This window comes from Schistocerca cancellata, chromosome 7 (assembly GCF_023864275.1).
Source record: "Schistocerca cancellata isolate TAMUIC-IGC-003103 chromosome 7, iqSchCanc2.1, whole genome shotgun sequence".
Taxonomy (NCBI): domain Eukaryota; kingdom Metazoa; phylum Arthropoda; class Insecta; order Orthoptera; family Acrididae; genus Schistocerca; species Schistocerca cancellata.
Window position 1 is genome coordinate 96,080,348 of NC_064632.1, and position 72,089 is coordinate 96,152,436.

Genomic DNA, 72,089 nt, shown 5'->3' on the forward strand with positions numbered 1-72,089 from the left:
CTGCATCAAACTAGTCTCAGGACTGAAGACCACAACAACAGGTGATAGATAATGAGCGGTGGACGGCCGCTACAATACTCAAACTTCTAGGGACTTATATTTCTAATTGTTTGAATGTGCTCCAGAATACGACTAACCTGTGCCGCTTGATTTTCGGAACTGTGAATAGAGACAGCCTAACTCACAATTCTCTTCATTGCGTGTGTTAATTTGTAAATCATCATGTTGACATCTGCACCATTTCGAGCTGGGGAATCTTTCGTGAGTTGTGATCACGAAACTGGCTTAGTTTTCGCGAGTCTTTGGTGACTGTGTAGTTTGTGGATTTTGATCATTCTCGTAACCCTGTCAACGTAACTTTACTGCATTTAATAAGGGTATTTTCTGTCTGTATCTTAACTGAATCAGGACCACTTCCCGTTTATCCGAGATGTCCTTTTTGCATTATTCAACATAATCCTGTGTCGTTTACATCAGTTACTGGCGTTAGAACACAACCCTTGCTGTTAAATTGTTCATTTAACTTTTATGTTTCATTTCTGTATGTTTTCTAACTCGCAATTCTAACCAGTGCATAGAGTGGTTGACTGAAAGATCGCAGCTACAGGGTATTATTTGCAGTGAATTAGCTGCGGGGCATGAAAGCAGACGTGCGCGCCTCGATGTTATGACTACATCGAGCTATTCCTTCTAAAACAGAGCTGCGCATAGCCCAAGTACCTAAATCATGAGTAATCACAGGTGATCGATTGCTCGAATCGACTGCTGTTTGGAAGAACGACTACTCAGCGTTAACCGTTAGGTAGCATCGCATCTGCAACCAGTGTACGATGCTCCTTGGCCGCCATGGTGTCTTGCACGGACTCGATTGCACACATGGACGCCCATGGACGCCCATGTGATGGTTCCCCAGAGCACAATGGAGTCGCCGCCAGCTGGTCTCCGTCCCACGATACAGGTGTCAAGGAGCTGTTCCCCCGGAAGACGACGGATTCGCGCCCTCCCTTCGGCATGATGAAGAAAGTATCGGGAGTTATCAGACCATGCAACACTCTGCCACTGCGCCAAAGTCCAGCGGTGATGTTCGCGTGCCCATTCCAGTCATTGTTACCGATGTTGTGATGTTAACAAAGGCAAATGCGTGGGTCGTCAGCTACGGAGAACCATTGATAAGAGAGTTCGGTGCACTGTGTGTTCAGCCACACTTGTATTCTGTCCAACATTAAAGTATAACGTCAGTTGTGCAACAGTTCGCCGCTTGTCCTGTCTTACCAGTCTGCCCGCCTACGACCTCCGACATCTGTAATAAGGGGTGGCCGCCAAAATCCACGACATCTGAAAGTAGTTTCTCCTTGCTTTCGTCACTTGCTGAAGATACTCACGCAGCATTCCTCGAACACCCAACAAGTCGTGTAGTTTCCAAAATGCTAGTGTCAAGCCTCTGGGCCATCAAACTTTGCCCTCAGTCAAACTCAGATAGAGCGTACGCTTTCACTAAGTTAAACGGACCTCTTCCTTCCTAAAGTTCCACAGTCTGTAAGTTAGATCGTATACAAGTCCTACTCCTCTGTCCACGTGGTAAATTTAGGGTCTACAGGGAGTTCAAATTTAAAGTTAGTCGGAGGTCATTAACAAGTACGAACGGTGTTGCTACTTAGCTTTTGCGATGATGGCTTCGTTATTGTCTTCATAGTATATATATTGGCTTCGTTGAGTCTAGGAGTGATTTCGCTGAGAGGTTCCCGTGGTTTTCTTTATGTTAGGATGAGAGTAACTGGTTTTTATGATAACATGTAGTACTTTGTCTTTTAGAGAAAAAGAGTTACTTTAGTTTATGCACATCACTACCTAATGAATGTTCTCACGTTTAACAACACTTCTACACAAACATAAAATGAAACTTATTGTCTCCCACCATGTATATATATATCACAACTTTACCCAACCGACGCTAGTGATAAAAGGCCTCGAACCTTATGTTCCAAAGATCCATCTCTTCCAGCCAAGACCGAAGATAACAGTATTTTCTAGCTGTTAAACTCGAAGAGAAAGACAATATTTACACAAAATATTATATGTAAAGAAATTACAGAAATAAATAATTTTACGTTTCTCACAATTACCAATTTGTTTGGGAACATTAGTTTAACTATGGAGGAATGCGCAGAAAAGGCTAGCAAATGTTTACTGCTAGCTGCAAGGTTACGCTAAATCGTATATACAATGTGATTTGGAGACAGTTATATGTGGCTAAATAGTCATAAGTTGTAGGCGCAATTGCGTCATAGACAAGGTTAAAGTGTATGAAGATAAATATACGGGATCTGACAGCCTTCCAATCGGACATTGGAGTATCGGTTACTTACAAACTATTTTCAGTATCGGGTATTACTATACTAGTTTAGGGTTCAGGGTGCCGTTCTGTTATATGAAGATACTCACCACGGCATTCCTCGAACACCCGACAAGTCGTGTAGTTTCCCAAATGCTCGTGCCGAGTTTCTGGCCCATCACAATCTGCCCTCGGTCAAACTCAGATAGAGCGTACACTTTCACCATCTACACACAGACTGTACGCTCACTGACACTACATGCACCGTGTGTGTGTCTGACTGGCAGTCATTCCTCGTCATGTGACGAGCCAGCGTCTGGACAGGTTCGTATGAATAGTAGGTCGGCGGCTACAATGTTATGGCCGATCAGTGTACACTCCTGGAAATGGAAAAAAGAACACATTGACACCGATGTGTCAGACCCACCATACTTGCTCCGGACACTGCGAGAGGGCTGTACAAGCAATGATCACACGCACGGCACAGCGGACACACCAGGAACCGCGGTGTTGGCCGTCGAATGGCGCTAGCTGCGCAGCATTTGTGCACCGCCGCCGTCAGTGTCAGCCAGTTTGCCGTGGCATACGGAGCTCCATCGCAGTCTTTAACACTGGTAGCATGCCGCGACAGCGTGGACGTGAACCGTTTGTGCAGTTGATGGACTTTGAGCGAGGGCGTATAGTGGGCATGCGGGAGGCCGGGTGGACGTACCGCCGAATAGCTCAACACGTGGGGCGTGAGGTCTCCACAGTACATCGATGTTGTCGCCAGTGGTCGGCGGAAGGTGCACGTGCCCGTCGACCTGGGACCGGACCGCAGCGACGCACGGATGCACGCCAAGACCGTAGGATCCAACGCAGTGCCGTAGGGGACCGCACCGCCACTTCCCAGCATATTAGGGACACTGTTGCTCCTGGGGTATCGGCGAGGACCATTCGCAACCGTCTCCATGAAGCTGGGCTACGGTCCCGCACACCGTTAGGCCGTCTTCCGCTCACGCCCCAACATCGTGCAGCCCGCCTCCAGTGGTGTCGCGACAGGCGTGAATGGAGGGACGAATGGAGACGTGTCGTCTTCAGCGATGAGAGTCGCTTCTGCCTTGGTGCCAATGATGGTCGTATGCGTGTTTGGCGCCGTGCAGGTGGGCGCCACAATCAGGACTGCATACGACCGAGGCACACAGGGCCAACACCCGGCATCATGGTGTGGGGAGCGATCTCCTACACTGGCCGTACACCACTGGTGATCGTCGAGGGGACACTGAATAGTGCACGGTACATCCAAACCGTCATCGAACCCATCGTTCTACCATTCCTAGACCGGCAAGGGAACTTGCTGTTCCAACAGGACAATGCACGTCCGCATGTATCCCGTGCCACCCATCGTGCTCTAGAAGGTGTAAGTCAACTACCCTGGCCAGCAAGATCTCCCGATCTGTCCCCCATTGAGCATGTTTGGGACTGGATGAAGCGTCGTCTCACGCGGTCTGCACGTCCAGCACGAACGCTGGTCCAACTGAGGCGCCAGGTGGAAATGGCATGGCAAGCCGTTCCACAGGACTACATCCAGCATCTCTACGATCGTCTCCATGGGAGAATAGCAGCCTGCATTGCTGCGAAAGGTGGATATACACTGTACTAGTGCCGACATTGTGCATGCTCTGTTGACTGTGTCTATGTGCCTGTGGTTCTGTCAGTGTGATCATGTGATGTATCTGACCCCAGGAATGTGTCAATAAAGTTTCCCCTTCCTGGGACAATGAATTCACGGTGTTCTTATTTCAATTTCCAGGAGTGTATATGACGGTGCCTGTGTTTTGACGATGTACTCTGCAATGACCTTCAGACACATGCTTGTCTCAAGAACACTGCTGCGATCGAGAGATGTATCAAGTACAACAAATGTATACACGATCAGACACTCGCTGCACCATGTAGTGGTGACAGTGAAAATCTGTGCTCGGCCTGAACTCGAATCCAGATCTGCGGCTTTACGCGAGCGGCTCGCCTTAACTGCGTCCGCCATCCGCGCACATCACCAGGACCGACCCAAAACCTCGTGTCTACGTCCTGTTCTCTCACAACTGCTGTGATTGCCGCACAGGGGAAGACTTACGATTATTGTCGCGGCCTTGTCTTGGCACGAGATATTATACTGCAGAGCTTGTCTTGTTACTATGTACGATGCAGTGTTCTTCGCTCATGAAATTCTCAGCAGACAATGCTAGTACCATCTACGTGGAAGTTACAAAATTAAAATTTCATTTCCCAGACGAGATACGTATATGAACGTGGAAATGTTGGTTAAGGTGGGTTGGGGAGCTACAAATAAGCGCACATCATCAGGACCGACCAAAAATCTCGAGTCTACGTCCTGTTCTCTCACAACTGCTGTGATCGCCGCACAGGGGAAGACTTACGATTATTGTCGCGGCCTTGTCTTGGCACGAGATATTATACTGCAGAGCTTGTCTTGTTACTATGTACGATGCAGTGTTCTTCGCTCATGAAATTCTCAGCAGACAACGCTAGTACCATCTACGTGGAAGTTACAAAATTAAAATTTCATTTCCCAGACGAGATACGTATATGAACGTGGAAATGTTGGTTAAGGTGGGTTGGGGAGCTACAAATAAACGTGCGGACCAGGCCCTCGTCGTATCCTAAGTAGGATTTTGTGAAGCTCTCCACTTTGAAGCTCTTCATTGTGTTTCAAAATCCTTATTGCCTTTGGCGATCCGCGTTTGAGAGACTGTCTATAAATGAAGATACATACCAGAAATTCCCATGCGACCGAACATCGAGAATAACGAGGAAGACACCTGAACTTTTCAAGCTCTCTTCGGTGGAAGATAGGGTGGGCGAGAATGTTCCTCCACAGCCACCTAGACCACCTACTGTTCACGCTTTACCGAAGCGCCTCAGCCGGCCGGAGTGGCCGAGCGGTTCTAGAAGCTACAGTCTGGAACCGCGCGACCGCTACGGTCGCAGGTTCGAATCCTGCCTCAGGCATGGATGTGTGTGATGTCCTTAGGTTAGTTAGATTTAAGTAGTGCTACGTTCTAGGGGACTGATGACCTCAGCAGTGAAGTCGCATAGTGCTCAGAGCCATTTGAACCATTTTGAAGAGCCTCAAGGATGGGACGCCATTCCGCCTCATCGTATACACCATCGTTTCACCAACATATAAGTTGGTGAAGTACTTGCCCAATCTTCTCGCTCAACCTACGGAACATTGCGAATGTATCAAAAACTGAGCAGATTTTGTCAGCCGAATTAACCGTCAATGACCTAGTGTGGGTGACACTGTCGTCAGTTTCGATGTGGTGGCGTTGTTTAGAAACGTGCCTACCAAAGACGCTTTGGTCCTGGTATCCCAGTTCTTTGTAAGTGACATAGTCCCACTATTTCGGTACACTCTTACTTTTTCTTATTTTCCGTAAAACGGCCAGAATTTCGATCAGACGGAGGGCGTTGTTATGGATAGTCCGCTAGCTTCAGCTGTTGCAATCCTCGTCGTGGAGAATTTTGAGGATATTTCCTTAGACACGGTGCCATTAAAGCCTAGTTGTTTCTTGAAGACACAGGAGAAGTAACTCCCTCACTCGAAACGAAACTGTAGTTTCGAAATAGTTTCAGAGCACTAAAACATGGAAATAAGCTAATGGGAATTACGGCTCTCCAAGTACTTCAATAGAAATATCATTTTTGAACTCTGTTGCACCAGATTGTTTCAGTCTTGCAAGCTATCTATCTGTTTGATAACGTATTTTCAGGTTGCCAGCCGCTACACGTTTGCAGACAGTGGAACACGATAGCCGTCTAGAGCAATGAAGAGGCTTTTCCATAGAGACGTTTACAAAATCGCGTTGTAGACACGCGAAACAGCTGCGCCCAACGCGCAGAAATTGTCCAGGATCACGTTTTATAATTTGGATACTGTACTTGCACATTTGTACATTATGCATATTTCATTGTACGACTGTTTCATAGTTTCAAAGGTGTTTTCAAAAATGCAGGGAAACGAAATTTTTTCGATACTTCACTACACACACAGTTCATTTTTTGTTTTCGTTTCTAACAGACTGGACGGCTAGAACTGCTGCAGTCTCGCCCGAAATTTTCTGCTACAGTTGTTGAATACTGTGAGGGTTGTTGCGATACACCTCAGACTTAAGGTCAGCCACACTGACAGATCAGGTGACCTGGGTGGCCAACCGGGACCTGCGACGCGAGTGACCTCTGCTAACAACTCTGAGAGGCATGAAAATCGCGTAAATATGCTCGGCTGGCTGTATGGACAGTTACTCCATCCTGTTGGAGGTAACTGCAGGTATTTCCCTTCTCCTTTAGTACTGACACAGATAGTATCCACTCGTCTAGGCCAATTTTATTTGCCGCACTCTGTATATGAGGTCTGATCAATCTGGCTTAGCTGCGTTTGTTCCTTCGCGTTTGAACTTCACACTCCCATCACAGAATGTCACCTTGGGCAGCTTAGGAAGGGTTTGTCTGACTACTGCACATTTTGAATTACTGAGCTCTCCTGTCTGACCCATTCTGGTTCGCCTATGACAAAACAGTACACCCCGCTCCCATTTTCACCGTGGGATCCACCACTCGTGATATCTAGCTGTCAGTTCCGGTTTACATAAGTTAGTCTGGATACTTTTAATCACACAGTGTATGTGTAACTCTCATTACAGCCAACGAGCGCTTCTTCTGCAAGCGACGAGAATGTAATTAAGGGATACGTATCCTAAAACGATGTGATGTCGCTACCATCGTGAAGATTGCTTGAACCAAAAATTTAATACGTTCCAGCATATATGTGGCACATTTCACGCTGATCTGGAAACTGTAACGTGCAGAAAGGCTACAATTAACTTTTACAACATAATGTCATTTCTCGTTATAGTCTATAGTCTCGTTGAGAATTGGATTATTTCAGGGAGAAGATCAATCAAGGATCAGTTTGTTCGCAATGGAAGTCCTGAGAAATTCTTTGGATTGTCCGGACTGGATCATCTGAGGAATGAAGACATTCGCATTGACTGAGTTCAAAAAAAATGGTTCAAATGGCTCTGAGCACTATGGGACTCAACATCTTAGTTCATCAGTCCCCTAGAACTTAGAACTACTTAAACCTAACTTACCTAAGGACATTACACACATCCATGTCCGAGGCAGGATTCGAACCAGCGACCGTATCAGTCGCGCGATTCCGGACTGAAGCGCCTAGAACCGCTCGGCCACAACGGCCGGCATAGACTGAGTGTATAGTGCGTAAATGAAAAGGTCTGAAATTACCGAGAGAAATGTATCATCACAGAGACAGAAGAAGGAGTTTGAAATACCGCAAGCAAACTCTGATATTCATGCCTAACGGAAAGAAATATCCGCAAAGCCCACGAAAATAGTACAGTGATCAATAATCGAAACAGCCATTTTTACTTAACACTACAGAGAAGAGAAAACATCTCACTGCACAGGTATTGTCAAATATCGAGTGTTTCTGAATCCGATTCCTGTAAATTCGAGGAATGCAAATACCGGTTTTTTTTTTTTTTCGAAGTTACGCACGTTGGCTCCCGTCGTCGCATTCGAGTTATCGGGATGAGAAACTTCGTTTCTGGCACAATTTGTTAGCTAAAAGGATACGCGACGTCCCCTTCTACGCTCTGCTTCAAATACGCTTCGTGCACAGAGAAAAAGCACGAACAGACGCATACTATTTCCGCCACGTCGGCCCACTCGGCTGCAGGGTTCTACGTCATCAGAGCAACTCGGATTGGGCGTAGGAGGAACCGGCTGACCGGAAAAAAGCGCCGCTGCTGCAGACGCCCAGTTTCATTTCTCACTCGTGCTTTTGCAGCTGACTCCCGCGAACAATTGGGAAGACAGAATCACGTGCGAGAGGCATTCGAATATACAGGGTGTTTAAAAAATGACCGGTATATTTGAAACGGTAATAAAAAGTAAACGAGCAGCGATAGAAATACACCGTTTGTTGCAATATGCTTGGGACAACAGTACATTTTCAGGCAGACAAACTTTCGAAATTACAGTAGTTACAATTGACAACAATAGATGGCGCTGCGGTCTGGGAAACTGTATAGTACGATATTTTCCACATATCCACCATGCGTAGCAATAATATGGCGTAGTCTCTGAATGAAATTACCCGAAACCTTTGACAACGTGTCTGGCGGAATGGCTTCACATGCAGATGAGATGTACTGCTTCAGCTGTTCAATTGTTTCTGGATTCTGGCGGTACACCTGGTCTTTCAAGTGTCACCACAGAAAGAAGTCACAGGGGTTCATGTCTGGCGAATAGGGAGGCCAATCCACGCCGCCTCCTGTATGTTTCGGATCGCCCAAAGCAATCACACGATCATCGAAATATTCATTCAGGAAATTAAAGACGTCGGCCGTGCGATGTGGCCGGGCACCATCTTGCATAAACCACGAGGTGTTCGCAGTGTCGTCTAAGGCAGTTTGTACCGCCACAAATTCACGAAGAATGTCCAGATAGCATGATGCAGTAATCGTTTCGGATCTGAAAAATGGGCCAATGATTCCTTTGGAAGAAATGGCGGCCCAGACCAATACTTTTTGAGGATGCAGGGACGATGAGACTGCAACATGGGGCTTTTCGGTTCCCCATATGCGCCAGTTCTGTTTATTGACGAAGCCGTCCAGGTAAAAACAAGCTTCGTCAGTAAACCGAATGCTGCCCACATGCATATCGCCTTCATCAATCCTGTGCACTATATCGTTAGCGAATGTCTCTCGTGCAGCAATGGTAGCGGCGCTGAGGGGTTGCCGCGTTTGAATTTTGTATGGATAGAGGTGTAAACTCTGGCGCATGAGACGATACATGGACGTTGGCATCGTTTGGTCCGCAGCTGCAACACAGCAAACGGAAACCCGAGGCCGCTGTTGGATCACCTGCTGCACTAGCTGCGCGTTGCCCTCTGTGGTTGCCGTACGCGGTCGCCCTACCTTTCCAGCACGTTCATTCGTCACGTTCCCAGTCCGTTGAAATTTTTCAAACAGATCCTTTATTGTATCGCTTTTCGGTCCTTTGGTTACATTAAACCTCCGTTGAAAACTTCGTCTTGTTGCAACAACACTGTGTTCTAGGCGGTGGAATTCCAACACAAGAAAAATCCTCTGTTCTAAGGAATAAACCATGTTGTCCACAGCACACTTGCACGTTGTGAACAGCACACGCTTACAGCAGAAAGACGACGTACAGAATGGCGCACCCACAGACTGCGTTGTCTTCTATATCTTTCACATCACTTGCAGCGCCATCTGTTGTTGAAAATTGTAACTACTGTAATTTCTAAAGTTTGTCTGCCTGAAAATGTACTGTTGTCCCAAGCATATTGCAACAAACGGTGTATTTCTATCGCTGCTCGTTTAGTTTTTATTGCCGTTTCAAATATACCGGTCATTTTTGAAACACCCTGTAGATGAAATAGCCCTCGAAATATGCGTACATTTAAGTTCCTGTTGAGGGCATTTACTGGGTAAGAAAGAGATTATTGTAGACAACATTCGAAATCGTGCTTAAAAATGAAAGCACTGCACATGCAACATTCCTGTATCACATTATTGTTGCTGTCATTTGTCCCCGTTCGTAGACTTATTTGATGCAGTAGTCCAGGCTACTCTATCCTGTGCAAGTCTGCAACCTACATGCATTTGAAACTCCTTACTATATTCATCGCTCGGACTCTCTCTACACTTTTTACCCCTCTATTATTTCCTTCCATTACCAAACTCACCATTCCTTGGTGTCTCAGTATATGTCCTATCCACTCATCACTTCTTTCATTCAAATTGTGTCACAAATTTATTTTTTCCTCAGCTCGATCCAGTACTTGCTGATTAGTTACTCGACCTACCCTTTTTAATCTTCAGCATTCTTTTGTAGCACCACATTTCTTCTTGTCTTAGCTGCTTACAGTCCACGTTTCACTAACGTAGAAATCCCCTCAGAAAAAAATCCTAACTGCTAAATTTACATTCGATATTAAAAAATTCATTTTCTTTGTAATTTCCATTTGTTATTATTGCCATTCTGCGTTTTATGCCCTCTCTACTTTGGCTATCATCAATTATTTTGCTACCCAAGTAGCAAGAAGTGTCTAGTACTCTTACAGTTAGTCGAAACTAATTCCGTCAGCATCGCCTGATTTAATTCGAGTACATGGCATTACACACGCTTTAATTTGTTTATGATCATCTTACACAGTATCAACTGTCGGCTACTCTTCAAAGTCCTTGGTTACCTCTGATAGAACTATAATATCATCGACACACCTCGGAATTTTTATTTTTCCTCCCTGAACTTAAATTCCCTTTCCAAATTTCTTCTTGGTTGCCCTTATAGCTTGTTTAATATACAGATAGAATAACATCAGGGATATGGTACAACCCAGTGTCACTGGCTTATCAACCACTGCTGTTTCTCTGTTTCCAAGTAGGTCTTTCAGTGCGCTTTCAAATAACTCTCATAGTATCATAGATCCCATATAATCCTCAATAACATCTTCTTCCATTTCAATAATATTACCTTCAATTCCCTTGCGTAGCCTGTCTATAAAGGGTGTACCAGGAAGAATGGTCAATAGTGAAGGGTAGGACAGGAGCGATCATTCGTAGCCAAAAAGTATAGTAAACATGGTGAAATGCTCACATTAAGAGCTACGTGCACGTCTTCTTCTTTAATACTTGAAACAAATCTCTTCTACTGTAAGCTCTTTGCTCCCCATATTTTGGGAGGACGTAGGATCAAAAAAAGCGAGAAAAAAATTCTAGTAAATATGACCTCTAAAATGCATACCTTAACACCTACGAGCACGTGGTCACTAGAGGAGACGGGTTTCACAGTTGCGAAGATGAATAACTGCTCATAGCTATTAAGATATGAACCTTAAAGCCCCCGTTTTATAGACTGCTTTTTTTCGAATGATCGTTCCTACAGTATTCCTGGATACACTCTCTCCCTCCTTGGACACCATGTACATTCCCTCCACATTTCAGTCTTCCCTTTTTTGTTTAGTACTAGCTTGCCACCTGAGCTCATAATACTCGTACACCTGCTTCTCTTTCGCCCAAAGCTCTCAATTTTCCTGTAGGTGGTTTCTATTTTCTTCTAATTATGCATGATTCTACAACCTTGCATTTGTCCTCTATTGCCATTCCTGTTTAGCCATTTTGCACTGTCCATCACCGTATAGTTTCAAACGTCTGTATCCCCTTTCCTCTGCTTTATTTACTGCGTTTTACACTTTCTCCTTTCGTCAGTTACGTTCAGTACCTCCTGTGTTATCCAAGGATTTCTAGGTTTTACTCATTTATCTAAATTATTCTCTGTTGCCTTCACTATGTAGTCTCTAAAAGGTATTCCTTGGTCTTCTGATGTATTACCTTCGCTATTTCAGTCAACAATTGTCTAATACTCCCTATGAAGCTCCCAACAACCTCTGGTTCTTCCAGTTTAAGTAGCTCGCATCTCCTAAATCTTTCTACTTTTTAAAATATTTCCTCATATTTAATCTGCAATTCAGAACCAACAAACGATGGTCAGAGTACACATCTACCCCTGGAAATGTCATTCTTCCAACCTTTTCATCACTCGCGAAGCAAACTGGAGTATAAATTGTACTGTTACAGAGCGTGTTGCCTTTTCAGTTTAAAAACTGCATTCGAAATAAGTGTCGTAGTCTTATACAACCGCCTGAAACCTTCTAGTGTCTTCCACGTATAAAAACTTCCTCACATGATTCATAAAACATTAGCGGAGGTAAAATTATTCTCTGTCCAACATTCTTCCAGATGGCCTCCTCTTTTCTTCTTTTCCCCCAGTCCATGTTCTCCTACTATTTTTTCCTTCTCTTTCACTTCCTAGAAACACATTACGGCCGCCCATTACAATGAAATTTTCGTCTGTGGACGTGTAAAGGCAACGGGGAATCAAAAATATTCCCTCTAGGTACGTTTAGAAAGACAATTACGTGCAGACAAAAGACATAGTTAAACCACAGCGATATCCTAAGGCACATGATAAGAATGGTACATGAAACCACTTTGTTTAAAAGAAGTGAAAACTGCCTTCCATGATTATTCCGTAAGGGCGTGTGACCTCTGCACTGCCCATTCAGGCTGCCTCCAACCGCTCAACCTCGAACGGGTGGTCTACCGCCGCCACAGCCACTGCCATTGCAGCAAACGGCATATTTGATTGAACTCCTGTACAGTGCGGATACAGGGGCTGCAATGGCCACTGACAAGGTCATGGATCTCCTATAGAGACGCTACCTGGTCTTTCCTTCGCGCATTAAACGTAAATTTTATTATCCCAAGAGTCGAAAAAGGAAGTCTTATATACAGGGTGTTTCAAAAATGACCGGTATATTTGAAACGGCAATAAAAACTAAACGAGCAGCGATAGAAATACACCGTTTGTTGCAATATGCTTGGGACAACAGTACATTTTCAGGCGGACAAACTTTCGAAATTACAGTAGTTACAATTTTCAACAACAGATGGCGCTGCAAGTGATGTGAAAGATATAGAAGACAACGCAGTCTGTGGGTGCGCCATTCTGTACGTCGTCTTTCTGCTGTAAGCGTGTGCTGTTCACAACGTGCAAGTGTGCTGTAGACAACATGGTTTATTCTTTAGAACAGAGGATTTTTCTGGTGTTGGAATTCCACCGCCTAGAACACAGTGTTGTTGCAACAAGACGAAGTTTTCAACGGAGGTTTAATGTAACCAAAGGACCGAAAAGCGATACAATATAGGATCTGTTTGAAAAATTTCAACGGACTGGGAACGTGACGGATGAACGTGCTGGAAAGGTAGGGCGACCGCGTACGGCAACCACAGAGGGCAACGCGCAGCTATTGCAGCAGGTGATCCAACAGCGGCCTCGGGTTTCCGTTCGCCGTGTTGCAGCTGCGGTCCAAATGACGCCAACGTCCACGTATCGTGCGCCAGAGTTTACACCTCTATACATACAAAATTCAAACGCGGCAACCCCTCAGCGCCGCTACCATTGCTGCACGAGAGACATTCGCTAACGATATAGTGCACAGGATTGATGATGGGGAGCATTTCGTTTATTGACGAAGCTTATTTTTACCTGGACGGCTTCGTTAATAAACAGAACTGGCGCATATGGGGAACCGAAAAGCCCCATGTTGCAGTCCCATCGTCCCTGCATCCTCAAAAAGTACTGGTCTGGGCCGCCATTTCTTCCAAAGGAATCATTGGCCCATTTTTCAGATCCGAAACGATTACTGCATCACGCTATCTGGACATTCTTCGTGAATTTGTGGCGGTACAAACTGCCTTAGACGACACTGCGAACACCTTGTGGTTTATGCAAGATGGTGCCCGGCCACATCGCACGGCCGACGTCTTTAATTTCCTGAATGAATATTTCGATGATCGTGTGATTGCTTTGGGCTATCCGAAACATACAGGAGGCGGCGTGGATTGGCCTCCCTATTCGCCAGACATGAACCCCTGTGACTTCTTTCTGTGGGGACACTTGAAAGACCAGGTGTACCGCCAGAATCCAGGAACAATTGAACAGCTGAAGCAGTACATCTCATCTGCATGTGAAGCCATTCCGCCAGACACGTTGTCAAAGGTTTCGGGTAATTTCATTCAGAGACTACTCCATATTATTGATACGCATGGTGGATATGTGGAAAATATCGTACTATAGTGTTTCCCAGACCGCAGCGCCATCTGTTGTTGAAAATTGTAACTACTGTAATTTCGAAAGTTTGTCTGCCTGAAAATGTACTGTTGTCCCAAGCATATTGCAACAAACGGTGTATTTCTATCGCTGCTCGTTTAGTTTTTATTGCCGTTTCAAATATACCGGTCATTTTTGAAACACCCTGTACAAGTCCGTTGCTTAGATTTTCTTTCGAAGACGGAACTTTTGCTGCTGCCATCGTTTAGCAGGGGTCGCTGTTCCATTACGAATGACGTGCACAAAGCATGTCTGTCGGTAAACTGAAGAGCGAGAGAGCGAGTCCGCACTCTGTCTACCCAGCTAAGTCACAAGGCGATTCTACAGGCTGTTTCACAACGTAGTACCGGACCTCCCGCGGCGTGCGCTTTAAATCTGTGGCGACGAATTGTATAGACACGTCCCGTGTGCTGCGTTTATTTTTAGATAAATGCGTTAAGACCATAAGGAATACAAAAGACTAAAGCTTCTTCCGAATCACAACATTTAGAATAAATATTACACTACTGGCCATTAAAATTGCTACACCAATAAGAAATCCAGATGATAAACGGGTATTCATTCGACAAATATATTATACTACAACAGATACGTGATTACATTTTCACTCAATTTGGGTGCATAGATCCTGAGAAATAAGTACCCAGAACAACCACCTCTGGCCATAATAACGGCCTTGATACACTTGGGCATTGAATCAAACACAGCTTGGATGAAGTGTATAGGTACAGCTGCCCATGTAGCTTCAACACGATACCACAGTTCATCAAGGGTAGTGACTGGCGTATTGTGACGAGCCAGTTGCTCGGCCACCATTGACCAGACATTTTCAATTGGTGAGAGATCTGGAGAATGTCACGGCCAGGGCAGCAGTCGAACATTTTCTGTACCCAGAAAAGCCCGTACAGGACCGTGCAACATGCGGTCGTGTATTATCGTGCTGAAATGTAGGTTTTCGCAGGGATCGAATGAAGGGTAGAGCCACGGTTCGTAACACATCTGAAATGTTACGTTCACTCTCTAAAGTGCCGTCACTGCGAACAAGAGGTGACCGAGACGTGTAACCAATTTCACTCCATACCATCGGCCGGGTGATACCCCAGTATGGCGATGACGAATACACGCTTCCAATGTGCGTTCACAGCGATGTCGCCAAACACGGATGCCACCATCATGATGCTGTAAACAGAACCTGGATTCATCTAAAAAATAACGTTTTGCCATTCCTGCACCCAGGTTCGTCGTTGAGTACACTATCGCAGGCGCTCCTGTCTGTGATGCAGCGTCAAGGGTAATCGCAGCCATGGTCTCCGAGCTGATAGTCCATGCTGCTGCAAACGTCGACGAACTTTATGTGCAGTAGGTTGATGTCTTGCAAATTTCCCCATCTGTTGACTCAGGGATCGAGCGTGGCTGCACGATCCGTTACGATGCGCATAAGATGCCTGTCATCTCGACTGCTAGTGATACGAGGCCGTTGGGATCCAGCACGGCGTTCCGTATTACCCTCCTGAACCCACCGATTCCATATTCTGCTAACAGTCATTGGATCTCGACCAACGCGAACAGCAATGTCGCGATACGATAAACCGCAATCGTGATAGGCTACAATCCGACATTAATCAAAGTCGCAAACGTGATGGTACGCATGTCTCCTCCTTACACGAGGCATCACAACAACGTTTCACTGGGCAACGCTGGTCAACTGCTGTTTGTGTATGAGAAATCGGTTGGAACATTTTCTCCTGTCAGCACATTGTAGGTGTCGCCTCCGGCGCCAACCTTGTGTGAATGCTCTGAAAAGCTAATCATTTGCGTATCACAGCATCTTCTTCTTGTCTGTTAAATTTGGCATCTGCAGCACGTTATCTTCGTGGTGTAGCAATATTAATGGCCAGTAGTGTATTAACATAAGAACGGAAGTCAGGATTCTACTACAAGCATAGAATCGAATGCCTGTTCATGTGAATGTATGTTCCTCTAATGTTATTCATAAAACGAACCCCATATAACGCAATCACTCTGTAGAATGTAAGGCTTGTTCTTAGTTTGTGTTTTTACTAAAAAATTAGTTTTCTTTGAAGGGCTGCGTCGAAACTTAACAACTGTTGCAACAGGAAGAGTGTTCAAAAAGTAACAAGAAATTAATAATTTTGTGTGTTGTATTAGTCCGATTTGCACTACTTTCGTTTCACTGTCTTCGTAAATATGTATGAAAAGTATTTGAACAATGTTATGCATATTGGGTATTTAATCTGTTGTCAGCTGTCAAAAATGTTACATGTGTTTTGGTAGCATCAACGAATATTTGTTTTGTATAAAAATAGAGAATCTCTTTTAAATTTTGGGATAAGAATTGAATACAGTGTTTGAAATTTTTAGAAATGTTAAATATTGTTTGTGGCGAGTCTGTTATGAGTAAGACCGAAAGAGGTGGCGCAGTGGTTAGCACACTGGACTCGCATTCGGGAGGACGACGGTTCGATCCCGTCTCCAGCCATCCTGATTTAGGTTTTCCGTGATTTCCCTAAATCGTTTCAGGCAAATGCCGGGATGGTTCCTTTGAAGGGGCACGGTCGATTTCCTTCCCCATCCTTCCCTAACCCGAGCTTGCGCTCCGTCTCTAATGACCTCGTTGTCGACGGGACGTTAACCACTAACCTCCTCCTCCCCCTCCTCCTGTTATGAGTAAACCAAGGACATACAAGTGGTATAAGCATTTTAAAGCAGGCCTTAAAGGACAGCCGATTTATAAGCACGGATGAGATTAAAAATGCACAGTTAAGAGAAAATAGTTCCTAAAGTGTTTCGGGAATTGGATATGCACTGGCATAAGTGTATAGTGTGTAATGGGGAATATTTTGAAGAGGATATCATTGCTGTAGATTAACAAATAAACTTCTTACCAAAAAATTAAAATTAATATGTGAACGTACCTCGTATGTCATGCTTTTCACTTAGTAGTTCAGAATCAGTGTACACATTTCGAAGGAAATTTCAGCAGTGTTTAGAATAGCTATTGCGCACATGCAATATGTCTTAGAATCTGATGAATAGTAACCGTGATAGAGATTTAATGACAAATGGTTCAAATGGCTCTGAGCACTATGGGACTTAACTACTGAGGTCATCAGTCCCCTAGAACTTAGAACTACTTAAACCTAACTAACCTAAGGACATCACACACATCCATGCCCGAGGCAGGATTCGAACCTGCGACCGTAGCGGTCACGCGGTTCCAAACTGACGCGCTTAGAACCGCACGGCCACACCGGCCGGCGATTTAATGACAGAATACATTCAAATGCTGCAGTTTCATAAGCATCAAAGGTTTTACGTGATTGTGAAACTGTCTATAACGATGAGTTTCTTCCCAAAATTACTAGTTTTCTTTCGTGGCGATTCCAGTAAATCATGTGGCTTATTTTGGCGTTCCTTCGTCATGCGTCCTATTGTGGCGAGGCTGGTGTTTGGATAAATTGCAGCCGTTTTATTGGGACTGGTAACATTAGCAACAGTTCTTTTTGTGTTGCCTCTTTAACACACGCTGCAATGACATTAAAGACAATCGAACGCTCGTTACTCCGCAAATACCTCCTCTTCTTCGTATTCTGCACATTTTCTTGCAATTCAGGGCGATTACTCATCACTTCCGGATACCGAAGTGTATCAGTGAGTATACAAAGTTAACTGACTTACACTGGCAACTAAGATCCCACGAACAGAAACGACGTGTATCACTGCATGCTGATCTACACTACTAGACAGATAACGGGCAATTGATTTTGGGTACCCCTGTAGGTCGATGGCAGCGTTCTTCCGGGAAAAGCCATCCCCCCACCAAAAGCGCTGCTCGCTCTTGAGTTTACAGTCTATATAAACCTATGTATTAGCTCCAGTTTCTCGTTGCACTCAGTTCGTGAGATGTATGTAGGACGAAGGAACATATTGCCGATAACATACTCCCTCTGATTTTTGCAACAGCAAACCATTCGTTGATGCACAACGTCACCATCAAAAGACAAGTGTAAATCATCGTAAATAGAAAACTTATACTGATCATCCAGAACATTGTGACCACCTACCAAATAGCCGATATGTCCACCTTTGGCACGGATAACAGCAGCGTTACGTCGTGGCGTGGAAGCAACATGCCGTTGGTAGGTCGCTGGAGGGAGTTGGCACCACATCTGCACACACAAGTCACCTGATTCCCGTAAATTACGGAGAGGGGGCGATGAGCTCTGACGGCACTATTCAATCCAATACCAGATGTGTTCGATCAGGTTCAGATCTGGCGAGTTGAGGGGTCAGCACATTAATTGGAACTTGCCACTCTGATCCTCGAACCATTCCCTCACACACCTGACCTTGTGATGTGACGCATTACCTTGTTGGGAAACGCCACTGGTGCCAGGAAACATGATAGTGACGAAGGGGCGTGCGTGGACTACAACTAATGTACAATACTCATTGGCCGTCATGGTACCTTGCACGGGCTCCACAGGACACATGGATGCCTACGCGAATGCTCCCCAGAGCATAATGTCACCAGCATATCTCTGTCCCACAGCACAGGTGTGAAGGAGCTGTTGCCCCGGAAGACGACGGTTTCGAGGTCTCACATTGGCACTATGAAGGAGATATCGAGATCCATTAGACCATACAACGCTCTGCCACTGCGTCAACGTCCAGCGCTTATGGTCGCGTGCCCAGTTCAGTCGTAGTTGCAGTGCCGTGGCGATAATATTGACACATGCATGGATCGTCAGCTGTGGAGGCCCATGGTTAGGAGTATTCGGTGCACTGTGTGTTTAGACACACCTGTACTCTTGCCAGCAACAAACTCCGATGTTAATTCCGCCACAGTTCACCATCTGTCCTTTTTTACCAGTCTGCCTAACCAACGACGGCGGGGGGGTGGCCAACCAACCCATGGCTCGTCAATGTGGTTTCACCTTGGTATTGCCACGTGTTGAAAACACCACCACAGTACTCCTCGACCACCCAACAACAACAAGTCGCACAGTTTGCGAAGCGCTGGTGCCGACCCTGCAGACCATCACCGGCTGCCCTTGGTCAGACTCAGATAGATTGCTCGCCTTCCCCACTCTAAACACGGACAGCATGCTCACTGATACAATAAGCAACGTATTGTGTCTGACTAGCAGTCATTCCTCGCCAGTTGACGCTGCTATGGCCTGGACAGGTTTGTATCGACAGTAGGTCTTAGTGTATAATGATTTTAGCAAGGTCATGAATTCTAAGTAATTTTAATCCCAGTTATAGCAGATGTTGCACTAATAATAAAAGCTGTTTAGAACTGTCACATCTGAAACTACACTACTGGCCATTAAAATTCCTACACCACTAATATGACGTGCTACAGACGCGAAATATAACCGACCGGAAGAAGATGCTGTGATATGCAAATGATTAGCTTTTCAGAGCATTCACACAAGGTTGGCGCCAGTGGCGACACCTACAACGTGCTGACGTGATGAAAGTTCCCAAACGATTTCTCATACACAAACAGCAATTGACTGGCGTTGCCGGGTGAAACGTTGTTGTGATGCCTCGTGTAAGGAGGAGAAATGCGTACCATCACGTTTCCGACTTTGATAAAGGTCGGATTGTAGCCTATCTCGACTGCGGTTTATCGTATCCCGACATTGCTGTTCGCGTTGGTCGAGATCCAATGACTGTTACCAGAATATGGAATCGGTGGGTTCAGGAGGATAATACGGAACGCCGTGCTGGATCCCAACGGCCTCGTATCACTAGCAGTCGAGATGACAGGCATCTTATCCGCATGGCTGTAACGGATCGTGCAGCCACGTCTCGATCCCTGAGTCAACAGATGGGGACGTTTGCAAGACAACAACCATCTGCACGAACAGTTCGACGACGTTTGCAGATGCATGGACTATCAGCTCGGAGACCATAGCTGCAGTTACCCCTGACGCTGCAGCACAGACAGGAGCGCCTGCGATGGTGTACTCAACGACGAACCTGGGTGCACGATTGCCAAAACCATTTTTTCGGATGAATACAGGTTCTGTTTACAGCATCATGATGGTCGCACCTGTGTTTGGCGACATCGCGGTCAACGCACATTGGAAGCGTCTATTCGTCATCGCCATACTGGCGTATCACCCGGCGTGATGGTATGGGGTGCCACTGGTTACACGTCTCGGTCAACTCTTATTCGCGTTGACGACACTTTGAACAGTGGACGTTAGATTTCAGATGTGTTACGACCCGTGGCTCTACCCTTCATTCGATCCCTGCGAAAACCTACATTTTAGCACGATAGTGCACGACCGCATGTTGCAGCTGCAGTACGGGCGTTTCTGGATACAGAAAATGTTCGACTGCTGCCCTGGCCAGCACATTCTCCAGATCCCTCACCAACTGAAAACGTCTGGTCAATGGTGGCCGAGCAACTGGCTCGTCACAATACGCCAGTCACTATTCTTGATGAACTGTGGTATCGTGTTGAAGCTCCATGGGCAGCTCTACCTGTACACGCCATCCAAGCTCTGTTGAGTCAATGCCGCGGCGTATCAAGGCCGTTATTGCGGCCAGGGGTGGTTGTTGTGGGTACTGATTTCTCAGGATCTATGCTCCCAAATTGCGTGAAAATGTAATCACATGTCATTTATAGTATAATATATTTGTCCAATGATTACCCGTTTATCATCTGCATTTCTTCTTGGTGTAGCAATTTTAATGGCCAGTAGTGTACATGAAGATGAAAGCAAATTCCAATTACTCCCACTGCATAGTTCTTTCCCCTTTATAAGTTCCACTACCATATTCATCAGTGTTATTCATTCTGTTACGCCCTAGGATAGTATCTCGTGTAGGTACTAAAAATGAGTCCAAATTCTATCTTGGCAGCACCCAGAAAGCGAACCACATTTGTCAATGACCAACAGACTGCCGGCTAGCAGGAAATGCTAAGCAAGTTGCGGGAAACACAGAAACTGTTGCAACACGGGGTACGACCCAGTGCCCAGGTCAGCGAGCAACACATGATGACATTATGAAACCCGAGAGATGTCGTCATACTAATGACGAAGCAGTTTTTCGTACGAAAGGCTAGGTACAATGCAACTTCAAGTATTCAGACGTCGAGCCAGCAGAAAAGATCTTCTGGAAGTAGCGAAAGTCTGAAGTCGTTAAGTGAGCTGACAGCGAAAGAAAACCAGGACATAGGATGTCATTGCTATCGCCACTGCTTCAGACCATACAGGAAGCACTGACATAAATACGCCACTCTTGCTAACAAATGTCGCACTGCGGATTGATGAGTGCCAGTTGCTGAGTGGCCAGTGCATAGACTCACCTCTGGTGTTAATTGCTGCTATTCAGTGAGAGGGGCGGCTGTGGAGGTCGACCCTCAGCATGACCACAAGATCAGCTGGAAGGACGCTGCTGCTGCTGCTAGATACGCTGCCAACTTCTGAGGCACCACCAATGGGGTTCAGCTGCCGCCATCACTCTGGAACTCAGCAGGGGGCTTCACCTGCGTGGTCTGGACACTGTCTGTCATCCACCTTCTAAAAGGGGGACCTCTGCAGCTTCTCGTCCCATTCCTGTGACAGACACCTATGTTCCCAGTCTTGTTTTCTAAATCGGGGGCTGAAAGCCGACCCCTGCAGGCCAGTGAGTTCTTCAGGTGGACCTGAGACGAGATAAGTGCAAATCTTTGACACCCACGAGAGCACTTTGGAGATCGATTTACAGAGCCAGAGGTCGCTGTATTCCACAGTCGCTCGATACAGCAGCTACATCCCGACAGTTCACAGTGCTGGCGATACTGCAACACCAGCCCAAATTGGCTGTCTGTCACTGATGAGGCACTATGCCGCTGGTCTGGCGTGGTTCTTTCGAAGAGAATCCTGTATTGCTATGCAATTGTAAGGTGGCTATAATTTCGCACCTTACAAGAACTCATCCACGTACTTTGCTGTGATCTACGAGGTGCATTCAAGTTCTAAGGCCTCCGATTTTTTTTCTCCGGACTGGAGAGAGAAACATGGGCATTGTTTTAAAATGAGGCCGCGTTCATTGTCAATACGTCCCAGAAATGGCAGCACCGTACGACAGATGGAATTTTACCGCCAGCGGCGAGAATGAGAACTGTTTTAAATACTTAAAATGGAGACGTTTTCCTTTCTTGAACAGCGTGCAATCATTCGTTTTCTGAATTTGCGTGGTGTGAAAGCAATTGAAATTCATCGACAGTTGAAGGAGACATGTGGTGATGGAGTTATGGATGTGTCGAAAGTGCGTTAGTGGGTGCGACAGTTTAATGAAGGCAGAACATCGCGTGACAACAAACCGAAACAACCTCGGGCTCGCACAAGCCGGTCTGACGACATGATCGAGAAAATGGAGAGAATTGTTTTGGGGGATCGCCGAATGACTGTTGAACAGATCGCCTCCAGAGTTGGCATTTCCGTGGGTTCTGTGCACACAATCCTGCATGACGACCTGAAAATGCGAAAAGTGTCATCCAGGTGGGTGCTGACGGACGACCACATGGCTGCCCATGTGGCATGTTGCCAAGCAATGTTGACGCACAACGACATCATGAATGGGACTTTCTTTTCGTCGGTTGTGACAATGGATAAGACGTGGATGTCATTTTTTAATCCAGAAACAAAGCGCCAGTCAGCTCAATGGAAGCACACAGATTCACCGCCACAAAAAAAATTTCTCGTAACCGCCAGTACTGAAAAAATGATGGTGTCCATGTTCTGGGGCAGCGAGGGCGTAATCCTCACCCATTCCGTTCCAAAGGGCACTACGGTAACAGGTGCATCTTACGAAAATATTTTGAAGAACAAATTCCTTCCTGCACTGCAACAAAAACGTCCGGGAAGGGCTGCGCGTTTGCTGTTTCACCAAGACAACGCACCCGCACATCGAGCTAACGTTACGCAACAGTTTCTTCGTGATAACAACTTTTAAGTGATTCCTCATGCTCCCTACTCACCTGACCTGGCTCCTAGTGACTTTTGGCTTTTTCCAACAATGAAAGACACTCTCCGTGGCCGCACATTCACCAGCCGTGCTGCTATTGCCTCAGCGATTTTCCAGTGGTCAAAACAGACTCCTAAAGAAGCCTTCGCCGCTGCCATGGACTCATGGCGTCAGCGTTGTGAAAAATGTGTACGTGTGCAGGGCGATTACGTCGAGAAGTAACGCCAGTCTCATCGATTTCGGGTGAGTAGTTAATTAGAAAAAAAATCGGAGGCCTTAGAACTTGAATGCACCTCGTACAAACACAATTAGGTATTATGTGATAGGGTGTACATTAAATATATGAATATATAAAGGAGACTGATATGGACTGTGCGGCTGGTCCCGGCGGAGGTTCGATTCCTCCCTCGGGCATGGGTGTGTGTGTTTGTCCCTAGGATAATTTAGGTTAAGTAGTGTGTAAGCTTAGGGACTGATAACGTTAGCAGTTAAGTACCATAAGATTTCACACACGTTTGAACATTTGAACAAAGGTGACTGACATTGTCACGTACCTCTTGTAAATAATTGTTAACGCTTATTGCATGAAAGGTGACGAGTGTCTTTATTATAAAAAGGGCGTAATGAATGATTTCCTATACTAGTAGAGGTTAGAACGCCAGTGGAGATGAAACAGCAGGCAGAACTCTGGGTGGAAGGCCCGCACAGGTGTTGGTCCTGCTTAAGCACAGGAAGTAGCTAGACAGACGTCGTGGCACCTGAGCTCGGATAATACTTCTGAACACTGAAAATCTTGGACGCGGGTCAGAGGAACGAAGAAGCGGCACCTCGGAAACCATGCAGGCTTGGTTACTTCAAAGGATTTTTACTCAGAAGCGTACCATTGTACGAGTACAGGTTTTTCCTCGTAAACTTCTCGCACTGGACGATAAAAGACTAAAATATGGTTGGTCGACGTTCGGAAGAATATGTAGAGAGGGAGAATATTCCGTGGTTTCGGAAATATGATTCGCTTTGGAAATTACGATGGTGGGAAGCCAAGCCTTGCTGGGAAGCCAGCGCTGGAGAGACGGGGTCTTCCATTGTGAGCACCCGTGTGTGACGGTCGCTCGATATCAGATTTGTTGGTAAGGACGGACTTTCTGTCTTTGCTCTCAGGAGAGTTTACAAAAAAATGGTTCAAATGGCTCTGAGCACTATGCGACTTAACTTCTGAAGTCATCAGTCGCCTAGAACTTAGAACTAATTAAACCTAACTAACCTAAGGACATTACACACATCCATTCCCGAGGCAGGATTCGAACCTGCGACCGTAGCGGTCGCTCGGCTCCAGACTGTAGCGCCTAGAACCGCACGGCCACTCCGGCTGGCGAGAGTTTACAGTTAGAACACCTAGGCACTGTACTGTTGCAAACCAATACGATTTTGGACTTCACTTCCGCGTTGGAAGTCGTCGTTGAGTACGCAGCGTTCAGTAATTTAGAGCACTTCCTCTGCCTATACTTACGTTGAGACGTTACCTGAACTCCGTCCTTGTGGCTGGGCGTCCGTGTTTCTCGTCTGTAGAAAACGGAGAGGGGAAGACAGTGTTAGAGTATATTAGTCAGAGGTCCACCTTCTGTCGTCCTAGTGTTTGAAAGAGTTTATTTGTGGCTGGAGCTCTTCCATCGTCGCAGGCGAGTATGAGAATCATCACTTCGACGCACCGGACGCAGTACATACGGTGATATCGCAAATTATTTCGGCTTAATAGGGCTATAAAAGCTAAACAGCTGTGATCACGTTAGTTTATTTCCACTGAGGTTACACACCACCGTAGATCATCTTTGAAAGTAGTGTCTTCTAGTGTTTGGTACGTAGATGATGTCAGTGATTTCGCGTTATTGATATTACACCGCGCAGTCATAGTAAGTGGCAGAGTTGGGCAACTGATTAGTAATTTTACTTAGGAAATGTAAGCTTTCTAATATAAAGGTTTTTTTTAATCTACAATAAATTTATAAGCAGGAACAACGTTTATCATTTAGTAGGATTAGTTGCCTTCATCATTCATTTATGTTTAAATTGTAACTTATAGAATTAAGAGATCCTAAGATCTGCCTCAGGGGTTAGGCAGACAGGGCCAAATCTTCATTTTACCGTTTATTACTCTCCGTTGCGCACATTTATTTTACGCCCGTCTGGAGTAGCATCTTGGACAATAAATGCATTATTGTCACTAATGTTTCCTTGGTGCTCTCGAACATAATGAGAATCTCGCTACCATCTCTTGCCCTCCCATCTCCTGACAACTGTAGGGCCCCTATATTTGGTGACAGTGGTAGAGATGTGTATGCCTGGTACCACATGCAGACATCTAGGACAATAGCAGCTGACAATCTACACAGGTCAGAGGTAACGTCAACAGCTATGAGTGGAAGTTTTTAACAACGCAGTATGTTGACTGACTGATATTTGTTTGCTTTTTCCTTCTTTGTTTTTTATGACCAAGTTGAGCCATGGGGACCTTCACAGTACATTAAAATTGTGGTTTGTTAGACAACAGGAACCAACGTCAGTTCCATGAGAGCACTTCAGAAGTCTTCTTGCAGTCAGTGATGTGTTGATACTGTAATTTATCTGGACATGACTTGCCATGTGTTCAAATGGAATCAGCTACCTGCAGTATATGTAGAAGGGTTGGTCACGAAGAACACCAATGCACAGAATCTCGTTGGGCTATGCTAAGGCGTAAGGATTACGAATAGTTTAATGTCTCTTTTTCCTGTTGTGTGTACAGTTTCCAACTTCCCTGGTATAATAGCAGGGAAGTTGGAAACAAGAGCAGAGACTCTGAATGAAATGGAGGAAGCTTTGAAGGGGCAGATAGCCACAGTATTACAAACTACAACGCAACAGCTGCCAAACATTGGAACATTTAGCAGGAGAATAGAGCAATGAGAAGCCGTTGGGGGCCAAGGTTCCTTCATTCAGGGGAAAATAAAACAGTCTTGAATGCACCCGCCCATTCCATCGATGCTTCAGCAGCTAACCTCACAGCGCCATTTTCTGGGAAGGCAACCGAGGATATATCTAATTTTATAAGTGATGTAAAGGCTGCCACCAAATTTGTAAAAATGATCGGAAGAAATTTCCTTGAAGTGGGTGACGCAAAAACGTACGTTACGTACCATTCAGTAAGGTGCAAACGTTTGATGAACTGGCTAACTGGATACTACAGCGCCATCGGAAGCAGAACAGCGAGAGGTTCTTTAGCGGAAAACTCAGTGGACTATTACGGAAGCACGGCGAGTCAGTGGAGTGCTCCTTTGACAGGATTAGGAAACTGAACTATGCAGGATGCGGTGGCCAATAGAGTGATACTGTGTGAGGCCGAGGATAGGGCTCTGGATGTGTTTCTATGAGGCATTTCCGCTGACATATCAAGGAGGGTCGGAATGGCGGACCCAAGAGACTTGTCTGCTGTCATTAGAAGTGCTAAGCAGTTGAAAGAGATCGACGTTGCTACGCAAAGACAGAGCGATCGCGGTGTTTTTTCTTCAGAAGGGAAGTTTTTTAGATGCGGGCGCACGGGCCACACTAGGGAACAATGTCTTCAGCCGATAAAATGCGTTATTGTCGCAAAAAAGCACGGGACACGCAAAGTCTTAATAATGACTGGTTAACCGTGAACGGCCTTGCGTCATCCATAGAAGGTACAGAACGTAAATTTCCGGTGGGCACAGGGGCTCACGTCTCAGTAATCAATCGGATCTCTTGGCCAGAAAGAGACTGCGGTCGCCGCCTATAGGTTACGCGGAGTAGGTGACAATGACGTGAAGTCATAGGGGACAACGCTGTTCAGTTTTAACGTGGGAACGAAGTGTTTTAGAGAGCATGTAGAAGAATTGCCATGGGTTGGTTAGTGGTTCTGTGCGATCCTAGGACCGGACTTTCTTGCTAAACATCGCGCAAAAGTTGACCTTCTGCAGAGTACGATTCTACTTGGTGAGACATTGTTTCCGCTAGGGTCAACTGCTACGAGTGTTCCACTGTCGCAAGGGTCACTGATCAGGAAGGAGGTACCAAATAAATTACGGAAGCAAGCATTAAAGATCAATCCGTGGAATACGATACCGCAATGTACAGGGAAGTTGATGTGGGTGAGCATACACTCCTGGAAATTGAAATAAGAACACCGTGAATTCATTGTCCCAGGAAGGGAAAACTTTATTGACACGTTCCTGGGGTCAGATACATCACATGACCACACTGACAGAACCACAGGCACATAGACACAGGCAACAGAGCATGCACAATGTCGGCACTAGTACAGTGTATATCCACCTTTCGCAGCAATGCAGGCTGCTATTCTCCCATGGAGACGATCGTAGAGATGCTGGATGTAGTCCTGTGGAACGGCTTGCCATGCCATTTCCACCTGGCGCCTCAGTTGGACCAGCGTTCGTGCTGGACGTGCAGACCGCGTGAGATGACGCTTCATCCAGTCCCAAACATGCTCAATGGGTGACAGATCCGGAGATCTTGCTGGCCAGGGTAGTTGACTTACACCTTCTAGAGCACGTTGGGTGGCACGGGATACATGCGGACGTGCATTGTCCTGTTGGAACAGCAAGTTCCCTTGCCGGTCTAGGAATGGTAGAACGATGGGTTCGATGACGGTTTGGATGTACCGTGCCTCTATTCAGTGTCCCCTCGACGATCACCAGTGGTGTACGGCCAGTGTAGGAGATCGCTCCCCACACCATGATGCCGGGTGTTGGCCCTGTGTGCCTCGGTCGTATGCAGTCCTGATTGTGGCGCTCACCTGCACGGCGCCAAACACGCATACGACCATCATTGGCACCAAGGCAGAAGCGACCCTCATCGCTGAAGACGACACGTCTCCATTCGTCCCTCCATTCACGCCTGTCGCGACACCACTGGAGGCGGGCTGCACGATGTTGGGGCGTGAGCGGAAGACGGCCTAACGGTGTGCGGGACCGTAGCCCAGCTTCATGGAGACGGTTGCGAATGGTCCTCGCCGATACCCCAGGAGCAAAAGTGTCCCTAAATTGCTGGGAAGTGGCGGTGCGGTCCCCTACGGCACTGCGTAGGATCCTACGGTCTTGGCATGTATCCGTGCGTCGCTGCGGTCCGGTCCCAGGTCGACGGGCACGTGCACCTTCCGCCGACCACTGGCGACAACATCGATGTACTGTGGAGACCTCACGCCCCACGTGTTGAGCAATTCGGCGGTACGTCCACCCGGCCTCCCGCATGCCCACTATACGCCCTCGCTCAAAGTCCGTCAACTGTACATACGGTTCACGTCCACGCTGTCGCGGCATGCTACCAGTGTTAAAGACTGCGATGGAGCTCCGTATGCCACGGCAAACTGGCTGACACTGACGGCGGCGGTGCACAAATGCTGCGCAGCTAGCGCCATTCGACGGCCAACACCGCGGTTCCTGGTGTGTCCACTGTGCCGTGCGTGTGATCATTGCTTGTACAGCCCTCTCGCAGTGTCCGGAGCAAGTATGGTGGGTCTGACACACCGGTGTCAATGTGTTCTTTTTTCCATTTCCAGGAGTGTAGATACGGACGTACCTAACGACGTATTGTGGATGTTTAGAGCCATTGGGAACTAACGAAGAATTGGATAAGACACAATGTTTTGTACGCAGAAGTATAGTTTGCGTCAGTGGCGTGGACGGGGATTTTATGCAGTCAGTCTTGATAATTCTGGCAAGGAAGAAGTGCGTCTGCCAAAGGGTTAACTCATTGCTAATCAGGATGTTTTGGAGAAAGACGGTATGAATGGGTCAAGTGAGAACCTCTACCGCAAGCAAAACGTCAGTGCACCTGCTTTACGTGACAAAGTTAAACATTTACGGGGGAATGTTACAGAAGCAACAGAAGCTTTGTTATTGCAAACTGCCTATTTGCTTCTGTCTCGGGTTCTTCGGGTGACGTTCGTCTGATGATTTTACTGACGTTTCGCCAGCACGAGTGGCTGGCATTGTCAAAGCTTCACCCTTCATTGCCGGTGGTGAACTGGAGCCGAGCTCGCGGCCGCCAACCTCCGAGGGCTTCTCCGCGGTCATTTTGGGTGCGGTTCTCCTCTTGCTACCTGCGACGGTCGTTCGCTGCAGTACGGGAAGCCAGTATCCGTTTACCTTAAGGCTTTCCTGTTTCTTGTTGAAGCTGTTCCCGTGTTTGTGTATTTCTACAGCTTCTCTGGACAAGCGGGTGTGATAGTGCTTCTCTACAACCGGAACTTTCGTGTCGGCGAATTTTATTACATGCTCGATCTCACTCAGCGCGTGCTCTGCCACGGCCAATTTGTCCACGTGCCCCAACCTGCAATGTCGCTTATGTTCTTTGATTTGTTTCAATAGAAACGTAGCAGTTCTACAAAAACTGGGCAGGAGAGTTGCTGAATGGCGAAAGGTCCAAGTTGCTGATGCTGACTGTCAAAATATGGGATGGAAAATTTATATCTCCCCAGAGCAATGATAAAATTAGCCTTTCTGCTGCTCTTTTTGTTCAGGACTTGTGATCACTTGCCAGTTTCACAGGTCAGGCCGGAAGTTGGTTACCCCTAGGTGTTATATGGTTGTTACTGTTTCCACCAATAGCGCAATCGAAGAGTAATGGGACTTTTCGCCTATATTCATATTTTCTTGGGTTCAGGTCCCAGCAGAAATCAACCATCCTGTGCAATTAACTACTGCCTTCTGCCGTTGTTGTTTTCGATAGCCACATTTCGACGATCTTGCACAGTAAAACTACACTGATGAGCCAAAACATTATGACCACCTGCTTTATAAATTGTTTGTCCATCTTTGAACGAGGTGTTGTCCTCATCATTTCATCATCATCCAGGAAAGTGGCGCAATTGGACTGAGCAAAGATTGGGTAATTGTACGGGCGCTGATAACCACGCTGTTGAGCGCCCCACAAACCCAACATCATCATCATCATCATCTTGAACGAGGTACATAACTATTGCTGCGTATCAGGGATCCACAGTTTGTTAGTAGCTTTTTGGAGGTACGTGGCATTAGATGATTGCGCACAAGTCATGTAATTCGAGTAAATAACCGGCCGCTGATCTGCGCCCGGCAGCGACCCATATGGTTTCCGTAGTATTTACACCGGGCGAATCTGGTCGCCGAGACAGCAGTGTGAGTTCACTATAATGATCCTCAAACCACTGTAGCACCGTTCTGGCTCACAGACACGGACAATTATGTTGCCGAAAGACGACATCGCCGTCGGGGAAGACATCAGTATGAAGGGATACAGATGGTTCGCAGTTGTCAGCGTGTCTTCGGTTACTACGACAGGTCCCACGCAAGCACAGGGGAATGTCTCCCATACCATAATACTGCTCCCATCAGCCTACGTTCGTGGAGCGCTGCACGTTATGAGCCATCGTTCACCTCGATGACGGTGTTCGTGGAGGCGACCATCGACCTGGTGTAGTAAAAAATGTGATTCACCCAAAGAGTAGATACGCTTCCACCGACCGACGGACGAATCCCAATGATACCGTGCCCACTGCAGTCGTAATTCATGTGAGCACGTAGGCGTCGTCTGCTGCGGAGCTCCATATTCAACAACGTACAATGAGCAGTGTGCTCCAAAACATCTGTGCAAGCACCAGCATTACACTCTTTCGGCAGGGATGCCACAGGTCACAATCTATCCTAATTTACAGAGTAGGCAGGCCTCTGAACCACACGTCCTGTAAAGAGTCTGGATATCCATCCATTTAGCCGGCCGGAGTGACCGAGCGGTTAAAGGCGCTACAGTCGGGAACCGCACGACCGCTACGGTCGCAGGTTCGAATCCTGCCTCGGGCATGGATGTGTGTGATGTCCTTAGGTTAGTTAGGTTTAAGTAGTTACAGTTCTAGGGGACTTATGACCACAGCAGTTGAGTCCCATAGTGCTCAGAGCCATTTGAACCATTTGTATCCATCCATAGTGCTAGTTTCACTGTCTTTCTACCTCTTTCCATAGATGCTCTCGCGTCCGTCGGCCGTCGTAATTTAATTATTATTATTATTCATTTTTTATTTTGATCGTTGCCGACTTACGTGGTGGGCCTTAATAAAAATGATATTTCACTCAATTTTGATTTACGATTAAATGCTTTTGTGAAGTTCTCCTTTTTAACAATATTAATCTTAAATTATTTGTTACGTTAATGAATGTTAGACTCACTGAATCTTAAGATTTGAGCATATAATTTGAACAATGGAATAAACTTTTCATATTAATTTCCTCGGCTAGTCAGTTCACTTTAAAGCAATAAATCTTTAGTGATTAATTACAGTTGCGGCCCACACACGCGCGAGATTATTTTTTCTTGCCTCCGTTAACCGTTGCATTGTAGTCGGAGTCCTGGCTCTGGCTCTCGGCTGTGGTACTGAAAATAAGAATCTTAAAGCTACGTATTTTCTGCAACGTCAGACGGCTGTGGAGAAAAATGTATATTATATTAATAGCGGGCGAGTATTTCGCTTCCGCTAAATTTTATAAGTTAATATCGCCACGTAACGGCATCTTTGGCTGCATCGCCCGTTGCGATTGTTGAACTGTAAATTACTCGAATGCAGGTTAATTCAAGGAAGGCGGACATGAAATCGCAATCACCTCTTACAAATTAAAAGTGCACAATAATATTAAATCAATATATTATTTGCTTAATTAGCACAAATATGCTTACATTTGCCAGCACTCGCAAGACGTCCGTCTACACGCAACCAAGACAAGAGAAGAAGTGAAGACGACTAAAAAATTAACAAAAGAGCGTATCTTGTCGTCTCTTTAGATCATTTTGTTACATTTCTTTGCACTTGAAACTTACATAGAGAAATTATTATTTTACGGGTACATTATATATATATATATATTGTTCAATTTTTGAATGTCTCTTCATTATAAATACTGTATACTGTTCTTTAAGTGTTTTCTTATTATTTCACTGGGGACGCTATAATGCTCACGACAGTAGCACATGAACTTCGACAAGCCACACCGTTTTTGAGATATTCATCCACAGGCTCTTTGTAATATTAATCTGGCTGTTACGGCGTAAAGTCAAGCGCTGGCACACCAGTCGGGAACGTTAGAGCAGAGAAGGCTGTGAGACGACGTCAGCCAATTACACGCTGACCGACCCCTCTCCAGGACGACAACGCGACAGCAGTGGCCTCTATGCGAAAAGGATATAAGCTCCGCGCCGACTGGCCCGGGCCCACTTCTACAGCACCATCAAGATTAGGCACTTCAAGACCAGCGACTTAGGAACTGTATATACTGAAGAGATTTCTTATTTGAACGTCTCCCTTTGCTTGCAACACTTCTGTATTATTGCCAAAGTTAAATATAGTCTTTGTTCATTTCGTAATGGAACTCATTAATACAATTTGTTTGAATGTTATCAAGCGATCCGAGAAGACAGGGATCCTAGACACCCCATAAGCAACGACTAGGCAGGATTCAACACTATCCTTTGTCAAAGTCGCTTATCTCAAAGGATTTCCCCATTTGCAGCCCTTATCTTTGCAAGGGTGATCCCCTGTCCATGTCTGTTCCACTTACATATTTTCGTTGCCAAGTCACGTGCAGGCAATGCCACCAGGTGGCATCCAACGTCGCGTGGGCGATGGTCACAATCTTTTCACGTATCAGTGTATAAACACTGCATAACCCCAATCTGTGTGCAACATTTCCTTTGGTTGTGATCCCACTTATAGGAATCATTGACTGGCTGGCGAAGTGTTACAGTGACTCCTTAGAAAAGCAGATCTTTACCAAATCCAAACTTTCACCACCAGTATGAGATGTCATGTGCCTCTCATACCGCTGTGTAATCTTATTTGACAGTATGTGCTTGTATAGTTTATTCTATCCATGCGAATGTCTCATCTTCCCTGTAATAAAGTATACATACTGTATGTGGTGCCATCACCCTCTTATATGTATTGTTTACATTAAAGCTTCTGGCACAAATTATGATTGCTTTCTATATATATATATATATATATAGAGAGAGAGAGAGAGAGAGAGAGAGAGAGATTTTCCTAGTGTAATATTATTAAAGTAATGAATTATAACTGCTTTGTTATGGGTGTTAACGGAATCGTATATTTTTCCATATAATACATCCTGATACAATATCGAGTTGCTGTTAGCTTAGTTAAGTGTTGAAGTTGCCTAAGATCATGGTGTAATCATAGCAGTCATATTAAAGTTGACCTAACTAGGTAACTAGGTATTACTTGTCCCAATACAGAATGTTATTCCCCCACTTTAAAAAAAAAAAAAAAACAGCAAAATCCTTTGGACATATATAATTATACAACATTTTTTGATAATCCTACTATAACAATTGTGACTGTGTATCTCTAATGCAGAATATCCAAAACATCTGCTTATCTTCCATGTGTCTCATGTCTATGGTATAATTGAATGTAATTTCTCTTACTGGATCTCACAGCAGTACCACGTTTCAATACCATAATACTTAGAACAAGATGCGGGAAATCTACTAAAGAGACTGCATACACTATGCTTACCATTGTATGCATACCGATACCCACTGCCCCAGTAGCAGCAGTATGTGAGCTGTATGTACTTCTCTACTGCTATAAAACAAGTTACAACCGTAGTTCTATATACATGCTCTATATTCGAAATCTTTTATAGGGACTGGTTTAAATCTCTTTGCTGCATTGGCTCTTTTTCTTAACATGTATAACATCGTTTGTAGAAACCAAACCTAATTTGGTATTATCTCTATATTCCACAGTACTGTGGTGAATAGTGTTCTGGATGGGGAAAAACTGTCTGTCACCTGATTTAATATAACACTTCCATATCAGAAGCACTTTTAACATTTACACAGTCCTAAACAGGATCCAGCAAAAACAATCCGTTCTGTAGATATAAATTGTAGCTTAAAGGTATACATTCTCGAAACGGTCTCGAAGCTCCCTCGCCAAATTTTTCCAGTATGCCTGTTACTGCTGCAGTGTTGCTTCTCTGTAGCAGAAATGATAGCTAGTTTCGTTTTGACATTAAGTCACTGGACTCTATTGCCTTCCCGCTATTGAAGTACAGATATGTCACGTCATCTTTCTCCCATATCTAGTGCTCCCAGTTTCTAACGAAAATTCCGCTTATTTGCACAAAATAATGCTTTTTATAAGAGCATCTATAAAATCGATGTAATATTACTAATGTGATGTGTCATATTGGTTGTAGCCAACGAATTATAATTAGTATGTGACGGATGGTTTGTGTGGTGAAGGGATCAGATATTTTTCCATGTCGTACATCCTGATACAGCATCGAGTTGCTACTAGCTTACTGGAGTGTAAATGTTGCCTCTGGACAGCTATTCCCACATCGCAGAGCAGTTGTAGCAGGTGATACAGCACGTTGTAGTACAGATCCAGTATATGGGTGTAGGCAACAAATTATAATTTTTATATATCACCATACTTCCTGCAGTAACTGTGGGTCATGAGTATACTTCATGCTGTGCTGCCTCTGATATGTTTTTCCCGCACTGTTACAGGGTGATACGAAACTATGTGATATAGGTAATAACAATACTATTCTGCAGGGAATAAAGAGATGTTTTGAACTCTATAGACGACTGCCTACATAGACAAACGTTGGTTTGTCGATTCTGTAGTTTAACACTAAAATCACGAAGTTTACACTTATTAATTAATAACCTTTGTCTACTTAAACGCTCATAAATAATATTAGACAAACAAAACAAATCAGAAGAACATAAACCATGACCAACCATTAAAGAAAGTGAATCTTTTAATGCTGGTCAGTGCTTTCACGGGAAGTGTTGAGACCTCGGTGTAATCATAGTCATCATATTTAGGGTTAAAGTATTAGGTATTCTCTGTCTGAGTACAGAATGTTGATGTGCAGTATATCACTTTAAGAAAAAAAACAGCTATACCATTGGCCTTAAACGATTTTATAGCATTTTTGCTAACTATACCATAGCATATGTGAACGTGCATCACTTTTTCAATGCAAAATATGTTGAATATTCAAAAAAAACTACCTAATCTCGCTTGGAATGGCAGTATTTCAAACGCCCATCCCAAAATCCACCAAATGCTAATATAAAATAACCATCCTTTTTAACCATAACCAAATGGGAATGGAGGCTTATAAACAGATATTTCGTATACCCCCCTAATGTAATGGTATAGGTAGTTAAATTCTGCAAACCCACCAATGTGTAGTCACTGTCGTCTGGTATTCACAGCAAGTATCTTGTATCCCCGATTCATACCTGGATTTTATCCATGTACTCTGTTTGAAGTAAATCATGCTTACCTGTTAGCGAGCCTGTTCTTGTCCAAGCAGCAGTTTATAGTCGTCTTTAAAGCCAAAGTTTTCCTTCGAAAACGTTGCAGATTGAGGTTTTCCAATATATATTACTTTACACTGCAAGGTCGTAGATGATTCGGTTGTCTATAACACGATATGAACGCCAGAAGGCTGTAGCCAATTCCATAGGATGGGGGTATTTGCTACAGGGAGCTCTACAACAGGGAAATGTAACTATGAGCGAAAAAGTCCATTACTGTATCATTACGCTATTGGTGAAGCAGAAAGAATCATATAATACCTAGAAGCAGCCATCTAGACCAACCTAAAGTAGGATGAAAAACATGAGGAAGTGCAATTCATCCACAAAAGAAGAAGCGGCTTTCAAAATAATTGTTTGGGTGTTTTTTTGGGTATTGTTCGTCAGCCTGTGATCCTTGCCAGGTGAGATTAATGGATATCCAACACAACGTTAACGTTTAGTCAGTGTGATTCCTGTCCTACATGCTACAAGAGGGGTAGTTTCTTTCCGCATTTTGATTTCAGTACGCATAGGTTAGGGGCGACAAAGCTTCTTTTATCTAATGAAATGGTACTGTTGCATCGTGATCGGATACTGAGAGAACCACTGAGAATGTTATGCTACACGAAACACCTAAAATACATCATCTTTCCGCATTCTTAAAGTAGTTCTGCATTGTGCAGTACCACCTCACTGAAAGGTGCTGTTGCATGAAGCAATGTATAATTATAGGTGCAGCACCATGGTCAATTTGGTCATTACTCTGGAGAACTATTAATCCATCTTTTCCTATATTCTCACCATTAACAAATGTCTCATAAAAGCTATAGTCTTCATTAATTTAGTTTATCATGCCAGTTATTTAAGCAACAGTATTGGTATGGCTATTACTACCTGATCGTGTTGGAGAATATGCGATGGACTGGACAGCATACATATTGTTATTTCATTGCTCCTAAACAAAACCACCATAAACTGTTACTGCCCTCACTAATATCATCACTCCACAGTGGTTGGTTGGTTGTTTTGGGGAAGGAGACCAGACAGCGAGGTCATCGGTCTCATCGGATTAGGGAAGGACGGGGAAGGAAGTCGGCCGTGCCCTTTGAAAGGAACCATCCCGGCATTTGCTTGGAGCGACTTAGGGAAATCACGGAAAACCTAAATCAGGATGGCCGGACGCGGGATTGAACCGTCGTCCTCCCGAATGCGAGTCCTCACTCCACAGTGCTTAAGAAAATAAAACAATGTATCGAATATACTCAATCGGGCCCCAGTAAATGAAATTACTTCAAGTTCCTGCAACAGAGGTATGAGGTATACATTACACTATCCTAAATCTAATACCAAAGTTATTCCATCCTTGAACAGTACATGGGAAGAATGAACAATATCTCTCTTAAGCCCCTAAATCTTAACATATCTCATTGTTCCGTTTGTAATATTATTAAGCAATACAGACCTCAAAGTATTAAATCCACTTTTCGTCCCATGTATAGCACAGTACTCGTCACTTTTTTATCTTATTCCTATGACCTCTTTGCAAGATATACGATGGTGACGATAGTACTATCACACAACCTACCTCGAACGCTAGTTCCCTAAGATTACTCAGCTGTGTTTCGTGAGAACCACATTGTCATTCTTCTGTCCAACCCCATTTCCTGCCGAGGTGAGAAACCAGTTGAGTGATGCATATGCCAATATCTAAACAATGGTCAGGCTGACCTCTGCAACTGATAAATGGTCGCAAGTCCTGCACACACGTCCTAGCGCTTTATGAGTCGTGATTTTCTTTTTTAAGTGTGATCAACGTTTTGAGTGGAATTCGCACCAAATATTAATGTCCTCTAGTATGTATCTTGAAACTTTTGATCAGATAGCGTATGCATAATGTAGATCACACAGCACACGGTCATGCAACTTTCGGTGACAAGTTCTCGCACATTGGAATTGAGATATACTTTATCCTAATTGAATCCCAATATCAAAGTTGTCCCACCCTTGAATGTTGTTGTACAAAGTAACGACGATATGTGTTTGCTATACTAAGCAATTGCAGCAGAAAGGTTTATTTGACCATTGTTCTAGAGAACTATTAATCTGTAGTCCCCTGCATTTTTCCATTAAAAACTATTATCTTTGAGATATAAAGCAGTTTCTGTCTTCCTGATTTTGAAATGCAGTTTATTTCCATCAGCACTTCTATCTCTGTAGTTTTACGATCTGGCAGTTGTCCACCAGTGTATGATCTCTTGTTGATAAGACTGAAGAACTGCATCAGAAAACTATACAGTCTTGTCAAGGTTTAATTCAATGTGCTGAAGCAGTATTGTGTTTCTTGTTAAGGTAGCCCACAGATGAAATTTTATTCAAATTAATTGACGACTTACTCCAAAAGCTTACATTTCAAATACATTAGTACTAACTGTCACTATAGAACCATACCCACACATTCGCAATTATCTTGTAATTGATGTGTTTATGAATGCATGTACATGGATCGTTTTTCCTTGTGTTGTATATTTTCCTCGGTGTTAGTTTTGGTTGTTAACTGTGATATATCCCATACAATGCTTTTAACTGTTGATGACAGTGCCACATGACGGCTTTTATTTTATTTCATACTACAGAAAGAACATTGTCTAACAACCTGTTGTGAAAAAAATGTTGATAGTTGATAATGATCACATGCTTGAATCTGGTAATTAATAAAGATATATTTCCATCAGCTCTTGCTATAGTACTTTTTTTCCAAATATGAGATGTGGTCACCATCTACACACACACACACACACACAAATATTTTTATATATATATATATATATATTTATATATATATTAGAGGGACACATTCCATGGGGGAAAAATATATCTAAAAACAAAGATGATGTAACTTACCAAACCCAAGCGTTGGTACATTGATAGGGACAATAACAAACACAAACACACACACCAAATTCAAGCTTTTGCAACCCATGGTTGCTTCATCAGGAAAGAGGGAAGGAGAGGGAAAGACGAAAGGATGTGGGTTTTAAGGGAGAGGGTAAGGAGTCATTCCAATCCCGGGAGCAGAAAGACTTATCTTAGGGGGAAAAAGGGACAGGTATACAATCACGCGCACACACTCACATCCATGCGCACATATAGAGACACAAACAGACGCATTTAAAGGCAAAGATTTTGGGCAGAGATGTCAGTTGAGGCGGAAGTACAGAGGCAAAGATGTTGTTGAATGACAGGTGAGATATGAGCGGCAGCAACTTGAAATTGGTGGAGGTTGAGGCCTGGTGGGTAACGGGAAGAGAGGATAAATTGAAGGGCCAGTTCCCATCTCCGAAGTTCTGATAGGTTGGTGTCAGTGGGAAGTATCCAGATAACCTAGATGGTGTAACACTGTGCCAAGATGTGCTGGCCGTGCACCAAGGCATGTTTAGCCACAGGGTGATCCTCATTACCAATAAACACTGTCTGCCTGTGTCCATTCATGCGAATGGACAGTTTGTTGCTGGTCATTCCCACATAGAAAGCTTCACAGTGTAGGCAGGTTAGTTGGTAAATCACTTGGGTGCTTTCACATGTGGCTCTGCCTTTGATCGTGTACACCTTCCAGGTTACAGGACTGGAGTAGGTGGTGGTGGGAGGGTGCATGGGACACGTTTTACACTGGGGGCGGTTATAAGGGTAGGAGCCAGAGGGTAGGGAAGGTGGTTTGGGGATTTCCTAGGGATGAACTAAGAGGTTACGAAGGTTAGGTGGACGGCGGAAAGACACTCTTGGTGGAGTGGGGAGGATATCATGAAGGATGGATCTCATTTCAGTGCAGGATTTGAGGAAGTCGTATCCCTGCTGTAGAGCCACATTCAGAGTCTGATCCAGTCCCAGAAAGTATCCTGTCCCAAGTGGTGCACTTTTGGGGTTCTTCTGTGGGAGGTTCTGGGTGAGAGGGGATGAGGGGGTGGCTCTGGTTATTTGCTTCTGTACCAGGTCGGGAGGGTAGTAGAGGGATGCGAAAGCTGTTTTCAGGTTGTTGGTGTAATGGTTCAGGGATTCAGGACTGGAGCAGATTCGTTTGCCACGAAGACCTAGGCTGCCACCAATTCCATATCAAACGGTCCCTTCCCTACATCCTTTTGTCTTTCCCTCTCCTTCCCTCTTCCCTGATGAAGCAACTGTGGGTTGCAAAAGCTTGAATTTTGTGTGTGTGTTTGTGTTTTTATTGTCTCTATCAATGTACCAACACTTTCGTTTGGTAAGTTACATCATATATATATATATCCTGTCTAGCAACAAAAAGTGATGCGCCATTAGACATTGTCAGATGTCAATATTAGCTTCATACTTGTACACCCCATCAGCAGGTATGTAAATGAATAGATTCCATGTGACTGGTAGAACTGTCAACAGGGCACATTAGTTTAGTTTGTGTTTAGTGTTGTTGCCTGGCATGGTTGTGTATACAGGGCGTGAGAACAGCGTCAGATGTTGCGTGATAATGGTGAAGGACATGGAGCTACCATGTATTCACGTGAGACGACGTTATCATAAACTGATGGTGTTTGAAAAAGATCTCATTTTAGGTCTCCATTCGGCTGGCTAGTTAAACTGTGTGTCATACAGGTTGGAGGGACATTCCGTTGTCACAATGGCCAGATGTTGGAGTGCATGTGAATGCTGTGAGAGTGGGCATTCACATCATCAATGTTCTTGTCGACCACATCTGACTAGCAGAAGGGAGAATCACTGTATTGTGCACCAGGTACCTTGTATCCCCTTCTCATTCATGCCTTCTATCGAAAAAGAAGTAACGGAATATCTGCAGCATTCTGCGTCATCTCAGTAGCAGCAGCTGGACTAGGGAATTACCATCCAATGCATAGGACGTTGTTAACATCTCAATGCAAATGGCTGCATCTGACAGATTACCTTTCTATTCCTATAAGAGATGTGGTGCCATGACTGAAAGCATGGACTGCTGATGAATGGTGCCACTGTGTTCAGCAAAGAGTCGCGATTCTGCAGTGTCCCAGATGACAGCCACTGGTGAATTTGGCAGCACGCCGGAGACAGGTCTCACTATTCCAAAGTTTGCTCCTGGCGTCATGTTGTGGGGTGCCATCGGGCATAACTTCATGTCAGCGAGATCTCCAGGTCTGTACCCTTTTCCGCGCTGCTGCTACAGTCGCAGGTTCGAATCCTGCCTCGGGCATGGATGTGTGTGCTGTCCTTGGGTTAGTTAAGTTTAACTAGTTCTAAGTCTATGGGACTGATGACCTCAGATGTTAAGTCCCCTAGTGCTCAGAGCCATTTGAACCATTTTGTCCCCCCTTAAAACATGTAAGTAGGCTGTTTATGTTTTCTTATTGGCAACGTTACGTAGCGCTCTGTACGAAAATCACTGGCTGTGCTGTGTGCAGTCCGTGGCTATTTTGCATTGTTGTCTGCCATTGTAGTGTTGAGCAGCTGGATGTGAACAGCGCGTAGCGTTGCGCAGTTGGAGGTGGCTCACCAGCAGTGGTGGATGTGGCGAGAGAAATGGCGGAGTTTTGATATTTGTAAGAATGGATGTCATGAACTGCTATGTATCCTATGACTATTAAGGTAAATACAATGTTTGTTCTCTATTAAAATCTTTCATTTGCTAACTATGCCTATCAGTAGTTAGTGCCTTCCGTAGTTTGAATCTCTTATTTAGCTGGCAGTAGTGGTGCTCGCTGTATTGCAGTAGTTCGAGTAACGAAGATTTTTGTGAGGTAAGTGATTTGTGAAAGGTATAGGTTAATGTTAGTCAGGGTCATTCTTTTGTAGGGATTTTTGAAAGTCAGATTGCGTTGTGCTAAAAATATTGTGTGTCAGTTTAGTGTTGATCAGAATAGGTAAAGAGCGAAAAGTCTGAGTAAGTTCAGTTCTGCTCAGCTGTTTGAAAATCAAATAACGTAGGGGTTTATCAGCACAGTAATTAATTAATTCTTCTAAGGGGACGTTTCAAACATGTATGGTCAGATTGGACCTCAATTCTGCCCAGTGTTAGTATCCAGGATATTGAGGACCAGCTGCAACAGTTGAGGGTCATCATGCATCAGCAGACGATACAAAGGCTTTATGACAGGCTTCCCAACCGAGTGTGTGTATACATTGAAACAAGAGAAGATGCAGCGTTAAACTGATAAGTGTGCTCATGCCAAGTTCTTTGTACATTTTCTTAATATTGTAAACACTGAGATAAACATCAAATCCATGGAGATTTATTTTCTTTCCTCTTTCCCTTCTGAAGGCTTTAGCTTTTTGTCAGGCAGGGTATAACAAGACTTTATTACTCTTTCAGACTATTTCAGAAAGAAAGCAGTCTTTGTTGCTAAATCAAGTCTATTTTTATTCCGGAATAATTTGAAACTGGTTGCTGCAACGCGTTGCCATAATGAAAAAATTTTTACTTTCAGACCAGTTCAGTCTACAACATTTGTGGCTTCTTCACTGGACCAGAGAAAAAGATTATCAGCAAACGAGCTTGATCATAATAACAAACATACAGAGATTGTAGGAAACAGAAAAAGAGATACTAACTATTTCTTCTCTGGAATACCCGCAGCTTAACCCACAAGCATGCACATGTGACGTGTAACTCTAAATCCACGATCCTTGGGGCACATTATGATCATTCCCTTGTTTACGTCCAACCAAGAGTGGAAGTTTTCGCAGTGCCGGAAAAACTTCACATGCCACGGTAAGGGTGTTATTCTGGGCATGTCACTGTGAGGGCTCCCAGTGCGCGCTAAGTCCCTGCACGAAGCCACGTGGAAGATTTGCAAGCCCTCTAGCCCAGCGAATCTGCCAGCTCCTCTCACAAGAGAGGCCACCTGCAGAAAATTCCATACTACCTCGTTTCCACTACCTGTCGTTAACCTCCTTCCAAATTCCAGAGGCACCAGATGCATCGCCTTGCATACATTAAAACTGAGATATTGCAATGTGGTCTTTCAGGTTCTGCATGTTTTCATGTAATCTTCTGTTTCTGTTATTATATTCTTATTATTATTGGTGTTTTGCCCTTAAAGAGCGCATTTGGACTAAACTATATGGCCAGTTCCTTTTGCTGCCTTCCTTGCTGTCCAAACTTCCCTCATTCGCTCGCTGTGTTTCTGTTCCCGGTCCTCTGTCCATGCTTCTTGTCGGCTTTGTGTTTTCGGCTTCATCTTGATTGTCGTTTTGGTTGTCCATATTTCTTTCATCTTCCGGCTGTGATCTTGCTTGCGTTCTTCGGTCCATTTTACGCCTGTTCGTTTGTCACATTGTATCTCATGTAGTTTACTTTTCTTAATGATGTTTCTGAATTTTATTCTGTCGCTTATTGTGTCTGCTGTTATGCTGAGTTGGTTCAAGCCGTTTTTTGCCTCTGCCACCCATTTGTTGTTTCTAGTGGTGACCCAGTCAAAGATCTGTTTGGTCAGTCTGTGTAATTGCATTCTGTATAGGTGTCCATAGAATTGTAGTCTGCGTTTTCTAATCTTTTCTGTGATTGTCTCCGTATGTTTGTATAGTTCCTCTGTAGGTTTCTTGATCCATATTCCATTGTTGTTGTTGTTGTTGTAGTCTTCAGTCCTGAGACTGGTTTGATGAAGCTCTCCATGCTGCTCTATCCTGTGCAAGCTTCTTCATCTCCCTGTACCTACTGCAACCTACATCCTTCTGAATCCGCTTAGTGTATTCGTCTCTTCGTCTCCCTCTACCACTTTTACCCTCCACGCTGCCCCCCAATGCTAAATTTGTAATCCCTTGATGCCTCAGAACATGTCCTACCAACCGGTCCCTTCTTCTTGTCAAGTTGTGCCACAAACTCCTCTTCTCCCCAATTCTATTCAGTACCTCCACATTAGTTATGTGATCTACCCGTCAGATCTTCAGCATTCTTCTGTAGCACCACATTTCGAAAACTTCTATTCTCTTCTTGTCTAACCTATTTATCGTCCATGTTTCATTTCCACACATGGCTACATACAAATAGTTTCAGAAACGACTTCCTGACACTTAAATCTATACTCGATGTTAACAAATTTCTCTTCTTCAGAAACGCCTTCCTTGCCATTGCCAGTCTACATTTTATATCCTCTCTACTTCTACCATCATCAGTTATTTTTCTCCCCAAATAGAAAAACTCCTTTACTACTTTAAGTATCTCATTTCCTAATCTAATACCCTCAGCATCACCAGACTTAATTCGGCTACATTCCATTATCCTCGTTTTGCTTTTGTTGATGTTCAACTTATTTCCTCCTTTCAAGACACTGTCCATTCCGTTAAACTAATCTTCCAAGTCCTTTGCTGTCTCTGACAGAATTACAATGTCATCGGCAAATCTCAAAGTTTTCATTTCTTCTCCATGGATTTTAATACCTACTCCGATTTTTTCTTTTGGTTCCTTTACTGCTTGCTCAATATATAGATTGAATAACATCGGGGCCTTTGTTGTTAGCTGCGCCAAATATTTTCTAAAGTATTTTCCGTTCTACTCTTTCTAGTTGTGTGATACGTGTATGCCCTAGGATTAGTGTGGTCTCTGCTGCATATAGTGCCTCGTGGAGGACCACCGTGTCGTAGTGGCGTAATTTGGATTTTTGTGAGATAGACTTCTTGTTGTAATGATTCCACACTACTTTGTATGCCTTGTCCAGTTTAGTCTTTCTTTCTTTCTTCGTTTGAGTCTCTGTTATGTCCACTCATTTGTAGTGTTTCACCGAGGTGTTTGAAGTTTGCCGTTTTGTAAATCGCGCCATAATTTGTGTTCAGAGATGAGAGTTTCTTTGTGCTCATAAACTGTGCCTTTTCGTAAGAGATCTGTAGTCCAGTTTTGGAAGCGATTTCGTGCAGTTTTTCAATAGCGTCTTTTGTTTCTTTTATACCTTTCGTGGGAATCGCCAAATCGTTTGCAAAAGCCAGGCATTTAATCTGTAGGTTTCCTAAGGTTATCCCCTGTTGTGATGTTTCCCATTCTTTTATTACCTTATCTAACACCAGATTGAAAAGGAGAGGTGAGAGGCCATCGCCTTGTCGGACACCTGTGCGAATTTCAAAGGGCTCTTATAGTTCCCCATAGAACATTACTTTGGAGGTCGTGTTGGTTAAAGTTTGCTCTGTGATAGCCCGTGTTTTGTTGTCTACTTTGTATTCTGCTAGAATTTTGAAGAGAGTTTTCCGGTCGATAGAGTCGTACGCCTTTTTGAAGTCGACAAAGGTAATGATCAGGTTCTGTTTGTGTTGTAAAATCATTTTCAGGGTCCAAATTTGTTCCGCCCAAGACCGCCCTTTACGGAAGCCTGCTTGGTATTCCCCAATCAAGTGGTCGGTCTGGCATTCTAGTCTGTTTAGTAAGGCTTTAGAGTGGCTCTTGTATATGACCGGTAGTAGGGATATTCCTCTGTAGTTGTTTGGGTCAGTCTTGTCACCTTTTTTGTGTAGTGGGTGTATCAGGGCAGTTTTCCAGTCGTCAGGAATTTTCATGGTCTTCCAGATATCTTCCAAGATCCTGTGGATGTCTTTGGTGAGTTCTGGGTCTTGTAGCTTCCAGATTTTCGCAATGATGCCGTCTTCTCCTGGTGCTCTACCATTCTTGAGTGACTTTATTATTTCTTTAACTTCTTCTAGAGTTGGAGGTTCACTATCTGGATTGTACGTGCTCGTTTCTGTCATCATTTCTTCCATATGGGTGTTCGTGTTGAGCAGTTTCTCAAAGTACTTTGCCAGAATGTCACAATTGTTTTTGGTATTGGTTTCTACTGATGCACAATTTGGGTGGTTGATATCCAGTCATATTTTCTCCTTGTGTGGAGTATGTTTTCCTGTGGTATGTCTGTATATCTTTTCTTTTCCGAGTTTAGCGTTGAAGTCTCCCAGTATTATTTTGACTCTATGTGCATGAATTTTTCTGATAGTTTCCTCCATTGTCGTCCAGTAGTCATCATTTTCGTCTGAGTTTTTCCTGTTGTAGTCATTAGTCGGTGCATGTGCGTTGATTATTGTGTAGGATTTGTTGGCTGATTTCACTGTGATGGTGCTGATTCTTTCGTTTGGTGACGGAAAGTCGATTATACTGTCTGTGATGGAGCTGTGTACTGCAAATCCTGTGCCAAAGAGCCTTAGGTTTTTCAGTTGTCTCGATGGTCTGTTATTTTATGTATATATATATAGCTAACAACTGGTTTCGATCATACCTAACAGATAGGATACAAAGAGTAGAGATAACACGTACTTCAAATAGATCTAAACATTTAGTAACACACTTATCAGAACCAAAATACATTAATATAGGGGTTCTACAAGGTATGTCTTAGAGAATGAGTGAACTTAGGCACTTGCAACAAACTTTGCACATAATTTCAAACCCTTACGAAACTTTTTCTCTCTGATCTCCCCCAAAAAATGGAGAAAGGAGAAAAAACTTTATTGTTTACTGGGATTTCGCTGTTCAAATAGTAAAATTGCCACATCGGTAAGACATTTTAACTTTTTACTTCCTTACTATGAACTATATTCGCCAAGAATTTTGCGGGCATTGTACGCATGTACTACTACATGTTCCTGCAAAATTATATCATTGTATGACTTATATCTTAATAGTTAATTACTAGGATTTCTCTGTTCAAATAGTAAAATTGCCACATCAATAAGACATTTTAATTTTTTACTTATTTACTATGAACTGTATTCGCCAAGCATTTTGCGGGCAGTGTACACATGTACTACTACATGTTCCTGCAAAATTATATCATTGTACGACTTATATCTTAATCGTGACCATCTACCTGAGTGAAAATGAAAATGCAGGACGAAATTCGCTAGAGATGCAGGTGAAAGGTGTGTGCAAATATGTTAAATGTATGTGTGAGATACACATGACATGTGCATATATATATATATATATATATATATATACCCCACAGCTTTACCCTCTTACATGCACATGTCATGTGTGCGCACACACACACACACACACACACACACATATATATATATATATATATATATATATATATATATATATATATATGCACATGGCATGTGTATCTCACACATACATTTAACATATTTGCACACACCTTTCACCTGCATCTCTAGCGAATTTCGTCCTGCATTTTCATTTTCACTCAGGTAGATGGTCACGATTAAGATATAAGTCGTACAATGATATAATTTTGCAGGAACATGTAGTAGTACATGTGTACACTGCCCGCAAAATGCTTGGCGAATACAGTTCATAGTAAATAAGTAAAAAATTAAAATGTCTTATTGATGTGGCAATTTTACTATTTGAACAGAGAAATCCTAGTAAACGATAAAGTTTTTTCTCCTTTCGCCATTTTTTGGGGGAGATCAGGGAGAAAAAGTTTCGTAAGGGTTTGAAATTATGTGCAAAGTTTGTTGCAAGTGCCTAAGTTCACTCATTCTCAAAGACTAAGATGTGTGTACTGAAATAATGCATAGGGATTATGCAAGGCCCCTTAACAAATACAATAAATGATTCCCTCACATCAGGGACATTTCCAAAGCAGTTAAAAAAGGCAAGAGTTGTACCTTTGCTTAGAAATGTAATGCAGAAGACATGAAAAATTACCGGCCCATTTCCCTGCTGTCAGCATTCTCAAAAATAACAGAAGCAGTTATGAAAGACAGATTAATGAATTACCTGAATAAATACAATCATTTAAGCGAATCGCAGTTTGGTTTCCGAAGTGGAAAAAATACGGAGTCTGCCATAGTCGAATTCACAAAAGTTGTACTAGCTCTTGATAAAGATGAGTGTGTCACAGGCATATTTTGGATCTTTCTAAGCCGTTTGATACAGTCGATCACAATATTCTATTAAATAAATTAGAAGCATTAGGAATAAGAGGGGTAGCTAACGACCGGTTTCGATCATACCTAACAGATAGGATACAAGCAGTTGAGATAACACATACTTCAAATAGATCTAAACATTTTGTAACACATTTATCAGAACAAAAATACATTAATATAGGGGTTCCGCAAGGTAGAATATTAGGACCAATACTGTTCCCGATATACTGTACATCAATGACTTTCCCAGTAGTATTACTCATTCTGAAAAAATCCTCATCGCTGATGACAGCAATATTATAGTCACTGAGAAAACAAGAGAACTCCTTGCCGAGAAAGCAAATGAAACTCTCAAAGAAGTTTATGACTGGTCAATAAGTAATGAAGTGACTTTGAACAGAAAGAAAACTAATGCCATGAATTTCAGAGGAAAGAGGAAAAATGATAATGTTAAATTAAATGTAGATGGCACCTCTACAGACTGTGTAACAAATGCAAAATTTCTAGGAATGAATGTTGATTCCCAATTGAAGTGGTGTGAACACACGAAGGTACTTGCAAACAGAATGTCACCAGCATGTTATGCCCTTAGAATCCTGTCATCAGTGCGTTACATGCAGTGTCTTTTAGTTACATATTATTCATATGTACACTCAATTCTTAGCTATGGAATTCTTTTTTGGGGAACAAATGCACAAAATATGAACACAATTTTCAAACTCCAGAAAACAGCCATAAGAATAATAACCAAAAATACTAGTCAAGCTCATTGTAAAGACATGTTCAGAACATGGGATTTTAACGGCTCCATGTGAATACATTTACCAGTCAGTTGTACACATCGAACATAACATTGGTAATTGCACAAACAGCTCTGTCCATGACCATGCAACAAGAGATAGACTCAACTTACATTTACCAAGAAAAAATAAACACAGAACTCAAAACAGCATTTCTACCAAGAAATAAACGTATAAAATAAATTACCATAAGAGATTAAACAAATTGCCAAAATACACTTATTTAAAATGGCAGCTAAATAGTACCTGTTATGCAATACATTTTATACATTGAAGGATTACTTAGCTAAAACAGAGTAGTGGTTTGATAAAAAAATGTTATACAAATGAATAACAATAATAATGATTATAAAATATCCAACATTCCACATAACACCTTCACTTTATGTTTTTTCCTTCTTTTTTCATTTCTAGAAATACTTACCCCCAAGCTATGCATAGCACATTACTAACACTTCTTCCTCTTTCTGAGCTCAACATCTCATTCATTGTGGAAGGATGCTGACTCAGTTTTTCAGGATAGCAAATGGGAAGTTGCGATACAGAAAATGGCCCAGAGATCACCAGTGTGTGTGTGTGTGTGTGTGTGTGTGTGCGTGTGTGTCTGTAGTGAGTGACGTGTTGTGAAACAATGTTTGTATAGTGTGTGCAGTGATTGATAGTGAGATATCAGTGAAAAATGTGGCATTATATTATTTAATAAGTTATTTGTAAAAAAAGTATTGTATTCCAGAAGCAAATCTAATGATTGTCTCTAATTAGAAGTCTGTAAATACATGTGTATACGAATTAGCTTACTTTCAATGGATCTAAATTTGTAAATACTTTATGTCCTATATCCTTACAGAAAGAGATCTACAGATGAATAAAGCTACTACTACTACTACTAATAATAATAATAATAATAATAATAATAAAGTCCGGATATTCACGCGTCGTGGGCCGTACTAATTATTCACCCCTTTTGAGAGGTAGGTGGTACTTAGCCCCACAGCCCTTCTTCCCAGACAGTATGTGAGACGTGAAATTTGGTTGAAATCGATCCAGTAGTTTAGGAATAGATGATATGTGTGGATTATATTTTCTATCAAGCAGAGACTGTCCTTTGAATTCTTCTCAACGTCATTATCTTATGACGTAGATAAAGACAACCACTTTGAGGTGAGGAGATTCGTAATTCCGTTTATCCAATTACGATTTACTGGACACAAAGCTGTTGTAAGTATCCGAAGTGCCTCCTTTTATCTGAAAGAGAAAATTTCAGCCGCCCAAATAACAATGCGGGTGAAGTGAATGTGAGTGCATGTATATGTGTGTGTGTGTGTGTGTGTGTGTGTGTGTGTGTGTGTGTTTGAAGGACCGCCCGCGCCGTCTGTAATTCTCGGCGACCCCCTGGTGGGGCCTCCGGCGATGGCTGTGACTGCCTCAGAGTCTGGAATCCAATAACGAGGGAAACAATTTGTGCGCGTTTCTGCTCCCCTGATCAGCGGAACCTTGAGCTCCTTTGCCGCCACCGGCCGACCGAGTAGGGCAGCGGCTTACAGTGGGAGATTGAGGGGATTAAGGCGTGCACAGAAGTGGCGCCGTCCATTTATAACCCACGAGAGGCAGCTTCGTGTGCGCCTCAACGAGGAGCAGTTGTAACGCGCTGCGTCATCATCTGGTCAACCTGAGTATTTTGCTGTCACTGCACTCGTCTTGCACTGCTTCGACAAACTCCATAAACCGCGCTTTTCCATCACCCGAAAGCAATTTTCTCCGCAGCCAATGATTTCTTTCTAATGCTTGTATAGAGCTCTCTACTATCCCTTTATTCTGCGGCTGGAAGACAGTTGTGCTTATTTTTTTTATCAATAAAGGCATTGACATTGGAGCTACGTGCACTAACAGTTTGTGAATGGAAACCAACACTGCTTTTACAGTTAGCTTAGTTTAGTTAGTTACACATTTCATGGCTCATTCTTCATTTCTTCTGGTTTATTGTTGTTTGTGAATTCGTTTATGATGTTTCGGGTCTCTTTTGGAATATGTCTTCCTCTTCTTTTGACAGTATTATATCGGTCATACTAGCTAACCTATGGCAGAATACGACTTTTGTACTGGGCTCCATCCCTTACATTGCGTGTGTTCGTATTCGTGAGTTTTGATACCTGAGCAGTTCGCCTTTCAAGCATATAGTCTCTGGCGGGTTAAATTCTATCTTTAATATAATACAATGCAGCCGAAGTTTTATTAAGACACTCAGGTGCAATATGCTTTACATGTAATTCACTGGTTATTTTCAGCCTTAATGACTATGTTTGTGCACCGTGATTGTGTGGGATAATTATTTATTTCAAGTTTCTGCTACCAGTTGCTTTTTGTTTTATGCTTAATCTAACCTAATGCCACGCGTTTCGAACATATTCTGTCATCTTCAGGCGTTTATACATACATACATATATACATACATACATACATATAGAGAAATGTTACTTAAAAATAAACAGTCTTAAACTAGATTAATCTAGAACTCTTTGTCCATTGTTTTTTACTGTGATGTCTTATGCTGGTTTTCTTCCTGACATCACTGATTTCGATTTCTAGCCATACACTGCCCCCCTCCTTCTCCCCAAATGCTACACCAGCAGCAACAGTAAAAAACAATGGACAAAGAGTTCTAGATTAATCAAGTTTAAGACTATTTATTTTTAAGTAACATTTGTCTATACGTATGTATAAATGCCTGAAGATGAACAGAACATGTTAGAAACACGTTGCATTATGTTACATTAAGCAAAAAATAAGAAGTGAGTGGTAGCAGAAACTTGAAATAAGTAATAATTCACTGGTGTCTTACTGTTTTCTTATAACATTAATGCAAACGTTTTCCTACTGTGTTTGCCCTCAATGACTCTCTATAGTACCATGGAATCTATTTGCTGATATCTTAACACACATCCCACCACCCCGTCGATATTTCTAATAATTGTTTTCCACCTACACTATATCATCAAATGTACCCAGACACCTAATAGTGTACATTAATATGGGATGTGTTCAACCTTAGAATTTATGATGGCTTGATTCTGCTGAGAACACTATCGGTGAGCTGTCTGGATGTCTGTAGAGGAATACCAACCCATTCTTCCTCAAGAGCCGAAACCGGAGGAGGTAGTGATTTTGGACGCTGGGGTCTGGTGCAAAGAAACATTCTAACTCATCCCAAAGGAGTTCCACTGCGTTCATATCGGGACTCTTGGTAAGCAAGTCCATTACAGGAATGTTATTGTCCATAACCATTGCCTCATATACGTTGTTTTATGATCGGCTGCATTATCATGCCGATGCAAACATTAATTGTCTCTGAACTGTTCCTGTCCCGTACACAGTACTGTAAAATTTGATCACATCCTTCTGCATTTGGCGTTTTCTTGATCTAAATAACGGGACCACACTTTAACCACGAAAAACACCCTCCCCATACCTTACCACCACTACCTCTATAATTCCCTGTTCACATATTGGCTGGTAAGGTTCTCCAGCGATTCGTCTAAAACAAACCCTTTTATCGGATTTCCTAAGAGCATATCATGATTCATCATTCCAGATCTCTATTTTCCAGTCTTCGTCCATCCAGTGGTGTCGCTCTTTACCTCAAGCGTCACTTAACGTGTCACATAGTGTTGACTAGAGACATGTGTGGCTCATTAGGAACTGGTCGATCATTCTCCCCCCCCCCCCCTCCTTTCGGTAGCATAGTCATTATTTTAGGTGGAATGCTGGCGGCACTCCTGAGCTCACGAGTGATTTCACCGGTTGATGTCATGCGAATTTTTACAACTTCCCGCCGAAATTCTTGACTGTCCCATGGTTAAGCCATGGCTGTTCCCTCGCGTTTCCACTTGACCGTCACATTGCCAACAGTCGATTTGGGCAGCTTTAGAAGAGTTGAATGTCCCTGCCAGAGTTGTTACTCAGATGACACGGTGTGAATAGCTCACATTCGAAGTCATTGATCTCTCCCAACCGGCCCAGTCTGCTGTTTACTGGCCAGTCCACATATCTTCACACTTAGTGGTGACTAAGTCACAAATTTTAATTTAGGGTCAATTCCACATAAAATAGGGATATCCAGACACTTTTGATCCGATAGTGTACTCCTTTCACGGCCCAACATTGAGGATTTCCTCAATTTTAATTTTATCAGTCCAGTTAAACGCAACTCTCCTTATGTAACACAGTATCTTTAACTCTACTAAAATCTTCCTGCATGCTCTTATAACACCACCGGCTGCTATTACATTAGTACGGTGCCGATAATGTTACCCCTGTAAAAGGGTTTTTATTTTGTGACCATAACTGTGTGTAATGGAAAGGTTTTGGACTAATTTCGTTCCTCTAGAGATTTCCACAGAAAGAAAGGTAGTAGTAAGATAAAAGGGAATCGAACCAACGTTCTAATAGTAATCAAGGAAACTGTAATTACACAGAAAGAAATGGCCGCCAGCTTAATTAGGCAAAGTTGTACTCAGTTTTAGCATGATTCATAAAGAAAGTTAACTGTGTGGGTTGACTTTACTTGATACTAAACATCTGTTTTGCTGATAAACTACAGGACAGTAGCACAATTTAGCAAGTAATATACCAGTGAATTGACTTGGACTACATTGGAGAAGTGTTAATGTGTTTAGGCAACAACTAGCTCTTAATAACACTTACTATCTGTACATTACAGTAGGATGATGATGATAATCATAGTTAAATGATTTCCAATACTGGGGCTCTGTTGACATGGACAAGAGGTTCTTTTGTCAGTTTAACTGTAAGAAATTACTACTATTGAAATGGTTATGAAGTAATTGTATCTTTTGTACTGATTATTATTTGCATTCTCAAGGGATGTTCACTATCTCATATTATTTAGCTCAAACGGCATATGTGGCACCTGCATCTAGTATGGTTTCAATGATTGTAGGCAGTTCCTTATTTTTTGATAGCTATTGTTGTAACATAACATTTAAATTTGGCCCTATAACCAGCAGGGGAACCCAGAAACTAATTACTGGTAACTTCACATCGTGGCTCAACACTTTAAACACTGAATGGGAAACTGTTAACTACATTACACATGAAATTGTGAACACTATTATTTCAATTATAAGAAACTTTGAAATTAATGCTTTAGCTGTCCATCAACGAAAAGTACGTGGAATATTTCAAAACTTATGCTCACTAAATAGTTATCTACTCTACTACTCCACAAAGTTTGTTAAGCTTTGTGAAGGAAAGTAATTGCTTTTCAGTTCAGTAACACAGGGTACTCGCACTCATCGTAACACTTGGTATAAGACCCTGTCTAAATAAATGAGTAAGGATGAAATACGGTGGTTCAAAACAAAGTTTGCAGATCAAAAAATTATTGTTGAAAACGAAACTATATAACTGGTCCTTGCAATTATACAGTGTTCAACTGATAATGTGAGACGCAGATGGTGTCAGCGTAGATCTCCCGTTTTATTAAAAAAGGTGGCCAAAGTATCCGTGGCTCTTCCCGTGCAACAAGCTCTGAAAATTTTCTTCTTGGCTTTAGAGTTTCATAGAGCAGAGCTAACCAAAGTATGCCGTGAATAATCAGCCGTATTACTTCCGCATCTGAGGTTATACTATATAGTCTTGCAGTTATTCTCGCCTCCTTCAGGTCACAAGATGTTCACTCATTGCCTGGTAGACACCGACTGATTCATGCCACACAGGAGCCCTGCAGTTCGACCGCCAAATCCACCTTTTCTATTCCCACCTGTGTAGTTCTGTTATGGAGGGACTTCCCTCGAAGTTTTAAATTATTACAAACCTACTTTCCCTATGCATGAACCGGTATTACAATTAAATTCTTAGTTTTTACATTCTTTTACAACACATTAATTTTGAAATTTATTCGCCGGCCGGTGTGGCCGTGCGGTTCAATTCGCTTCAGTCTGGAACCGCGTGACCGCTACGGTCGCAGGTTCGAATCCTGCCTCGGGCATGGATGTGTGTGATGTCCTTAGGTTAGTTAGGTTTAAATAGTTCTAAGTTATAGGGGGCTGATGACCACAGATGTTAAGTCCCATAGTGCTCAGAGCCATTTGAACCATTTTTTGAAATTTATTCATACAGTAATTACAATAACATAAATTAGCATAAATAAACAATAAACATTTACATTGGTCTTACATCAAAGAGCATAATTATACAGGAATCACATTACGTAAAAACAGACAAAGAAATTAGATAACACCATTAAAGGTACTGTCGATAATAATGTTACACATTCCATACCATAATATGAAATACTTGATGTACTAATCTAATTCGGCTGCATTTTGGAAGCCTTCCTCGGAATTAAAAGATTAGCGTGAGGAGGGGATAATTGCATGCAGTATTTTGAAAGACAGAAAAAAGGTTGCAATGTAGCTTAGTCACGTCTAAAACACTTGTAAACAAAATCTCTGTTACTACTATTACATTAGGCACAAACATTTTCTGCACTAACGTAGTCATCATTAGGCATTCGGCGTCTATTTCTGGCCATCTCTAACCTGTTCCCTGCATTACTGCCTTCAGCGATACACATCTATTCTGTTCTTTCACATTTCCTAATATCTTATACTCATTCAGCCTCGCAATCAATTTCAACTATATCATTTTTCACTTCGTACTGTTCCATTGTATTCTCATTTGTCTTTATGTGAACTCGGCCAAAGTGACATCGCATTTTTACCACTATTTGTCCTCTAGTTCTTTTTCATGCTTCCATTCTTTTTCTTTAAAATTTTGTGGGTGTGGAGCGCGAATGTGCTCGGCGAGTTCTCCGCCTATTTTCACGATTTCAGTGCAAAAATGTGGTTTCTGCGGGGGTGGTTAAAGGTGAGGTTCTTTTTTTTCCTTTATTGTATTTGAATGCCCCATCTGGGGCTGGCTGGCAGCAGCATATGCGCTGCTCTTCAGCTGAAAGGCATGAATTATGCAACAGAAGACATTTAAAATTACAAAGGAGAAAATATGGCATACATAAATATAAAAATGGGGGACATCATGGAAGCGAACAGACAAAAAGGGGACGACTGTAAAATGGAGACAAAACCTTAAAAAAGTATTGCGCAGTATAAACCTCATACTGGGACAATTAAAAGAACACAAGGTGTGGTATGGCTGGAGCATAAAAAAAGCAATGTACGGCGTTGCACGTAACTATCACTGACAGTAACACTATGTACAAGTCCAGCACACAATTAAAATCACAGCTCTGGAAGCACTGGTGAACAGCACCAAACACAACACTGACGTAGCACACTGATGTTGATGAGCAAACACAGGATCTGCCAGGGGCATGGTGATGAGGGAGAAGGGAAGAAGGGAGAGAGGGGGGAGAGGGGGGAGATGGGCGGGGGCGCGTGGAAGAGGGCTGGGGAGGGAAGGACGTGTGAGGGACACAGTTAAGGAGGGGGTGCAGTGACTCGTGAGGGGGGGGGAAGGAGGAAACCCCGCTCTGGGGGAAGGAGAGGAAAAGGAGGGCTGTGGGGAGGGGAGGGAACAAGGCCAGGTTACAAATGGAAGGAAGGGTAGATGTCATAGCGAAGTTCAACATCCAGGAGGGGAAGGTGCTGTAAATTGCCCTGATGAAGGAGATGGAGGGTGTGGAAGTGGAGAGAGGGAGGGATACAGCGATAGAGGCATAGCAATGGGTGGTGGGTGGAGAGGAAGGAGGAGAGCAGCGTGTGGGGGGGGGGGTGGAGGTATCAAGCCTGTGGACAGTGTAAAGAAAACGGAAATGTTGGAGGAAAAGGAGGAGGTGGGGGAAGGGGATGAGGTCATACAGGACTTGTGTGGGGGAAGGAATGCACATACGGGAGGCAAGGCAGAGCACGTGGCATTCGAGGATTTGGAGGGCCTTGTAACAGCAGGGGGGGGGAGGAGATCTAGGCAACATGTAACAGAGGTTAGAAGGGTTGAGGGATTTCTAGGTGTGGAAGATGGTGGAAGGATGCAATCCCCATGTCCAGCCAGACAGGAGTTTCAAGAGGCAGAGGTGGGAATGGACTTCGTGCTGGAGGGTCAGGAGGTGAGGGGTCCAGATGAGGTGAAGGTCAAGGGTGAGGCCAAGGTATCTCAGGGTGGGGGTGAGCTGGATGGGATGACCATAAATGGTGAGGTAGCAATTGCGGAGATGGAAGGAGTGGGTGGTGCAGCCTATGATGATTGCCTGGGTTTTAGAGGGGTTCAGACAAAGGAACCACTGATTACACCAAGTGGTGAACTGGTTGAGGTGAGTTTGGAGGGTATGTTGGGACCATTGAAGGACAGGATAGAGAGCCAGGAAGGTGATATCATCAGCATATTCGAGAAGATGGACAGGTTGGGGTGGCTTGGACATATTGGTGGTGTACAGGAGATAGTGGAGAGGGGAGAGGATGGAGCCCTGGGGGACGCCAGAGTGGGATAAAAGATACGGGATTTGGTGTTGTGGAGGGTGATATAGTAAGGACGGCATGAGAGGAAGGAAGCGACCACATGGACAAAATTGGTAGGCAGGGCATAGGTTTGGAGTTTAAAGTGGAGACCAGGCTGCCATACACGGTCATAGGCATTTTGGAGGTCAAGGGAAACAAAAATGGCAGAGTGATGGGGGGTTAAGCTGGAGGGAGAAAAGGTGGATGGGGTTAAGGAGTTGGTCTTCAGCAGAGAAGGAGGGTCAGAAGCCACACTGTGTAAGGGGGAGGAGGTGGAGTTGAGTAAGGTACTGAAGGATATGGTGGGAGAGGATGGATTCAAAGACCTTACTGAAGACGGAGGTAAGGAAGATGGTACAATAGGAAGAGGCTACAGAAGGGGGTTTGTTGGGTTTGAGGAATAAGAGGACGTGAGAAGTCTTCCACAGGTCAGGGTAGAAGCCAGTAGAGAGGATGACATTATAGAGATTGGCAAGGACAGACAGGAAGGAGAAGGGGCTTTCTCTAAGGTGGTGGTAGGTGACACAGTCATGACCAGGGGCCGTGTTGTGTTTGGACTGTGATTCTAGGGTTGATGTCGGACAGGGGCAACTGCTCCAAGTACTGGAGACTAGGAGCAAGTGGAGTAACCAAGGTATCAGCGATTTCCATGTTGGTGGGGAAAAGAGAATAATCAAAGTGGGGATCATCACGGACATGGAAGACCTAAGAAAGGTGGGAAGTGAAGTGGTTGGCCCTACTGAGGTTGTCAGGAAGGGGGCGGTCGTTATGGAGAAGGGGGTAATTGGGTGCGGACCGGGAACCAGTAAAGCGATGGAAGACAGACATGTACTTGGAGGAGTTGATAGGGAGGGTGGCGTTGAGTCATGTACAGGTCTGGCGCCAGCTGTAATAAGGTTCCGTATGTGTCACTGTATTTGCTGGTGGCATAGGAGTGTATCACTGTCATGAGTGCACAGGAAGGAGCGATAGAGGCGCTGGGATTAGTGGAGGAGGAGGACAGCCTGCAGAGGGAGAGTGGGACAGTAGGGGTGGATGGTTTTAGTAGGAACATGGGTCTCCACAGCATCAGTAACTGCCTTCTGAAGGAAAGACGAGGCGTGGATGATGTTGTCAGGATGATTATAGGTAAGATGGTGGTTTTCGACCTGGATGGAGATGGAGTCCCGGTAGGCATCCCAGTTAGCACGATAGTAGTCATGGACGAGCTTTGAAGGGAGTGCAGGGCGGGGTGCTGGTGGGGGAGGGGTGGAGTAAGCAGACATTATGGTGAGAAGGATGGGGAGGTGGTCTCTACGTATGGGGTCAAGGATGTCGAAGTGATACACCCAAGGAGGTTGGCGGAGGCAATGACATCGGGGGTAATGTCACTTTTGAGACAGGTGTGCTGGGGAAGGGGAACAAGGTCACCTGGGGTCGTGGAGAGGAACTGAAGCCACCGCCGAAGGGCAGCAGGGGATCGGCTATGAATGTTGATGTTGGCAACAATCACATAGGTGGAGAAGGTGCAATGTGGGAGATGAAGTCATAGGGAAGAGGAGCGTTGGACCGGACGTAGATGGTGGCGCAGGTAATGGTGAGGGAGGGGAAGAAGACGCTGAGGATAAGGTGTTCGGTGGGGTCATTGAGGAGGGGTTGTGGTCGGACAGGGATGGCTTAAGGTGGCCAATGGCGACTCCATCCTGCGCTCGAGGACCAGGAGCATCAGTGCATTGGAAGATATAGGGAGAGGTGCGAAGAGTATGGTGTGGCTGGAGAAAGGTTTCGTTCAGGTGTCGACCCAGTGGTGGGAGAGGGTGTTTATGAGTAGGTATTTGTTGGTGTGGAAGGAACGGATGTTCTGGAAAAAGGTGGCTATCACCTGCCTTAATAACTAATGAGGGACCGTAGTTCTTCCGTGAGAAGCATTTCCGCGATAGGCATGAAATGCAAGTTTAAGTGCGGGAACTCGCGGGTATTAATACTGGTTGTTGTATAACACTACCGTCTGCTACTGTTGTACCATAACCTTAAAGTAGTAGGCAGGTCGTGAAATAAAACTATCTTGTTAAAGCAATTATGGTATAAAGCAACAGAGCAGTGTTACCCTCTGAGAGGAATTTTGTTATGTTGACCGTGTTGTACCTAACGGAGGTGGCGTATCGGAAATGAAAGTCAGAATTACGTAAATATTTGAACAGTAACAAACAAAATTTTGCATATCTGCACTGTTTAACGGATAAAGAAAACTGTCGCCAGCCTAACTAGGCAAGAGAATGTGGCTACGGAGGCTTTCCCGGCGTAATAATTGATAATATTCTTCTCGGGTATGCAGCCGGATCATAACGTCTTCATGACACAATATTTCCGCGGTCCAACTGGCCGCCATCTTCAGGTGAGAGTCTGGTGCACGATCTCGCCGGAACTGACTTCCTAGCTTAAGCTGCGGCCCTTATATAGGCCGCAGAAGACCCACAACGGGTGCGCGAGAAGGTGCCGTAACTGCCCTCTAGCGCAGTAAACATACGGCGCCGCCAGTGGTGGAAATAGGCGAAATCGAGATATCGCTGTCAAAAATTAATATTCCGACGATCGAAACACAGACCGTTGTTTTTTTATGTCAGATAACACCGGGTTCCAAGTCTTAATTAAAAGATAGCCCTTGTCTCTATTAATAAGATTGTCAGATAAACGAATCTCTATGGATTCTTTTAAAACACAGTCCCAATAGCGAGATGCTACCTCCAGAAACAAGTTGGTTTTAAGGACGCCGTCTTCAGCGCCATGTCCTCAAAATCTTCCATAAAAAGATTGGCGACTATTGGGGACAATGGGCTCCCCATAGCCACTCCGTCAGTCTGTTCAAAATATTTGTCATTAAATAAAAAGTACGTCGACGTCAGCACGTGGCGTTCTGCTAGGCCTCTATCGTGAGCGGTGGTTGAAATGGCCCTGAGCACTATGGGACTTAACTTCTGAGGTCATCAGTCCCCTAGAACTTAGAACTACTTAAACCTAACTAACCTAAGGACATCACACACCCCCACGCCAGAGGCAGGACTCGAACCTGCGACCGTAGCGTTGAGCGGTGGAACAGGATAGTTGGAGGTCAGGATGCCATAGCCCACTACTGTGGGTTTGCCAGGCATGAAGCAGTGAGTGGACACCTGGTAGTCGTCCGTCGTGTTTGCAAGGGCGCCATTATTTGTGTTCTGCACTCACGTTGCCGCGACCTCTTCTTCTGCAGCCATGTCCACACCCCTTTCCTATTAGGAAAATGCGTAATGTTCGTCGGCTAGAAAAAGCTGTAGCGGAAACTTGTCACGCTATACATCTCCACAGTCGCGTCGAAACGATTTTCAGTATCAAGTTAGCTGGTTGGTTGGTTGGTTGTTTGGGGAAGGAGACCAGACAGCGTGGTCATCGGTCTCATCGGATTAGGGAAGGATGGGGAAGGAAGTCGGCCGTGCCCTTTCAGAGGAACCATCCCGGCATTTGCCTGGAGTGATTCAGGGAAATCACGGAAAACCTAAATCAGGATGGCCGGACCCGGGATTGAACCGTCGTCCTCCCGAATGCGAGTCCAGTGTCTAACCACTGCGCCACCTCGCTCGGTCAAGTTAGCTGAGCGATTGATTAAGAGTTAGTTTGCGAGGGAAAATTTCGATATATTTTCACTTGTTTGATACAGCCCGTACTAATCTTAAATTACAGTTCCGTCTTTCACACGCAATCACACTTACTCGTAACAGCCAGCTTACGGTAATTAATGGTTGTATCGATAGCTACGATGCCTCAACATAGGTGCACTCTGCTAGGTTGGCACTACGACAGACACCGACGACAGTGCTCTCCAGCCGGAGCGGGAGACATCTACGAGCTCCGCTCCAGATTTTGCCCATTTCATCAAGAGCAGACGCCCTGGAAACATCGCTTGAACCTCAGCTTGCTATTGAGATTATGTACTACTAACGACGGGAATACGATTTTGCACCTACGGGCTCATCGTTACCAAAAGTTACGTATATGTCATTGGTTAATATTCTCTATTAAATGTACTTCTACGTAAGAAGTTGTACCGAGAGATTTTTCACCTTTTCCTGCTCCTACTCACTTCCTACATACACATTAACCAAACTCATTATCAAAAGGATTAACAAACGGATTGGCTTTGACAGAATGCTCTCTCAAACATTACTCAGATTGACTACTACGGTCACGCCTTGTATAGCACTGCACGCGGAGTTTGGTTATTCAATAGCCGCAGTCTACTTATTAAAATCGGAATTTCACGTGTCCATCTTTTCCACACGTTCGCGTCTACGCATCCACTTTGCAGCACTTCACGGTTAATTTTTAACTATTATTCTATAAAATTTTCACATCTGTTCCGAGATTCTTATATCCACGTCCGAATACAATCATGGCTGAGATCTGAACTCACCTAGGCTTCACAAAACAACTCTCTTAGCCCACAAAATACACGCGAACGTACTATCCCCCGACTGGCTGATAGAAATCGCAACTAATCCAATATTAGTATTAAACCGCACAATTCAGCGTCTTTTACTTTAGAACAATCACAACTCAATAGCTTTTATCAACAGTTTATCAAATGAACAAACTTATAAAATCCACAAATATCAAAATAACTCTGTTTAAAAAACAAAATTACAGTAAAATATAAGTGGTTTCCCCAGTACCATAAACTGGATCGTTGTAATTTACAATTCCGCTCTAAGTACACAGTTCTCACACTAACGTATACTCAGTTAATAGATATAAAAAAATTCATTTAATTTAATACTTCGCATTCTCACCATCATTCACAATAATAATTAAACAAACAAGGAATAATTAATGAAACTCGTAATAGTGGCGATAAATACAGTTTTGTTTCCAAATGATAATGTTTTAACTACTTTATACACTATGTAATCAAAAGTATCCGGACGCATGACTGAAAATGACTTACAAGTTCGTGGCTCCTTCCATCGATAATACTGGAGTCCATTTATTTTTATTTATTTATTTAATTTTTTTCCATAGAGTCAACAAAAGTGATGACTATTGTTTACATAATCATGGAGATGTTCTTAAAATACAAACAAAACAAATAGTTGATATAAATTAGCAAGACTATAATACATGCACACAAAGGGAATGTAGTGTCGCAGAAGTAGGTATACAACTGAAATATTTCTAAATTATAATACAAACTGTAAGATCACGTGTTTTCAACTTAGAATTCAGACAGAGACTACAAACATTTCTTGGCCAGGAATAATTTGAGTTTCGTTTTAAAGATATTTCCATCATAGGCACATAAGTCTTTTGGCAATTTGTTAAACCAAATTTGATCACTGATGTATGGGTTGTGATCTGTTATTTTTAACTTTGTTCTTTGCCTAAAGTAACTAATTTTATTTCTAGTGTTGTGGTCGTGTATGCCATTGAATCTTCTAGAATTTTTTGATGGTTTACAAAAAATAAAAGTACCTTCTATAAGTACAGGGAATACACTGTAAGGTACTTACGTTGCACAAAAATCTCTCTAACAGAATCAGAATCAATTCAGTATGGTGTTGGCCCACCCTTAGCCTTGATGACAGCTTCTACTCTCGCAGGCTTACGCTCAATCAGGTGCTGGAAGGTTTCTTGCGGAATGGCAACCCATTCTTCACAGAGGGCTGCACTGAGGAGAGGTATCGATGTCTGTCGGTGAGGCCTGGCACGAAGTTGGCCTTCCAAAAGGAGTTCTATAGGTTCAGGTCAGGACTCTGTGCAGGCCAGTCCATTACAGGGATGTTATTGTCGTGTAACCACTCCGCCACAGGCCGTGCATTATAAGCAGGTGCTTGATCGTGTTGAAAGATGCAATCGCCATCCTCGAATTGCTCTTAAACAGTGGTAAGCAAGAAGGTGGTCGAAACATCAACGTAGGCCTGTGCTATGATAGTGCCAAGCAAAACAACAAGTATCGAAAGCCAATCCATGAAAAACACGACCACACCATAACACCACCGCCCCCGAATTTTACTGTTGGCACTACACAGGCTGGCGGATGACGTTCACCGGGCATTCGCCGTACCCGCACCTTGCCATCGGATCGCCACATTGCGTGCCGTGATTCGTCACTCCACACAACGTTTTTCCACTGTTCATTCGTCCAATGTTTACGCTCCTTACACCAAGCGAGGCGTCATTTTGCATTTACCGGCGTGATGTGTGGCTTACGAGCAGCCGATCGACCAAGAAATCCAAGTTTTCTGATTTCCCGCCTAACTGTCATAGTACTTGCAGTGGATCCTGATGCAGTTTGGAATTCCTGTGTGATGGTCTGGACAGATGTCTGCCTATTACACATTACGTTCCTCTTCAACTGTCGGCGGTCTCTGTCAGTCAACAGACGAGGTCGGCCTGTACGCTTTTATGCTGTACGTGTCCCTTCACGTTTCCACTTCAGTACCACATCGGAGAGAGTGGACCTATGAATGTTTAGGAGTGTGGAAATCTCGAGTACAGACGTATGACACAAGTGACACCCAATCATCTGAGCACGTTCGAAGTCCCTGAGTTCCGCGGAGAGCCCCATTCCGCTCTCTCAAGATATGTAATGGCTGCTGAGGTCGCTGATATGGAGTACCCGGCAGTAGGTGGCAGCAAAGTGCATCTAATATGAAAAACATATGTTTTTGGGGATGTTCGGATACTTTTGATCACATAGGGTAATTTCGTATTCCGTAAGATACTGACACCTTTCGGCCACAGCCGAAACTGCTTGCAGCTAGGTACTGAATCCCAACGCATCTGTCATGCGAGATATGTCTTATGTATGTGGCTGTCTGCTTGCTACCATTTGTTACTTACATAGGCCGATGCAAGGCTCTGCGCCCCGTGTTGCATCAGCTACAACAATCGTGATGATACTCCGCGAAGTCAACGTCCCCAGGACGTGAGCCCTGTATGGCCAGCCTGGAGGCGTCCCTCGCATTCGGTTGCCAGCGGTTCTATGAGGACGCCAACCGCAGGCGATTCATAATTCAGACTAGAGATGTAACCTCCCCCTCACTTACCGACCTTAATGACAGTGAAAAATGAAACCGCGTGTACCTAATGGGAGTTTTGGAAAAGCAATCGTCACCGAAGTTAACCTGTCGGTAAAGAGGGAGGAAAGGGTTACATCTAAATGAAAGGAAATGTGCTAATGAAACTGGTGGAAATTAATTTTGAAAAGGGGTAAAGTTAATAAAGAAAGTAAATGTGCAGCCGTTACGTTAACAATTAACTAGCGGTAATTAGGTATTTGAGATTTGGGGAAATCACGGTCGCCAGTCCTAAGGACAATTTCTATAGTAACTGAAAAAGAAAGGTTATTACACATATAATTAGCACTAGAAGCGTGGCAACTGAAGGTTGACACGTGTAGTGTGAAAACTGAAAGTTTGGCAGAAGTAATAAATTTCGCTACACCCTGACTTAATTTAGCAAAAGAATTAATAAAACCGGAAAATCGAAAGTTAATTTAGTGACTGAAGTTAATAGTGAGCTTTCTTTCTGAAGCACATCGAAATTCAGTAAAATACGGTTAGTCTTGGACTACCTCAACAATCATTTCAAAAACTACTTGAATCTACGCAATTTAGAAATAAGAGATTTAACTTTGAACTTGAATTAAATGATTCCGAACAATTAACAATAGTAAAATTTAGTACGTACCAAGCTGAGCTGTAGTCACAGGTAAGCTAAAATATGGTAACAGAACTCGCACTCTTAATTTGTGCTTGTGTAATCTAAATAGTGTAGCCAGCTATAAATACTTTAACCGAATTTTGAAATTAAAGCAGTGAAAACGAGTTAGCTATATTACTTTAATGCTGGCGTTTGAATTTCAACGACACTCGGGTTCATTTCGGAAAAGGAAGGGACTCTGCTTGGTAATGCAATTGGGACAATGAGCAACAAACGTTCATGCTAAGTTGCTGAAATTATAGTGACGAAAATGGAACAGTTTGAAAAGCTGAGGTCTGCCATACAGTTCTAAACGTGCGTCCAGTCTTCCTTGTCGGTTGATTGAAGGTTTGAAGCCGTCGGTCGAGGAGGTCGCGACAGTCACTCATTGTCGGCCGTCGCTGTTGCAGAAGCTGGATGTTGGCGCGCCTTCTTCTCGACACGGTCACCAGACGAAACGGGCTCTTGATGTGCGCTAGTTAATGTTTCCCGTCCGCGACACCATGTCAGAAACTATCACCGCAAGTCGAGCGCAATTACATGCTGCCAAACCCCGAAAGCGCGGCAACTCGCGGGAGCGTCACACAACACACCTGCTCCACTCGCTACTCCCGCCACCCTCTCTCTCTCAGCCCGCGCTCCACGCGGCAGAGTTAACACTACCAAAGATCCTATACACTTTGATTCTTCACACGACCTATCGACGTAATCGTTCGATAGCAGTCTTCCCTAGGCAAGACCCAGCGTAAAAATACAAATAATATTTACGAAACAAACCAATTATACATCGACATAAATGTATAAATATATATATACAAACAGTAAAACAATTACAATATACAAAGAGACAGAAATGTCATATCTTGAGGTAACAAAGCAAGGAAAAAAAAATAGTACAATAGATGGAAATAGGAGGATATGCATTTCCGGCGTTACAGAGACTCCCAGGAGCCGACGACATAGCGCAATGAATCACTTCGTGTCCCCAAGATGTGCGAGAAGGCTACACCAGTAGCCGGAGGCTACTCATAATACAGATTAGAGACTTCCCAGCAGCCACAACATGGCGCAATGAATCACGTCGTATCCGCAAGGCGTATGAGATTGCCCCCCAGTAGCACCAGTGGCTGTCCACACGAGAACAGGCAGGCAGAAAGTAGTCTGCCCACCTGTTGGAGGGCTCTCAGTTCACAGGTTCGGAACAGGCACCACGGCAGGGCCGCAGTTAGCTGAGCGAGTCTGGAGGCGGTGACTGGTTGAGCCATGTAGACTCGTTGCCTGACGTAGGTGCCTCCTTGGGACTATGACTGACAGACTGCGATTTCTTTACCTGAAAATGTCGAGTGTTTATGCAGGCTTAGCCTGTGCTTATTTTCATACAGCATCGTTTCCGATCACGTCAGCCACAATAACTCTGTGGCTCCGATGTGACGCTGCGATAGCTCTGCCTCTTTCAGAAAATCCTGCCTCCTGATTCCTGCTCATAGCACTTCTGCATAATCTCGACGCAAATTTACAAATTGGGATTTATGTACAGAACACTTAGTTTTTCTCTTACACTATATTAGTTTAAAAATGGTTCAAATGGCTCTGAGCACTATGGGACTCAACTTCTGAGGTCATTAGCCCCCTAGAACTTAGAACTAGTTAAACCTAACTAACCGAAGGACATCACACACATCCATGCCCGAGGCAGGATTCGAACCAGCGACCGTAGCGGTCTCGCGGTTCCAGACTGCAGCGCCTAGAACCGCACGGCCACTTCGGCCGGCTATTAGCTTAAACCAAAAGATTCACTGGTTGTATTCTTAATTCTAAACACCAATTTCTAGGCTGTCCGCAGGACTGTCTGCCTTCCCTACAGGAACATGATACCAATGAATCGTCACTTACCAACTGGTACCACAACACGATGGAAAGCCAGGTTGGAATTTCAAAAATATTATGAAAAGGATACATTGCTGCTAACAGTAAAAATGACATTTTGAGTTGCAGACAGACACAACGAAAAGACTGTTACACTCTGAGCTTTCGGCCAAAGCTTTCCTCAGAAAAGAAAAGGAAACACCACACATTCAACTAAACGAGCACATCCCATTATAAATTGCTGAGCCAAAACATCTGGTTAACAGCTTGTTGGTCCATCTTCGAAACGAAATATATCACTGATTCTGCGTATCAAGGGTCCGACAATTTGTTGGTAAGTTTGTGGTGGTATGTGGCATTAGATGTTTATTCACGTGTCGTGTAATTAGCGTAAATAAAGGGCCACTGATTTGCTTAGGCGATGATGGCAACCGATGATGGGTTCCATAGGATTTACATCACGCAAATTTGTTCTCCGAGACACCAACATGAGTTCACTGAAATGCTCCTCAAACCACTGTAGCACGGTACTGCCTCAGCCACAGGGACAATTTTACTGCTGAAAGATGACACCTTCGTCGGGGAATACAAGCATGAAGGGAGAACTCAAATGGTTCAAATGGCTCTGAGCACTATGGGACTCAACATCTTAGGTCATAAGTCCCCTAGAACTTAGAACTACTTAAACCTAACTAACCTAAGGACATCACACACACCCATGCCCGAGGCAGGATTCGAACCTGCGACCGTAGCAGTCCCGCAGTTCCGGACTGCAGCGCCAGATCCGCTAGACCACCGCGGCCGGCTGGGAGAACTCAGAACGCCACGTTCTGTGAAGAGTCGTGGACGCCCAATTATTTAGCACCTACTGGTAGTTTCACTGTCCTTCTATCTCTTTCCGCAGATTCTCACGCTAGAAGCAGTTGAACATTCGATCATTCGCAGCTGTCAGTGTGTCTTAGATTGCTACCACAGGTCACACACAAGCACAGGAGAATATCTCCTAGAGTATAATACTGTTCCCAACAGCCTGCTTCCGTGGCGCCCTACACTTTCCTAGCAGCCGTTCACCTCAATGACAGTGTTTGTGGAGACGGCCATCGACCTACTGCAGCAGAAATGTAATTCACACGAAAAACCGACACGTTTCCATTGATCGATGGTCGAATCCCGATGGTTCCGTGCCCACTGTAGTCATAACTGACGGTGTCGTTGGGTCAAAATGTGAACTCGTAGAAGTGGTCTGCTGCGGAGCTTCATGTTCGACAACTCACAATGAACAGTGTACTCCGAAACACTTGTGCGTGCACTAGCATTGTGCTCTTTCGGCCGCGGATCACCACCTACCACGCTCTACAGAGCAGAAAATACTCAGAACGCCACGTTCTGTGAAGAGTCGTGGACGTACAGTTATTTAGTACCTACTGGTAGTTTCACTGTCCTTCTATTTCTTTCCGCAGATTCTCACTGTAGAAGCAGTTGAACATTCGACCAATTTCGCTGTTTGCGAGACACTCGTTCACAGGCTCTGCGTAATAATAATCTGGCCTTTCTCAAAGTCGATTACCTAAATGGATTTCCACATCCGCAGCCCATAACCACGCTAGTATGATCCTCCTCCGTGTCTGCTCGGTTAACATACTTTTGTTACGCATCAAGAGCCCGCAACACCGCCAGGCGGCGTCCAACGTCGTGGTGGGCACTGGGCATAACGTTCTGGCTGGAGAGTGTACACGACCGCTCGCTCTGGCCGCTGCGAACGGAACGTGTAAATGTGTGTGTGCTTTCTTTTCCTTCTAAAGAAGGCTTTGCCCGAAAGCTCAGTGTGTAACAGTCTTTTTTTTGTGTTTGTCTATAACTTGTACAGGGTGTTTCAAAAATGACCGGTATATTTGAAACGGCAATAAAAACTAAACGAGCAGCGATAGAAATACACCGTTTGTTGCAATATGCTTGGGACAACAGTACATTTTCAGGCGGACAAACTTTCGAAATTACAGTAGTTACAATTTTCAACAACAGATGGCGCTGCAAGTGATGTGAAAGATATAGAAGACAACGCAGTCTGTGGGTGCGCCATTCTGTACGTCGTCTTTCTGCTGTAAGCGTATGCTGTTCACAACGTGCAAGTGTGCTGTAGACAACAAGGTTTATTCCTTAGAACAGAGTATTTTTGTGGTGTTGGAATTCCACCACCTAGAACACAGTGTTGTTGCAACAAGACGAAGTTTTAAACGGAGGTTTAATGTAACCAAAGGACCGAAAAGCGATACAATAAAGGATCTGTTTGAAAAAGTTCAACGGACTGGGAACGTGACGGATGAACGTGCTGGAAAGGTAGGGCAACCGCTTACGGCAACCACAGAGGGCAACGCGCAGCTAGTGCAGCGGGTGATCCAACAGCGGCCTCGGGTTTCCGTTCGCCGTGTTGCAGCTGCGGTCCAAATGACGCCAACGTCCACGTATCGTCTCATGCGCCAGAGTTTACACCTCTATCCATACAAAATTCAAACGCGGCCACCCCTCAGCGCCGCTACCATTGCTGCACGAGAGACATTCGCTAACGATATAGTGCACAGGATTAATGACTGCGATATGCATGTGGGCAGCATTTGGTTTCCTGACGAAGCTTATTTTTACCCGGACGGCTTCGTCAATAAACAGAACTGGCGCATATGGGGAACCGAAAAGCCCCGTGTTGCAGTCCCATCGTCCCTGAATCCTCAAAAAGTACTGGTCTGGGCCGCTATTTCTTGCAAAGGAATCATTGGCCCATTTTTCAGATCCGAAACGATTACTGCATCACGCTATCTGGACATTCTTCGTGAATTTGTGGCGGTACAAACTGCCTTAGACGACACTGCAAACACCTCGTGGTTTATGCAAGATGGTGCCCGGCCACATCGCACGGCCGACGTCTTTAATTTCCTGAATGAATATTTCGATGATCGTGTGATTGCTTTGGGCTATCCGAAACATACAGGAGGCGGCGTGGATTGGCCTCCCTAGACCAGGTGTACCGCCAGAATCCCGAAACAATTGAACAGCTGAAGCAGTACATCTCATCTGCATGTGAAGCCATTCCGCCAGACACGTTGTCAAAGGTTTCGGGTTATTTCATTCAGACACTACGCCATATTATTGCTACGCATGGTGGATATGTGGAAAATATCGTACTATAGAGTTTCCCAGACCGCAGCGCCATCTGTTGTTGAAAATTGTAACTACTGTAATTTCGAAAGTTTGTCCGCCTGAAAATGTACTGTTGTCCCAAGCATATTGCAACAAACGGTGTATTTCTATCGCTGCTCGTTTAGTTTTTTTGCCGTTTCAAATATACCGGTCATTTTTGAAACACCCTGTAATACCCCTTTCTATAAAATTTGTTTTCCGCTGTATGCATCAATATTTGTGTGGATGTAAATGTCAACGATTTGTATGTAAACGCTTAGCTAATAAAAGAAGGCTTCAAATCTTTTAGAAAACAGCTAGGAGATGCCCGGCTGTTCGCACTTTTTTTCCTGCTTTTAGCTATCGCAATGTAAGCATTGTGGGCTGTAGCCGCGAATGATTTCATAATACACGATCTTATTTCGAGTTAATTAAGCATTATTTTCTTATTAATACAGTAGATTACATGTTTATTTCACTGTTTATTGTATTACGTGTTCTATTTTTCAGCATTTCTAACAGGGAAGACGAAACACTTCAGTGTGGCACTAACCTTCCATTGACGTGATTTCATTACTTATTTGCAACGTGTTGTTTTTTTTAACTTAATGTATGTGTGTGCAGAAGCTCCAGCCATTCAGAGTAAAAGTCCGAATTTCTTAAATCAGTGTTAGAGCACAGAGCGAATACCAAATCGCAATAAGCGGATTACATACTGTAGAACTCAGTCGGTCCACAGTCTTCGTTGCGCCGCTCCCAGGACGGATTTTGGTTTACGATCTTCACTCTGGCAACAATATTTTGAAATATTTGAGTTGGTGGGGGTGGAAGCCAACCCAGAAACTCACTTTGTCATCTTTACGGTGAGTAGCTATCTATCCTTTTCACAATTAGTACAATAAGATTATAACACTCACCCATCTTCACAGATTTTTCAACAACCATTTCACACTAAACAATCTTGTCCAGCTTATTGTGCTTCGCTCTTCTCCTTCTTTACCAAGTGATTTCCTATTTTATTCTTACTTAACTAATCATTTCACGCTACAGTTTACCCAATCCACTGGTAGCTGATGCGCTGGGAGTTTACGGCGACGGGTAGTTTTCCACCAAAGCGAGGTGTAGGTTCTACAAACTATATCAGCACCATGTGTAAGTAGGCTGTTTATGTTTTCTTATTGGCAACGTTACGTAGCACTCTGTATGAAAATCACTGGCTGTACTGTGTGCAGTCTGTGGCTAGTTTGCATTGTTGTCTGCCATAGTAGTGTGGGGCAGCTGGATGTGAACAGCGCGTAGCGTTGTGCAGTTGGAGGTGAGCCGCCAGCAGTGGTGGATGTGGGGAGAGAGATGCCGGAGTTTTGAAATTTGTAAGACTGGATGTCATGAACTGCTACATATAGTATGACTTTTGAACACTAGTAAGGTAAATACATTGTTTGTTCTCTATCAAAATCTTTCATTTGTTAACTATGCCTATTAGTAGTTAGTGCCTTCCATAGTTTGAATCTTTTATTTAGCTGGCAATAGTGGCGCTCGCTGTATTGCAGTAGTTCGAGTAACGAAGATTTTTGTAAGTAATTTGTGAAAGGTGTAGGTTAATGTTAGTCAGGGCCATTCTTTTGTAGGGATTATTGAAAGTCAGATTGCGTTGCGCTAAAAAAATATTGTGTGTCGGTTTAAGCACAGTCATGTATAAATTTTCTAAGGGGACGTTTCATATGGCGACCCTGCCAGGATACCTCACTGGAATCTTCTGATTTTTTCTTGTAGTTTGTGTAATTAGTGTAGATTTTGTTTATTGCTAGCATGTAATTGTAGAGAGAATCTCCTTTGTAGTTGCAGTTTTTCATTGTTGTACAGTAAAACAGTTGAGGCATGTATGTAGATTTGCACCAAGTATTTCGCAGCTGTGCTTGCAATTAACTAGATATTACTTATAGCGCTATGTTAATGTGTTCTCTTATTTATGCTCTTCAAATTGTGTTTTTCTGTGTTATCGTGTGAAATATTGTGACAATAATGTCATGTGAAAAACGTAACACTAGGCTCCAAAGTAAACTGAGAAATAATAGTGACGACGAGCATAGCTTACCAGCACCACTGTGTAATGAATTAACAGACATTCAAAGTATTAATTTGGTAACAGTGCATAGGGAAATGGAGCGGGCTGCAAATAATGGTGTAGGCAGTGAAATAATTAGAGAACAGGGAAGCATTATCGATCGATCGGTCGGCAACAGCTCGCCTCAGGAATTGGGAATGACAGAACACAATATTGCAAATACTGTAGACTCAGGTTTTGATTTCTCACCGTTTTCTCAAATAAGTCAGACACATTTTGCGCTTGTCAAAATGTGAATGTTGCCGGTGCAAATTCACTGCCGAAAAGCATAGAGGAACAGATTCAAGACACAAATACATTATTATTGCCATTAATGCAACAAATGAAACAAAATCAGAGACAAACACAGCAACAGTTAGACACAATGGAACAAAATCTTAAAAAGATAGACATAATGGAACAAAATCTTCAAAAGTTAGACACCACACCTGAACAAACACGTGAAGATTTAACTACTGAGTTACATAACATCGAATCGAAATGTCAAAAAGTCTGTAATGACGTAAAAACACAAATTTGTGAGCATTTCCAACCTATTTTTTCGCGTCATGAAAATGCATTACAGAATCACGAAGCAGCCATAAAAGAACTGCAAACTGTTGTTCATGAAAATCACGACA